This window comes from Phoenix dactylifera, chromosome 9, assembly GCF_051530095.1.
Source record: "Phoenix dactylifera cultivar Ajwa chromosome 9, Ajwa_hap1_PhDact_Kaust_v1.1, whole genome shotgun sequence".
Classification (NCBI taxonomy): Eukaryota; Viridiplantae; Streptophyta; class Magnoliopsida; order Arecales; family Arecaceae; genus Phoenix; species Phoenix dactylifera.
In genome coordinates this window covers 8712924-8785012 of record NC_143198.1, presented here as the reverse complement: position 1 = coordinate 8785012, position 72089 = coordinate 8712924, and the positions used below count along the sequence as shown (strand labels likewise).

Here is a 72089-nt window from a genome sequence, read left to right as displayed (position 1 = left end):
AGTCTAAACTTGCACCTCTTCAAAGTAGTGTGGCAGGGTGAAGTGTCCTGTAAAGAAAAGCAGGTTCGTCGTAGTATTGGATATCAACGAGGACTCAGAAGATGAGTCACTTAATGATCTACCAATACTGTAGACTTGCCACAAATCGTGCTTGCAGGAGACCATGTTCCTTCGACTAAGTTAACTAACCCTTCTCCATCTCCTTACCTTGATCATCCCCAAGAGCCTCCCTGTTGCCCAAGGTGACAAGCCAAGAGGGGGGGGGGGGGTGAATTGGTTTCTTCTAAATTTTGGTGCTTTAAACGTTTTCTTAATTAAGTGCGGTGGATGCTTCCTTAAACTATTTGAATGATTTAAACTAGTGCAAAGATAGAAGATGATGCAAGAATAAACGTAAGCACAAGCACAACACAAACACAACAATATATAGTGGTTCGGTGCTCTCCTTAGCACCTACGTCTACTCCCCAAGCGTCCCCTTGGAAATTCACTATAATCCCGCGGATTACAGTTGGATTGTTTTCCGGGCTCACAATCCAAAAACCTTTGTTGGTTTTACGGGCTCACCAACGAACCTTTACACTTTGGTTTTCCGGGTTCACCAAAAACCTTTGTTGGTTTTGCGGGCTCACCAACGAACCTATACACTTTGGTTTTCCGGGTTCACCAAAAACCTTTGTTGGTTTTGCGGGCTCACCAACGAACCTATACACTTTGGTTTTCCGGGTTCACCAAAAACCTATGTTGGTTTTACGGGCTCACCAACGAACCTATGTTGGTTTTACGGGTTCACCAACAACCTATTACAAGTAGTTTGATAAACAAGAAGAAAGATTCAAACTCCTAAATGAGCAAATGAAACAATATGAACTACAAAGAAGAGTTAGAAAATATTTATCGCTTTGAAGTAGCTTCTCTCTTCTTTGTCAAGGATGCTTCACTCTTCAAGGGAGGATGGAGCTCTTGATGCCTCTTTGAATCTGCTCAACCCCTTTCTTTGATTCTTGAATGAAGCCCTTGAATGAAGCTTGCCTTGCTAGGGTTCTCTCTTGAATGCACTTGATGTATTTTCCCAAAAGCTTGCTTTCTCTGATGAATACTCCCTCTTAAATACTTCTCCAACCTCCAAATAGTCCTTTCTGACCGTTGGATTGAAGAAACTAGCCGTTTATAGCCGTTGGGAGTCCAAAAAGCATTTCTGCACAACTAGCCGTTATGTTCAGCCCGTGTTTGGGTCGGCTCAACCTGTCCTTGGGTCGACCCAACCTTCACTTGGGTCGACTCAACCATTTCTTGGGTCGACCCTCTCAGAAAACACAGAAACTTGAAATTCAGCCTTCTGTTGCCTTGGGTCGACCCAACCTTTCTTTGGGTCGACCCAAGGTCAGCTTCAGAAAATTCAGAGCCTTGAATTTCAGCCTTTCTTCACTTGGGTCGACTCAACCTTTCCTTGGGTCGACTCAAGGTTTACTTGGGTCGACTCAACTTCTTCTTGGGTCGACCCTCTCAGTAATTCCAGAGAGCCATTTTCTGTCTGTCTTTCTGTCTTCCATTTGGGTCGACCCTTTCAGGGTTTGGGTCGACTCAAAGTTCACTTGGGTCGACTCAACTTCTTCTTGGGTCAACCCTCTCAGTAATTTCAGAGAACCATTTTCTGTCTGTCTTTCTGTCTTGTCTTTGGGTCGACCTTCTCAGGGTTTGGGTCGACTCAAGCGTGGGTCGACTCAACCACTGTGTGGGTCGACCCTCTCAGTAAATCCAGAGAGCATTTTTCCTTTGCATTTTGAGGTTCTTTGGAGGTTGGGTCGACTCTTGCTTACCTTGGGTCGACCCAACTCACTGTTCATTTGTGCTGTTTTTGCAGGAGTGTGCCAGATGATTCCTCGATGTGCCGGGGTCGACCCAATCAACCTATGGGTCGACTCAATCCACACTTTGCTGCATTCTCAAGGTTAGTTTCATCCAAATGAACAAGACCATATATATATTTTCAATTAAGCAAATGTACTGAGAGCAATGAACTTATAAATGAAGTATCAATTTTAACTTATAGCATACTCTAGAGAATTGCTTGTTAATCATCAAAATAACACTATCATCCTCAATCTCCCCCTTTTTGATGATTACAAAATAAAGAGTATAAGCCTATTGATACTTGTCTTTAAAATCAGTTTATAAAAGGGATTGAATTTCAGAATTTCAGTTTTTCATATATATAAGTGAAATCTCCCCCTATATCATTCAAAATTTGCCAATTTGATTTTTTGAATGGCTCCCCCTTTCATTTATAATTCATTAGCAATGAAACTTCAAAAATTTGAGATAAAATAAGAGTTTCAGCTTATGTATCGAGGTGAGAAAGGAGCGTGCCACATTCTGAAATTATGTGTGCCAAATTCTGAAATTTGATATAAATTTTTGAGTTGATCATTTTCATTGTTACAAATTGCTCCCCCTTAGATGTATAAGCTTTCTTATATGATTTTCAATTTGTTTGCCCATTTATTTCTCTTTTCTTTACATGCTCTAAACACTATCTTTACTTCTCAAATAAAATACTCTTTCTTTAAACACTATCTTTACTTCTCCCAAAATTAATACTCTTTCTTAACTTCTCAAATGAAATACTCTTTCTTTTCTTCTCCCCCTTTATATACTCTTTTCTTCTCTTCTCCTTTATATACTCTTTCCTTCTCTTCTCCCCCTTTTTGTTATCATCAAAAACATATATATGGGAAAAGATGCAATTAAGAACAAACTTCAAACTTTATTGATCACAATAGGAACATTTTCATACATTAATGCCCAAAATAAAGATAGGTAGAATGTTCCTCAATCAAGATTTAAAGATATAAGGAAAAAACAAGATACATATGAGAAAAAGCAAGATACATATCCTAGGCTCTAAACAAGATCGTGAGACTCTTCCGGATCGCTTGGCTACGGCTCTCTTGGGTCCTATTTCTCCAAGATTTTGAAGTAATCTACTGTTTGGAGATGATTGGAGAAGATTTGAGAGTGGGGAATAGGATTTTCAGAAGAGGACAAGGGCAAACAGTGCCCTAATAGAGCTCTCGGGTCCCCCTTTTAACAGTGGGGTCCCGACGTTGGGTCGACTCAAGAAATTTCTTGGGTCGACTCAACGTTGGGTCGACCCTGTTCTGGGTTGGGTCGGCCCAAGTGCAGAATTTTCCTTTTCTCTTCCTTTTTTTGCTTCTAAAAATTTTCCTTACTTCCAATCCTTATAAATTCTTTCTGGGACAATGATACATGAGTAAGAAATCTATAGATAACAAGTTTGACTCATGTTTCATGGATTTTTAGAAATTGGAGGAATGTATCATGAGGCTACTTGCTCCCTTTTATATTTCTTCAATAAAAAGGATCACATATGCCTAATTCCCTCCTTAGCATGCAGAATCTAACTTTACTCAAGGGTTTTGTAAATATGTCGGCTAATAGTTTTTTTTCAGTACATATATGCTCAATACATATGTTTCCATTTTGCACACGATCCCTAATAAAATGATATCTTATTTCTATGTGTTTGGCTTTAGGAATGAGATATTAAGGATGTAAGCCAGAAGTGATCTCTAAATGTAGATTCCAAAGATATTTTTCAAATCAAGTGTAGATGGAATCTTTTTCAAGTTATTTCAAGGAGTATCAAGAATAATATTCAAAGAAGGCACGAATGAAAACTCAACATCTTTATATATATATATATTAAGTATATAACAAGATGAGAGCAATCTAATTAATTTTCAGAGTATAGTATAAGAGCAGATAAAGATCAAAACTTATATACTCGAAAAGCATAAGATTATGTTGAATCTTTAATTCTTAATGACTTCAAAACTCTTTCATGATATAAAAGTATTGGGGCATATATACCAAAACATGAATTTATGCAGTGTAGGATATAAAATTCAAGGTTTTGAAAGTTCTTTTAGAGCTCTCTTAAAAACTTTCTTTTACTCCTTTAAAGATCATAGCATCAAAATCAATTAAAATGAATTGGCTCATGATTGAAACACTAAAGTGCAAGCCAATAAGAGCTCATTAGTAGATTCCAAAGTAAATTTCCAATACTAAGACAAATGGAATCCTTTTCACTTAGTTTTCAAAACAAGTGATTTACCAATTAAGTACAGATAAAAATCCAACTTTCAAAAGATATTCAACGAAGCACAAAGTTTAATACCACTTCACATTTAGTATTCTTTCTCTTATCTTTAGTTGAATTTCAGATTTTAATGATAAACGTGAATAAAACTGAACCTTTATGATATCAAGAGTGTAGAGTGATCTAGAAGCAATCACTCTTTTTAATCTTTTAAGAACAAGTTATGCTTCCTCTTAATCTTTGAGAAAATGTACTGAAATATTAATCAGAAAATGATTCATTTGAGGCTCAAATTCTTTCAGAAGCATTTACATTTTCTTTCTTTTAAGAATCATTTGAGTGAGCTGAAATATTTCTAGACTTGAGATCATTCACTCTTTTAATAATATATATACATATATATTTTGATGAAAGTCTTTAACAATGTAGGAGAGGAAAAAATATATAGATGATCATTGAAGTATATGTATTTATAGAACTCAATTTCTTAATCAAGGTTTTTCAGCAATGTATATATGAAGCACAATAAATCTTTTCAATATCAAAATAAAATCATATATTAAAAATATTTGTTTGCAATCAAGATCATCGAAAGACACATCATTCAGACCAATATTAGGATAAGAAATGATATGTTTCAGATGCGTATCGGGGCAAGCAATCAAGGCATCAGAATTATTCTATTTTTCTTAAGCTGTAGTTTTATCTAGAAATTCATATTGAGTTTAAGCTTTTATACAAAATCAGATTCTGAATTTCATAAAGATTCTCAAGGAGGCTTTCAAGGTTGTAATTTGAGATATGTATCTTCTCATTTGTTGCTCATCTTAAACTATTAAGATTGAAAACACATATTTCAAAAACATTAGAGCACATCCAGAATCTTTGTAATTCATTTTGAATTTTGGTACAAATTGGAGGACATTATGTACTAATGTTAGGCAAGTTGAAAGATAAATTATAATCAATTCATTCTGCCTAATTTGCAAATTCAGATTATCCTTTTTTTTTGAAAGATATTCATTAAAATAGAAGTATCCTTTTCTTCTTCTTTTTATAAATATATTCAACTTTCAGATTTCAAAGGTGATCATGAAACAAGAGAAATCCAACATATCATTGATGAGTATAGAATACAAGTAAAAACAATTTTCATTAGGCTTTGAGGCACAAGTTATTTCGAAGTCAAAGGTGAAGCGAAAACTTTTATACAAAGTTAAAGCCTATTCCAAATTATGAGTGTCATAAAAAAAATAAATTTGCTATTGGTAGAAACATGTTTCAATCAAATTATTCAAGCATGAAGCATTTCAAACTGAATATTGAAAACATATAATTCAAAGTATGCAAAACATAACAAGCATGTCATGGATCAAAATCAATTCTTTTCAAATAAAATTTTCTTTATTTAAATACAATTTAGCACTGATTTTATCCTTAAGGTGTGTTTTCAAGTGATTGAAACTTCATTTGATTTTTACAACCTTCTTATATATTTTCATTTATTTATCATTCATTCCCCAAATTTTTAATTTCTTTCTTTAACCATTCAATGAGCATTTTGATTATCTTCATTTATTTTTCGGTTTTACTTTTCTATGCTCTATATTCTATTTGCTCCCTATCCGGTGGAGTTGGAAGGGGCACGAGGTACTACCACTAGCCTCCCTCTTGTGCCGTCCCTAATATGCCCTACACCGAATAGTTGGGTCAAATAGTGCCGGGTACTACCACTAGCCTCCCCATTGACACCATCCCTATGATGAGCAATATAGAAGGGTTAAAATGTTCACTTCAAACTTTTCTTGTAATTAATTACGGATTTTATCTCTTCCAAAGGAATGTTCATATTAGTCTTACAAATGTGCCAAATATATTATGCTTGTTTTGCTTTTCCTAAAGATTGGAGCATTTGCCTTTACTTAGATTTTACTTTTCTTGAATAATTGTTCATTTTCTTTTCTTTATCTCTTCCTCTTTTTGTTATTCTCAAGTAATTTACATGAAAGAGCAGAATAAAGAATTAATCTAATATGCTGCATATAAATATATATCATGCAAACAGCATTTTCATTATGCCCAATGATTCATAGCTTATCACAAGTTATTTTGAATTAGAGATTTGAGGCATAAACTTGTGTATTTCATGGTTATGCATTATAAAGGAAAGAGTAAGCTTCAATTTAATCACACCATGAAACAATTATCACTAGCATGAGAATGAAGCATGATATCAAGATGATCAGCAATTAAAGGTTTAATCATGCTACCATATAATTTCAAACTATTGATTTTGCTCAACTAACTTACAAGAGAAGAGTTTAGATTACCAGTGCATTTAGCATTCTTCAAGCCAAATACCTTTTAGATTCTTTACACCCTTGGCTGAAGAAAATCTCTCTTTTTTTTGTTTGCAAGGGAATGTTTATTGTATCTTTCATCGAGGTGTCCTTCAAGTTGAAATTTCTTGCTCATAAATCCTGTATCATTAATAAAATCTTTTTCTTTCTTGAAGGAAAGTCATTAGTTTCTTCAAGATACAAAACATTCATACAATATATTTCTTAGCTAGATGACTCAACATAAGATATGACAATAATTGAATATTAAGTCACTTTACTCGAGAGATTGTCTAAATATATGCAAGCACAAGTCACTTGAACTAAAGAGATAACTTCATTAAGTAAAATGGTTCAAGGACAAGTATGTGAGGCAATAGAAGGATTCATCAAGGTCAAATCATTTTTTTTTTTTATTTTCAGAATTAATTTAGCTTAGATTCTATTTGCTTAAGATAATTATCAATGAGACATGCTAGCTGAGTTTTAATCAAATTATCTTAAACAATTGTTTCTATCAAAATTCAGATTGTTACATAGAATCAAAATGATAAACTATATTCTCAATAAAAGATCTAGTTTTAATAGGAATAATATAAATTGATATTTCTACAACTAGTATCTTGTCATTGAATATTCTATATGCATTGCTTAAAGAGTAATATCCAAAGAAACACTTGTTTTATCAGATTTGGCATATATTTCATTCTTGAGAACATAATATGTATAACTGAACAATATGAAGGTATGCAACATTTGATTTTCTTTTTTTTTTTTTTATGAGTTCACATGGGGTTTTCTTTAAAAATAGATTTAATAGAAACCTTATAATATGACAAGCTGTGATGATAGTATTAATCAACTGTTATCACAAAGCATTGTCCTTACACAACAAAGGTTCTATATATTTTTTTTTTATATTTTTATAACCCCTATATGCAATAGTGTTCTTGGTGCAAGCACAATTGTATTCAATACCATTTGATCAACAAATTGGTTTTCAAAGCTGTGCCATGAATTTTCACAGTTTGCAAACCTTTTTCATTTGAAACCTTTTGTAACTTTGTGCCAAAGCAAAAAAATATTTCAATTTAAGTGCCAAGAATAAAACTAACATTAGCTTTGAGAAATCATCCATAATTACGAAATTAGAGAGCTTATCTCCTAGGTTCACAAACCTAGAGATCCAAATAAGTTCTTATGGAGAATTTCCAACGGGTAAAAGGTGGAAACAATGTTTTCAAATTTAGAAATGATTCTAGTTTTTCTAGATGACATACATAGCAAACTTTGACCTTGCAAAAATTAATCTAAGTGAACCAATGACAAGGTCTTTTGAGATTAAGTCCATACTAGTATGAGTTGATTTTATATGCCAAAAGTGGTTTCTTTAATCTTGGTATTCATAGTGCATATATTTAAAAGCATACCAAGTATACATTCTCATGTCTATGATCAATAAGATAATACCATTGATAAAAACTCTCAATCAAGCATATAGAGAATTCATAGAGTTATTCTTAATAAATTGATTAATCATTTAGCAACTTATCCAGCAGTAAATAAGGCATACTATAAAATGAAGTGATTTGATTATATTTTTAAAAATATTACCTATATCACAAAATTGATTAATACCTGCAATTCATGTTTTAATTTGATACTAAGGCAAAGAGAATGATGAGATGCAAGGATTACTAATTTCATTATTCTTTTTATTTTAATTACTTTTCTCAAGTATATTTTAAGTTTCATTCTTTAATATATGTCTAGAGCACCCAATGTCTAAATTAACATCTTTCATTGGAATCTTGGGTAGCTAGACACATTTGCTAAAAATGATTATGTTTTCAACTTAGAAACCCAAGCTCTTTTGGGTCCTTGCAGGTTAGCTATAATTGTTCCTTTTGGAACCCATATTCTCTTAATTACCATTTTGTCTATTAGTTTGCAGGTTTTAGGATTGCAAGTAATATACTTCTGCATACTTTTGCTAAATTTAAACAACATAGATTTAGCAAAAACAGATAATGAATTTTCAGTTTTCTGTTTCTGTTTATTAGTTTCACCAGATAAATTAGAATCCGTTTTAGGATAGATAGTGGAGGATTTAACACATATATCATTAAGGAATTTTTGTGTGTACCAAGATTGATATCCTAATCCAGCCTTTTCAAATTCAGCTCTTTGATTATTTATCATTAAGTTCAGTTTTTCAGAGCTGATAGTAGATTTTTCAACTATAGACTTAAATTTGTTAACTTCTTTAGTTAGCCTTTCATTGTCTTCTGAAAGTAATTTATTATTTTTCTGAGTTATATCATAGCTTTCAGCAAGAAATAGATTTTTCTGATTTAGCTTTTTATTCTTTAACCTAAGCTTCTTATATTCAAAGTATAGATCATGAAAAGCATCATGAAGTTCATCAAATGTAAAATCAGATTGAGTTTCAGTATGTACTTGATTTTTGAATGAGAGATCACTTTGTATTCGAGTACACACCTCATCTCCATGTGCCACACAGCAAAGATCTTCATTTTCAGTTTGCTGCTCTTCTTCTTCTGAGATAGTTTCAATGTCACTAGAAACATTAGTGCATTCATATTTAGCTTCAAGTATACTCCATATTTCTTTAGCAGTCATGCAAAAAGATATGTCATCAAGTTCACTATCATCCAATGCACAATATAGAATATTCATGGCTTTTGCATTTTGCTGAGCCATTTTCTTATCATGATTATCATTTGTGTGTAGCCCATTGACTATGATACTCCATAGATCGCAGTCATGTGCTTGAATGAAAGTGCGCATGCGTGCTTTCCAATGTGTGTAGTTTATACCATCTAATAGTGGAGGTCTATCTGTGAATTGCCCCTCACTCATTGCACATCCCACTTGGGTTGTCATGATCTTTAACTCTTGATTGTTAGATCAATGAGCACTATTAGAGCACCTTGCTCTGATACCACTTGTTGCCCAAGGTGACAAGCCAAGAGGGGGGGGGGGTGAATTGGTTTCTTCTAAATTTTGGTGCTTTAAACGTTTTCTTAATTAAGTGCGGTGGATGCTTCCTTAAACTATTTGAATGATTTAAACTAGTGCAAAGATAGAAGATGATGCAAGAATAAACGTAAGCACAAGCACAACACAAACACAACAATATATAGTGGTTCGGTGCTCTCCTTAGCACCTACGTCCACTCCCCAAGCGTCCCCTTGGAAATTCACTATAATCCCGCGGATTACAGTTGGATTGTTTTCCGGGCTCACAATCCAAAAACCTTTGTTGGTTTTACGGGCTCACCAACGAACCTTTACACTTTGGTTTTCCGGGTTCACCAAAAACCTTTGTTGGTTTTGCGGGCTCACCAACGAACCTATACACTTTGGTTTTCCGGGTTCACCAAAAACCTTTGTTGGTTTTGCGGGCTCACCAACGAACCTATACACTTTGGTTTTCCGGGTTCACCAAAAACCTATGTTGGTTTTACGGGCTCACCAACGAACCTATGTTGGTTTTACGGGTTCACCAACAACCTATTACAAATAGTTTGATAAACAAGAAGAAAGATTCAAACTCCTAAATGAGCAAATGAAACAATATGAACTACAAAGAAGAGTTAGAAAATATTTATCGCTTTGAAGTAGCTTCTCTCTTCTTTGTCAAGGATGCTTCACTCTTCAAGGGAGGATGGAGCTCTTGATGCCTCTTTGAATCTGCTCAACCCCTTTCTTTGATTCTTGAATGAAGCCCTTGGATGAAGCTTGCCTTGCTAGGGTTCTCTCTTGAATGCACTTGATGTATTTTCCCAAAAGCTTGCTTCCTCTGATGAATACTCCCTCTTAAATACTTCTCCAACCTCCAAATAGTCCTTTCTGACCGTTGGATTGAAGAAACTAGCCGTTTATAGCCGTTGGGAGTCCAAAAAGCATTTCTGCACAACTAGCCGTTATGTTCAGCCCGTGTTTGGGTCGGCTCAACCTGTCCTTGGGTCGACCCAACCTTCACTTGGGTCGACTCAACCATTTCTTGGGTCGACCCTCTCAGAAAACACAGAAACTTGAAATTCAGCCTTCTGTTGCCTTGGGTCGACCCAACCTTTCTTTGGGTCGACCCAAGGTCAGCTTCAGAAAATTCAGAGCCTTGAATTTCAGCCTTTCTTCACTTGGGTCGACTCAACCTTTCCTTGGGTCGACTCAAGGTTTACTTGGGTCGACTCAACTTCTTCTTGGGTCGACCCTCTCAGTAATTCCAGAGAGCCATTTTCTGTCTGTCTTTCTGTCTTCCATTTGGGTCGACCCTCTCAGGGTTTGGGTCGACTCAAAGTTCACTTGGGTCGACTCAACTTCTTCTTGGGTCGACCCTCTCAGTAATTTCAGAGAACCATTTTCTGTCTGTCTTTCTGTCTTGTCTTTGGGTCGACCTTCTCAGGATTTGGGTCGACTCAAGCGTGGGTCGACTCAACCACTGTGTGGGTCGACCCTCTCAGTAAATCCAGAGAGCATTTTTCCTTTGCATTTTGAGGTTCTTTGGAGGTTGGGTCGACTCTTGCTTACCTTGGGTCGACCCAACTCACTGTTCATTTGTGCTGTTTTTGCAGGAGTGTGCCAGATGATTCCTCGATGTGCCGGGGTCGACCCAATCAACCTATGGGTCGACTCAATCCACACTTTGCTGCATTCTCAAGGTTAGTTTCATCCAAATGAACAAGACCATATATATATTTCCAATTAAGCAAATGTACTGAGAGCAATGAACTTATAAATGAAGTATCAATTTTAACTTATAGCATACTCTAGAGAATTGCTTGTTAATCATCAAAATAACACTATCATCCTCACTCCCGCATTGGGGCACACCTCTATCCCTTCTACTGAAACCATGACTAAGATTCCTCGAACTGAAGAGTCCAACCTTCTATTCACTCTAACTTTAATTGCATCCCCAAAAGCTCCAATCTCCAACTCCTCAACTATCGGCCATGTGGTATCATTTATATGCCTTTACTTTCATAGTTTTTTATTTACTAACCTGATCCCTTTTATAGGGTCTTGGTAGTTTTTTCATCTTCCAGTCTCTAAGCAATGTCATTGCTAGATTGCCAACCTGATTGGTTGACTCTCATATTGACCATTCATCTACTTTCAACACTAATGTAGAAGTAATGGTGATGAATAAAGCTTTATAACACATTCTTACAATCTTGATTGATAAGCTTATCACTCTAGAGAATATGGTCGAGTTCTCGAATGTAATCTTTACTCTATAATATTCAGCTTATCTTTCGATGAATTAGGCCATTGATCTCCATGATAAGCTAGCCAACATCTCTCACATCCATCATTTGTTCGCAAACCTATCAAAGAAAGTAGACACACTGTCATTCTGCATGGATGAATTGGAGATCAAAGTCGCTTTCTTGGAAAAAAGAGATCCAACCCGCCCCAAACACAGACACATCGATCCAAGACAAGCTTCGCATAGGAAAAGACCTGATTGCACCTCTTAAAGTGCAACTAACCAAGTCTCATTAGGAAGTACAACTTCTTGAGGATGAAAAGGCAGAGCTAAAGCATAGTAATAAGAAAAAATTCTAAGCCTTGGATATGACTTGGCACCAGTTAGAAGCATACAAAACATAACTTCCAGATTCCTAACTGAGATAAATACTTCCAAGCCGAAGTTTTAGACTCTTCAGGATTGGTGGAAGAGGGTGAAGATTATTGTAAGAGGTCTCTAGAGTGGAGTCGATATCTTTATAGCAAGGCATTTTATATATGCGGGTCTCTTGGTTGAATCCTAGTCATAGAATGTCTTCTTGTTGATCAATCTAGCATTATTCTCTATCTTATTCTCATTCTTCTTTTAGATTGAACTTAACACTTCCTCAATGCAGATCTTTATGTAGCCTTAGGAATCATATTATCCAAAGTTAGGCATGACATGTATTTTATATAATTTTTTCAAGAAAGTAGAAACTCAACCAAATATTAGTCACTCTGAAAAGTGTGTTTTCTATACCACTTTCTAATGGTCAACTAAACGAACAAAAACTATTTTCTCAGGTATTATATACCCAAGCAGCAGCTTCTTAGAAAAACATTTTAGATAGATAATATTTTTTCTGCAAACCAAATGAGTTTTTAGATTAGATAAAAAAATAAGTGAACCCCATATACGACGAATATTTTTTGTTGCTTTCAAATAGAGTCCAATTTCACAATCATGAATATTTATGTATTGTAGTATTGTTAGACGATACATGACCATAATATTACATTGGGTGCTATCTAATACGTTGCACGGACCCTTCTTCATTATATGTCACACGTCCGATCCAAGTTCACAAATCGGGGGTCATGTCAACCGCCCATCTCATAGAAAATTTTTTCCACAAGCATGCTAGGCATCTCAACATAATATCATAAATATACAGCGAAATAATTTAAATAATAATATGTAAACTTTATTTCACTAACCGGCTCAATATTTAAAGGTCTCATGATTCTGACAATATTCTAGGATAGAATATCAATTTAAATAAACTCTAATCTAAAATAATCTGCGCCAAAGTTCTGCTATTCGCTTTTCCATATTAAAAACCTTGATCGTGCTAATTCTTCGGATCTATAAAAATAGTAAGAAATCGTGTGATAAGCTAAACAACCCAATAAGTAATGATCGCTATAGCTAAACAAATCATACAATCAAATAGATAATATTTTGCAGAAAATGAGCATATATGCATGTACTAATATACTACGAAATATTTCTTAAAATAGTAAATTTATGCTCATTAATTCAAGTTCTTTCAAATATTCAATTTATTTTATCAATCATGAGCTATGACTACATCTTCCCTATGGCAAGGTCATAATATCAGTTAATTTTCTTGCGGTGAGCTGCATATCATCTTGTAGCAAAGTTCTTCAGGACTGCATATCTGTTTGTGGTATGTTGCTCATCATCTTGGATACAATCTTCAGAACAAATTATATGCCAATGTATTAGCCCCTATTGGCGGAGTCCCTAACATAGCTAGATTGAAATTAAAATAGTTCTAGATTTTCTATTTCAGTTTGAAAATCAAGCAGTGTCAAAATCAATCCATCATATCCATAATAAATTATCTATCATCATAATATTCCAAAATAACATATTCTGTAATGATATACTATCCACCAAATTTATGCATCATGAATAATACCACTCAAAAGTCATGAATATAATAATTTATTGATTATTGATAAATTTAGAAAAGTGAAATATTACTTACTTTACGAGCAATCCAAAGTATCAATCCAATCAATTTCAACAATCCTTCTAAGATCTTGATATTTTAACAAATAATATTTTTATCAGAATTTATCATTTTTATTTCAAAAGTAGAAACCCTACTTCCAACACCTTCTTAGGGCTAATCTAATGGAAGTGCTCGACACCCCGGTTGGTCTGATCAAAGTGAAGTTCATCCGATCATGCCCGAACTAGGATTCAGGAGTTTCGATATAGATCAAGGATGACCAATTCTAACAATGTCTAAAAAGGGCCAAAGTGGGGCTAGCATGTCAGCTGGCGAACATGGATCAAGGCCTATCACCAAGGTTGATCCAGAATCATGAAGAGAGATGCCATATTTAGATCCAACATCTCTAGAGAGAGAAAGTTCATTAGAGAGAGAAATAAGAGAGAGAAAGGATGGAAAAGAGAGAGAAGAGAGAGAAAGGATGGGAAAGAGAGAGAGAAGAGAGAGAAAGGAATCTTCTCTCTATCTAACCAAGGAAGAAGAAGGAAGAGGGTGACTCTAGGTAGTGCCTGGGGTTAGGGACCCATGGCAAGCCAACAAGCGACAGGCAACTGACGACACCAAAGACAATCAAAAATAAGGGTTCCGACTCCTCAAGTTATGAAACAAGGCAAACCCGGTGGCCGGATAGCCGACCATGATAGTCTATTGTGGGGGATCAGGAGGAAACTCCTACGCTGAGCGCCAGCGACGGAACCCGCCAGTGACGAGGAAAAATAAAGGTTGACCGGTCAAAATAGGAAGAAACAGGGGCTTTGCCCCTTCTTAGCCAAAATCTGACGATCATTGGCTGAAATCAAGGTTTCAAAAGCATCCGAAAGGAAGAGAGAGGGTGGCTCAAGGGGGCCCGGATTTTTACTTGGCTTCCGACGGCATTTGAATGTGGTGGCGGCTCAATGGCGACCGAGCTTCGGAGAGAAAACTGAAGAGATCTCCGGCGAAGAGCTTCGATTGGGGCCGGTTCTTTGGTGAGGTGGAAGAAAGGATAGTGAGGAGCTCTAAATAGAGCTCGGCTGCGACCGGAATTTCACTCGGAGTCAGATTTTGTCCGACCATCTTGGGGAGGAAGAGGACTCTCTAGGCATGTGCGCGACGCATGCCGAATTTGTTTTCCTCTTTTTTTTATTGGGCCAAACTGATTGGGCTGTCAAGTAGATTGGGCCAGTTTCATGGGTTTTATATTACATGACATTACAAGATGCACAAATAGTCATGATTAAGGAATTGGACCCCATTCCCTTCCTAAAATACAGAGGATTGGAACCCTAAATAGAGGGTTTATTATATTCAGACATGAAGAGGTAGGTAGGTCATGACTCACCACGACAGTGACATAAATACACATGGTGTTAGTATCTTAAACGAGTTATTAAACATTCTCGTTACGGGACTTATTAAACCAGGAAGCCTACATTTTGTTTACCTAGTCTCCATACAAATATAGTTCCGAAAGAACACTCTTCTGGGTCACATCTTCTAAAGATTGGCACCATTCCACAGAAGGCCGAAGAGGACCATGATAATATAAAAAGCTATAAGCCAACACGGTCCTATCTAACTTACAACAAACTACTCCAAATGGCAGTTAGCTCCTAGGTAGAATCAAATATATTTATTCACAAACGCACTCATCCATTATTTTAAAACAAATAGTGGATCCAAGGATGGCAAAAATGCAAACAGGACCATGTCAGAGTGTCCATGTTAAGGCTAATATTCTTTCTTTTTTCCTAACCACCTTGGAACACACATCTGACCTCATTTACCGGAAGCAACGAGGAAACATAATGTCCTGTTACAGGACACAATTATAACCTTCCCATTGACTCGTCCTATGTATATTAAGACATAAAGTTCGAACTTCATGATATGTTTACCGGTTAGTATTAATTATCCCATGGGATCCCTACAAACTTGAGGAGAAGGTCATGGCATTGCATGATAGCCTACTCATCTCTCCCCCACTGTCCACTCCACCCCTACCGCAGACTCTTGCGTGCTTTGACGTCGAAGACGAGTCCCGTTGGCCTTCTTATATTCTTCTCTTTCTCTAATTCGGATCCCATGATGGAAAACCGGTACTTCCCGTCATTACCCAAGACACCGGTCCGTGCCGGTGAGAAAAGCGATCCAGCGACGGTCGAGACTCGAGTCCTCGGATCGGGCCGCCCCCTTCCACCAAGCAAGGGGAACCCCTGTGTCTCTCTCTCTCTCTCACTATCTCTCCTCTCTTTGAGATTTTCTCCCGTTTATTCCTCGGCGGAAAGACAGAAATTGAGAGAGAAAGCTGAGGCCATAAATAGCAAGAAAAATAGAAAGAAAAAAATAAAATAATCAAAAATAAACAAGGGAGACGAGCAAGGCATTAGTTTATCTGTGTCTCTATTCTCCATCTCTATTTTTCTCTCTCCTCCGTTTCTTCTCTCTTTCTTCCCTTTCCTAATTTAATTTCTCCTCCTCGGATTTTATTTCCATTTCCATTTCTATCTCTATTCCTCTCTCCTCCTCCGCTCGCGCGAGCGACGTGGGATTTGTTCACGGAGGTCGGAAGAGGGAAATAAAAGAAAAATAAAGGGGATCTCTCTCTTTCTCTCTCTCATAATTCGTTCCTTTTTCCATTCCGACACGGCGACGATACGGCCGAGAGATTCGATCAATTCGGTCCCCCGCCGCGGCGGCTGAGATGAATTCCGGCCGATTTTATCTATAAATCGGGCGGTAGGGCTCCTCGATGTGGAATGCTCGGCCCGCATCGCCCCGGTAGGCCGCCGCGGAACCCCCACTCCGATCTACCCGACTGCGACCATGGAAGTGGACGCTTCCATGTCGACGGAATCCGACCACGATACGTCCGCGGAAAACCACCATGACGGCCCCTCAGAGTCCGCCGCCTCCTCGCCGGCGCCGGTTCCTCCGCAGGGGCCGCCGTCGCAGCAGCAGCAGCCCGCTGCCGCCGCCGCCGCCGCCGGGCCCCGTCCCGCGCCGACCTACTCGGTGGTGAACGCGATCATCGAGAAGAAGGAGGACGGGCCGGGGTGCCGGTGCGGGCACACGCTCACCGCCGTGGCTGCTGTTGGGGAGGAGGGCACGCCCGGGTACATCGGGCCGAGGCTTATTCTCTTCGGCGGCGCTACCGCCCTCGAGGGCAATTCCGCCGCCCCGCCGTCCTCCGCCGGGAGCGCTGGCATCCGTATGTGCTCTCTCTCTCTAACCCTCCAGTTGTCCTCCTTTTATGAAACCCTAATTATATTCGTCTATTAGAAAGATTCAAAGAAGATATTTTGCTTTTCTTGCCTTGATATGTTGCTGTGAAGATTAAATTCTGAGGACCCTCTGCTCAGTATTCATCAAAAAATTAGGGAATGGTGAGATAGGAGAACATAGAGCTGTGCGATTGGACTAAAAATTCGATCTTTGGCGTTTACAAGTGCTCTGCCGTGCTAATTGGTTTGAGAGTTTCTACTCATGTGCTGTTTTGTCGTCCAACTGTTGTATTTTCTGTGCTTCAGGTCTCGCAGGTGCAACTGCTGACGTCCATTGTTACGATGTGTTGTCAAATAAATGGACAAGGTAACCTCATAAAAGCTGATTACTTGTTGATATATAGAGCACCATGAAGCATCAGCTTATACTTGATGCTAGTTCACGTAGATAAATGACAGATGATATAAGACTCGTATGGCAGGATGTGACTTTATTTTCATATATAGTGTGTTTTACATCATGTTTTTGAGTTTTGTTTGGCTGGAAGCAACTTCTGTTAGCAGAACAAAACTATAAGGATCTAACTAACATCTTCCAAACTCCTTTAATGAACTATATGGTTAAACATTTGACATCCACTTCTGCAATGAGATGATAGTGCTATCATATGTTTTCAGGCTGACACCACTGGGGGAACCACCGTCCCCAAGGGCTGCACATGCTGCAACTGCTGTGGGCACGATGGTGGTAATTCAGGTATTTGCATAGCTAATAACCTTGGAAAGATTTGTTTGTTATGTTAAGTTTGGACACAATTTTTTTTTTTGGATCTCTTTGCGATACAATCAGGGTGGAATTGGCCCTGCTGGTTTGTCTGCGGAGGATCTTCATGTTCTGGATTTAACACAACAGCGACCACGGTGGCATAGGTTATGATCATATCTAAGCAACCTGATTGCTTATTACTATGTTATCACTATATTAATCAATGTTCCGGTACTTTATGCATAAATGCAGGGTTGTTGTCCAAGGACCTGGCCCTGGACCACGTTACGGACATGTGATGGCTTTGGTGGGGCAAAGATTTCTATTAGCTATTGGTGGAAATGATGGTAAGCTATTTCCTTTTTCTACTTCTTTGTTCATATATATATGAGCATGTCATTGTTGCCAACAAAATTTAGATGTTTTTCAGCATTTCCTGCTAATGTAAATGAGTTTATAAGGTTTAAACTATATCTTCAGGGAAGCGGCCTTTAGCTGATGTTTGGGCCCTAGACACTGCTGCCAAGCCTTACGAATGGAGGAAGTTGGAACCAGAAGGTGAAGGCCCACCTCCGTGCATGTGAGTATTCTTAATAACAGTTTCTCTCCAATAAGATAAATGTCTTTTCATATTATTTAGTTCCATGATCATGCAGTTCATTAAGAAGGTACTGTGGCATTTTAGTCTATGTGCATGGCCTCTTGTTGATAATTCTGTACTGCCAGCATAATGACACAAACAAACTTTCATTCCTTTCTGCTATCTCTAGCAATGTCAGCTCATGATGGCCAAACATGGCAGTATTGCTTATTTAAGGTCTTTCTTTATTATTTAAAGAATGCATGCCTCTTTAAAAGTTTATTTCTAATTTATCTGTTGTTCAATTAATATTGACAGTTGTGTTAGGATTCCTAAAGCTATGTGATGGATATATTTATCAGCTTATCATGCAAATTATGTATGTTGGTCCAGCTATGTCCTGTTATGATCAATATTGTTAAGATGGGGATTGGATCATAGATTATAGAGGGGGTCAAATTGGATCGTGGATCGAATCCCGATTATGAGATTTTTTTTTTGATTTCCTTTCAAAATTTTAAAATATAAAAGAAATGTAAAAATTAAGCTTAATTAAGAATAAAAAGCCATTCATGTAGTAAGTCTATTTCCACCATAATAAATCCATATTTAACATGCCTAATGAACTAATAAAACAAACATCATTTCCAGTTATTCAAGATGCTTGTAGGCCATCATTCCAAATATATTAATTCAATTATCTTTTTGGGTAGAATAGTTTAGAAAAATAAATTAAATTCTAATTGATGGATAAAAATTACAGATATTTTCTTCTTACTTTTAACTCCACAGAGTCCAAAATCCCTTTTCTCCCCCTACATTTTAGCTGCTAAAAACCTGCTTGGTTTGCTAATTTTGTGCACTTTAGGGTTATTAGTGATAAGTAATTCTAAGGTATTTTATGTGATTTAATATGTATATTACATGATCAAGTTGGATTTTATGACCCATTATGTGGATCTAGATCTTATGATTCTGAAAGATCCTGTTTCCAGGATGTGAACTTGACTATATAAAGCTATTTCTGTCCTGATCATAAGATCTGGATCATGGATTACAATTAGTAACAACAGTTTTGATGCCTTTTGTTATATTTTCTTGTTTAGGATTTTTCATTTCTGAAATTTAATTTATATAGTCTTGAAAGGTGATTGTAGCATTATGGTTCTCACACTGTTTGTTAATTCATGGCATGTAGCTTGTCTCTATGTTCTTTTCAGTTTTTTTCAGTTCTATATCTAGAGGTAGCTTTTCTCATGAATTGGAGAAACTACTCTCACCATGCTCAGAAATAGAACATCTTTTCTTATGTGATTCCTGGTAGTTCAACTTGCCATTCTTGGTTTACGCTATCATTATTGATCATTGACATTCATGATTTCATGGACTAGGGCTGTCATTTGACTTATGTATATAACTAAAATATTGTCTACAATGTCAATCAATGTGTAATTTCCCTTTCTAGTTTTTTACCAGTACCACCATTCTTGTAAAGCATTTTAAACTATTGATGTACCTTTTGTCGATTTCTTTTTTACTAGCAATGGCTTTTTGAAAGTTTGGATGTTTTAATTGTTATGCATAGATATACTATAGGAAAATATTTTGTACTATTTTTTAGGGATCGGGGCTAATGTTTTAAGAATGCTTCATCTCTTCATCTCTTGGGAAGAGGGGCACCAAGTTTATTCATTAGTGTTAACCCTTTTGAGTCTGACTTTGGCACCATGTAGTCAAAACTCTCTTCTTGCCCAAACAAGTAGGGTTTTGCTGTCCTTGAACAATTGATACTAGGTACTAAAAGAGGTCTAAGAAAAATATACTCCTAAAGTTCCACTTCCATCTTTGTTTGTGATGTCTTGCATATCTAACTTTGTTCGGTCATAGTAGAGAATGAGAGTAGTAACATTTCCACATTTTCTAGTTCCTTATGAAGCATAAAACTAGGATGCCCAGTTCCATTTGGACAGCTCAAAGCCTCAAACATATTATTTTTCCCTGTCTACTGATTGTTTTGTATATTGTTTAATACCAAATTTAGGTTGCAAACCATACCTACTTGTTTTAGTTGTTCCCCTTAATGAATCCAAAAGATGAATGCACTTGTCACTTTTGCTTTATTTTTTAATGTGGTCTTTGTTTTATTGAGCTCTCTCACTTCTCTCTATGCCTGGTGACTGGTAAACCTCTTTGAGCTTGTGGAGCCCTTCATTTATTTAGGTAAACTCGTTATTTTTTAACCTCAGAGTGTTTTGTCGGCACATGTTACTTCTATCCACATTTCATGGGCTCTAATTCAACAATACTGTGGTCAGATTTTAAGGGTGTGTTTGGTGTTGCTTGTACTTTTTAGAAGATTATTTTCAAGAAGCATTTTCATATAAAGTGCTTAAACAAGCTTTACTTTTTTGGATATTTACCTTTTGGCGATCGCATTATTGTAGAATTACATTTTGTGGGTGTGCTTATCATATTTGAAAATCAAGGAACAAACTCATGAGAGGAGATGCCAGAACCTACTTTTCTTAGCTTCTCCTAAAAGTCACCTTTTGACTTATTCTTCTTATAGAAATGCTTCTCAAAGGATGTTATCAAATACTAAGGTTTCTCAAAAAGCACTTTTCTTATTCTCAAAAAGCACTTTTTTTATTATAGAACTCTGAAAAGGACTTATGCAACACAAAGTGCAACCTTGGAAGCATAATACAATATTTAATTGAAGTCACTCTCCTTACTGTCGGCGGTTGCCATCTAACTCATGATAGTGCCTGTGGCTGAGCTCTGAGCTACTTAAGAAGGTCTCATCTTTATTATTCATGAACTCAGGGCCTTGCATGTCTGGATGGAAGGTGATTGGCAAGTGATTGTTCTTGGATCTCCATGCATCCATCTGCCTCCTTAACATTGGACATCCTTCAGCTAAGCACTCAGCATGATCATTTTAAGCCTAGCCATATTTACCATGAAGGCAATAACCTAACTGATTGGATGGCCAACTATGTCATCGATCAGTTTGGTCAGCATTGCTTGACTTCCCCCTTCTTCTCCTCCATTTCTTAAGGAACTTCTTACTTTCGATTTTAGAGGATGTCTCTGTACATATATTATTTGAGATTTCGGGTTTACCCAAAAAAGACATTACAAATGAGTATAGTGCTACAGCTTGGATCTATATGGAAACATTCAAATTAAAATTGAACTCCAAACTAGATTGAAATAAAAAATAGGAAAAATTATATATACACCCCCTCAACTTAACATGACTTTTGCTTAACCCCCTTCTCAAAGTATGCTGAACTGGCACGTACCAGCCGGTTCAGCACGTACCGAACCAGTACGGGTGTCGACCAGTCTGGTTCGGCTATACAAAATGGTTCCAGCCCTATGGGGCCAAAACTACAGTGTTACCGGGCCGAAACCGGCCAGTTCGGCTAGGAATCGGTGCGAACCCAGTTCATTTTTTTTCCCACAGCGTGGAAGCTTGATTTGACCACAATGCGGATGTGTTGTGGCACACTATGGCCACGACGAACCAAGGTACCGGTTTGGTACTAGTTCAATTTGGTTCGAACCGATCCGGTAGCCGACCGGTACGTCGACCGGTACCGGTTTGGCATACCTTGCCCCCTCTTGTTTAAAAATTTTCAATTAGATCTCTTAAAGTTTGTTAACTGACGCAATGCCGTCTCTCTATCCATCTTCGTTTACCTGAGTTCGGGATCACATCATATGATGGTCACTTGATATATTTAGGGCTAAAATGCCTTTGATAACTTCAGAACTAAAATTACCTAATCACAGTTAGCTTCCTTTGATCTTGTCACCACTATCGACATGGTCCTTGGATCTAGGGACATTAACTCGGTAGCCTTTAGGATCGCTTGGTTTGCCATGAGGTGGGCAAACTTCGAGGTGGGGCATGCATTGTTGAGGGCTTTGTAGCAGAGGAGGAAGTCCTCTGGTGAGAAATTGTAGAAGGTGGTGGATGGCGGCGATGAGGAGGGATCCTTTTGATGAGGACCTTCGGTAGTGACGAAGAGGTGGTTATATAGGGTCTCCACAAAGTAGAAGGCGACCCCACTCCATTGGTTCGCCGAGGTTGAACTTGGACTCTAGGATCTTGACCAAAGACTTGACAACCAGGTTATCAACTAGCATAGACCGCTCCACTTCTTGGCGGTCTGTCAGATTGCTTCTGCTCGATGCCGTGTTCTCTTTCAATTCTCGAATCTCTTGTATCTGGTTGTATAACCTTGTCTTTTGAAACACATCTCACCAACCCTATTCACACTCGATGTCTACACTAGAGCAGTGCCTCAATGAAGAGCTGGACCTTTCCTAATGCCTAGCGCCCCCCTTGTCCAACCTCATTGTGGTTCTCTCCTTGTTGATCATCACCACCTATTTCATTGCCCTTGATTCGAGACCTCCACCCGGCTCTTGAACTTCACCTTTTGTCGCACCATGGTGGTGATGTTCCCCTTCAATGAGCTCACCCACCTAGAGAACTAGATCAACTCCTCAATGTCCACCTTCGACCACTCGTCCTAGTTTAGCCTCTTGGCATGCTGGTAAATTTTGAGCTATGGTGCCGAGCAGTCCACCAGCCCAACTTCCATTATGTGGGACCATGCATCCGCCCATAAATGGAGGTTTCTACTCAGTAGCTAGTAAGGTTGGTTGTCCTTCACCACAAGCCCGATTTCATGTGGCTGCCTATCCAGTAATAGCCCCAAGAATGGTGCTATATCAAGGTCATAATACAAGATGGTGAGTGCATCGATGGTAGTCATCAAGGACCATAATTAGAGGTTGTTCAAGCTAGGTAGATTACGACGAACAGAATGTATTCGTTGATGAACTTTAGATCTATGGTTGCGTATAACTAGCAGAAACCGCCACTTTGAATGAGGAAAGAAGTGGGTTTGTATACTAGAACTCAACGTCAGCATGGTACGAGCTGAAGATCTCGATCATGACATGGTAGGTGTTTCTTTTCTTGGAATGGCGATGGATGCTGTTGGCACATGGGAGTTGTTGTTGACCTGGAACCAGTAGCCACTGCCCTCAGCTCTATGTCGGCTCAGATTGATTTGCCCGATTTGAAGTCTAGGTTGCCATGGATGGACCTCTCATTGTTGCAGCCAGCACCCCCTTCTTTGTTGCATGGAATCTCGCTAGAAATAGAGCACTTCCTCTGGAACTTCATCGAGGATCTCTCCTCTCTCGCTCTTATGGCCTCAGCCCTGACCTCTACCTCCTCTGCGTCCCCCTCCACTACTCTTTTCTATCACCATCATGGAGACAGAGAAGCCCTTGCTCTTGCTGCAAATCTTGGAGTTCTCCTTCGATGTCTCTATAGCTGTTGATTAAGACCTGGAGATGCCCCCTACCTCCTTCTCTATCCTTTCCTCCCTTAACCTCGCCCACAGCTTCAGCATCTCCAAGAGTGCCTCCTTCATCACTTCTCCCAAGGCTGATCCTTTTGCTGTCTCCTCCTGAGATAGGTGGGGCTCTACTTGAGTCCCAAACCAAACCATAGGCATCAGAGAGTGTAGGTCAAGGATAATTTTGTCATTCTAGACACCATCTTAACAGTGTTGGGTGTTTGGCGGGGCCCAAGACCACATTGCATCACTTAATGGCCTAACGGATCTAATTGAAAATTTTTAAACAAGAGGTAAGGGTTTAAGTGAAACTGGCTTTAAATTGAGGGATGTTTGGTAATTTTCTCTTAAAAATAACTAATTGAATGCATAGAAGGGAGCATTGTTTTTAGATCAAGTTATGAGATTGAATTTGCATTTTGAAGGGAAATAACAAGTCTAAAAGTAAAAGAAGAGAGAAGAAAAGAGGACTTTGATGGTTTAGATCAAGTATGGAAAAAAATCATGCAATCAAGACTGAAATTGAAATATGGAGAGAAATAATGAGTATGGAAGTAAAAGAAGGAAAAGAGGTTGATGATGTTCGGGGCCAGATCTAAAAATCAAGGCCAAAACTAAAAATTTGGGTCACATTTGTGGAGATAGTAGCCTGGCTGGAAGCATGAGCAGGTAAATTGCACACATGGCATATATGATGTGTGTTTATATACAGTACATAAAATCTTTAATAACAAATCCTGGCCATCCATTCATTTAAAATGGATGGCCATGATTAAAACCCTGTTTTATTGCTTAAAACCCATTACATATCTAATTGCTATGCTTCTGTTATCTCTTTCCCTTCCCTGCCATCGTCCTCATTTTTCTTCCTCTCACGTCCCTTTCCCGCATCTTATCTCCTTCCCTTCTCTCTGCCTCCTTTCATCTTCCTGCGCTCCCCTCTCCACATCTCCTTTCCTCTCTTCTCCCTCTCCTTCCTCTTGTCTCCCTCTTTCTAGTGGCAGGAGACCTCAGTCTTTGAAGTACTAAAACATCTGATGGATGTCATGGACTGGACCCCATAATCCTTACAGCTTGTGTCCCTCTCTAGCTCAGCATCTTCGATGCCTCATGCATCTCCATGACCCCTGTTCCCATAGTGACCCTGGAAACTGCGGCAACCCTGATAGCCTGGGCGAATGCGCCCACCTTCCTCTCTCTTTCTTTGTTATTTGACCCATAACTTGTTTACATGCTCAAAAAATGATTAGATTTATATATGTATCCAATTTGTTTACTGGCCAACAGATTAAAATCTTCTACTAGTTTGTCAGAAAAAAAGAAATTCAAAATTTCAGTGGACCGCAGCTTTACAATCATTTATCAAATATTCCACCTGCTTGAATCAATCATGCAAAACATGTGATAACATCACAAATTTACAATCATTAATTTCTCTTGTACCCAAATATTTCTTTGACTCATTGGTTTATACCTATCCATTATGTAGTCCCTTGAATTCCCACACGTGCTAAGTGCTAGTTGATGGTCCAATAGATAATCATGGGATTTGAGCTGGACCTTTGATATGGTTTTTTCCTTTTTATGTTCTACGAAAGAAGCTTCCAAATAAGGTGTTAAATGTTGCCTCTATCTATCTCATGCTGTCTTGCTTGCTGCATCTGAAACAACAGAAAATGAAAAAGGATAAAACAATAATCTAATAGTCATGTTGACCTCCATCTGCGATAATTATTACCATGCCTAATAGGATGACATTGACACTGAAGAAGAGGCATGGCAGAAAGTGGGGAAAATCAACTGCCTGCCTAGCAGGACAAGGAAGTGCAACCAAACTAATATAAGTGAAAAGAGATATTCTTCTTCGCTTCTACAATAGCTATAGATCATTGGAATCTGTTTATATTGTTTTCTATGATGGCATGATGCAACTGCTTGGGAATATTAATTTGATCATGACACAAATATTACTTTTGAAATTGAACAACACGTCATCAACACTGGTTTTGAAGGTGCAAATTGAGCTGATAAATGATATTAATGCTTCTATGAAATGAACATGATTCTAGTGTGTAATGCTTAAATAGAATGCCTTCTAACTATATCAGGTATTTTGTTGTGAAATGAACATGATTCCATGCCACACTTGACTACAGCAGATAGTTTGTTACTTGTAATAACCTTTTTTAACAAGTTTTGTATTATCTTTAGATTGTTAATGTTTTAATTTATGGTTACTGAACTTCTCTAATGTGCTTAGTTGTCCTCCTGATTAAACTCATTACTTGCTGTTTGTTTTCAGGTATGCAACTGCAAGTGCGCGCTCTGACGGTCTTCTTCTGCTATGTGGAGGGAGGGATGCAAATAGTGTGGTAAGTCAAAAATTGCTTTAGAGAATGATAACTGTATCAAAAGGTGTTCTTTATCAATAGTGTAAAGCAACAAAATGACATTGATAATCATTAATGTTAATAACATGCTGTGGTATACGAGACTTATTCCAATATTAATCTGCATATTTGACTGTTTAGGAGTTTGCATTTTATCAGTATTGCACCGCTTTTCAGGATAGTGTAACAAGTCCCTTAGAATATTGGGCCTTGATTTGATTTTTACCATTTCTTTAACATTTTACATGCAAGCTATAACTTTAACTAATAGCCTAACTTATTGCTCTGTAAGTTCAGTATGCTGTTCTTCTATGAAAGGACTAGATTTCCCTTGTGTATGTGGGGAAAGTATGGTGGTTTATTGTTGTACTTTTAAAGATAACTTGATACACATCTATTGTTGCAGTTGTAGATATGGAATTAAGTTTCATGTTGTTAGGACCTGTTGACCTTCTTCCATTGAGACCTGAGGGTGTGAGAGGGTCTTAAAGGGGCAATTTGGATTCCAGCTTTTCCGCTTTATCTAAACTGCTGGGAAATGAAGGTTATTAATCATATGAAAGTTGTAGCATAGCAAGGATTATTTTCCCATTGATGCTAGTTGATAGTCGTACACTGATGGAGGATGAAGTGGGTTAACAACGATGGATATGGGGCATCTGAGTCCGGCTTTTCCTTGCAGTGCACAAGGTATCTTCCTTTTGCTTTGTGGAGGACCTTTGTGTTTGTGATGTATGGACTATATTGCTTGGGCATAGGCATGGGCGTCTATGTTGGGCATTGGAATAGGGTGTTGTTTCTCCAGAATCCCTTGAAAAAGGAATCAATCACATAACACTTGGATATGATAAGTTTGTGTTCGTATGTGTATATTTGACACATCTATAATCACTTGTCAGAGTTAAGCATTTGTATAGTGCCTAGAAAATAATAATAATTAAGGGGCAAATCCTATATTATTCTTCTCGACATTTTTTTTAGTTGATAATTGAATTAATGAAAGCCCATCATTAATTATGCCAAAATATGGCAACCAAAATAAAAAAGAAGTATGTTTTCTAGCTAAATTAAGCCATCAAATTAGAGAGCATGTTCCTCAGTCACAGTTCCGCATTTGATTTCCATGTTCCCTATGTCTCTTTTTTCTTGTTCATTTTATAGTTCCTATACATATCTCAGCAGTTTAGGGTGCTAGAGGTGGTCAACAACAATGTTGTTGCAAAATAAAGAAATGCAGTTTTAAACTCATGCCCTTGTCTGTGAGCTATCAAGATATTATTCTTATTTTAATCAGGTGAATGTGTAAAGGTGCTAGTAGGCTGAGTGAGAGGTAAATCTTCCAGTTGGCATGGCTTCATGTTGCAAAATGTGAAGGCAAAATAATTCCCTATCTGAGTAATGAGTTAAAAGCCTTAAAGTTTTTTGAACTGATGCATTTGTAGAAGATCTCATTGGATGCTATCATTTGAAGAAACATCATAAGCAACAAAAAGCAATCTTGCGGTGTTTATTTGTTGGCCACACACCTCCATCATGACAATGAACTACCTATACTATATATAAATAAGCCTTGCTGCTTGTTTGCAAAAGACCTGTATCCATTATTATCCATTGTGGTATATTTAATGTATATATTGATATTTCTGAATGACTATGTTGACTAAATATTATCTTTCTCGAGTCCCTCTTTAAAAAATTATGGTTACTGATTCACATGATTATCCTTTTTTAACTTGCTTATGTAGCCTCTGTCAAGTGCGTATGGTCTTGCCAAACATAGGGATGGACGTTGGGAGTGGGCTATTGCTCCTGGTGTCTCTCCATCCCCTAGATACCAACATGCAGCTGTACGGCTCATATCCCACATTACATTTCTATCAATAAATTGTCATATTCGTTTAATTATTGTTAACATCATATTGTTGTAGGTTTTTGTCAATGCACGGCTTCATGTATCTGGAGGGGCTCTTGGTGGTGGGCGCATGGTAGAAGACTCTTCAAGCATTGCAGGTAGTTTTTTATGTCTAAGGTTGTGTTGAAGATGGATAGTTAGATTGGCCAACCCCACCCAAGTATTTGGTTTTGGTTCTTTGGTGGTGCCTTGCCAAAAAATGTGGGCCTAGCTAATTATAGTATGGGTGGTTCTACATCTCTCTCTCAAAAATGATAGACCAACCCAAGAATTGGATTTTTATGTTAACTTGATGTAGGTACTATGTTGTCATTCATTGGTGAGAACTCTGAGATATTCTAATGGTTGCCTTGTGGTTTGGGCAGTATTATTTTTGTTCTTAGTGTTAAGGTAGTACGTTCATTGGTTCTTATTAGATGAACAAGAAGAGGTACTTATCTGATCTATGTACTAGTTCAACATGTAGATCTTGGCATTGAGTGTTGAAGTACAACCCTCAATTAATTCCAATATTGAACTTTGTACCATTTTTCATCGAAATGGTATGATACCAGTACTGATGGTACTTACCAATACCAAGGTTCGTAGTTTTGGTATCGGATCCTGTATTGGTACCATACTGGTACAGTGTTGATATGCCCTATATGGGGTCAATTCGGTGTATCGAGCTCAGTGCGGTACCAGTATTGTACGGTACCTCCGGTACGGGGTCGGTTTGATGTCCCGAGACTATCGCCGATATACCCCCATATCATGTCTCAGTTCAGTACTGGTACTACGCAGTATGCCTAGTATGGGATGACATGCATTAGTATGGCGAGCCTTGACCAAAATTGATAGCTTCAAAAAATAAAAAAATTGTCATATTCGGTACGGTTGGTATGGTACCATTGGTACACATTTGTATGCACAGATATGGCATCTGTACATACCGAGATGCACCAGTACAGTCGGTACATTTCAATACACAATTTCGTTGTCCCAACACCTATACTAGTGCTGGTTTCATGTCTAAACAGTTTGATCCATCCTATCTTGGCGGTTTTTGAATCCATGGCTTTTATAAATGAAAGTTCTATGCAATTTTATTGGTGTGAGGCATGTCTAAGGTGGGGATTCTCATGCTAATGTTATGCCTTTATTCTAAATCTACTAAAATGGAGATGAAGGTGGTTAAAGGAACCAAGGTCCGTCGAACCGTGCCGAATCATCTGGTTCGGCCCGTACCAAGTCTACTCGGTGGGGTCTAGGTCGGTTCACCTATTTTTTTGAAACTGGCTCTTAGGTTCGGCCCGTACCAAGCCGACCCGGTGGGGGTCTGAGTCGGTTCACCTGCTTTTTTCGCAACCAGCTCTGGACCAGCTGGAATCGGTCCGGAATCGATAGGAACCGGTCAAAACTGATCAGAATTGGCTGGATCGGTTGCGAATCGTTTGGACTCGGTCGGTTCCGTGCGGAACTGTTGTGAATTGTCTGATTCATACCGAGTCGGGCCGGTTCCGAACCGACTCTCCCTCCCCTCTCCTTTTGTTTTAAAGACTGGTTGGAAAAGCCCGAGAAATTTCTCAAGCCTTCTCAACCTATCTGAATACTCTCTTTTTTTTTATGATGAGAAATACGTTGATTTAGCACGATTAAAGGAGGATTCAACTCTAAATAGGTATGCTTCCTCTCTCCTATCTTGATTGGACGCCAAAAAATATCTTAAAATTTGCAAAATAAAGAGAAATCATGCCAAAACTTTTAATTTTGGCTTGATTTTATGATATGTTTTATATCTATAGATGATCCACACGATGACATAAAATTTTTTAATTTTCAGATTATATATAATTTTTTAAAATTAAAAATATACTTTTGGATTAAAAAATAAAATAATAAAACAAAATTTTTAAAAAATATAAAATTAGAAGCGTATTTTGGGGCATGCAAGCTAGTCTCCAGCTCAATTTGGTGTCTATTTATTCAAGTTTTGATGCGATTATGCACATAGTAGCCTAGGTCTAAATTTGAATTTTTTTTTGAGAAATAAGTAGCTTTTGATGTATGCCCAGGAGCTTACAAAAATATATGTAGCATCCATTGTAGGGTTCTACATAGATCTGAGCTCAAATTAAATTTTTGACATATTTATATTTAAAAAATATTTTTTAATTTAAAAAATAATAAAAATATATAATTAATACCAAAAATTATAAAAAATTAGTAGTATGTGATACATATTTTTTAGAAGTATTTTCTAAAGTAAAAAATATATTTTTTGAATTTATGGTTTTTAAATATAATTTTTAATTTAAAGGATAGTTCTAGTGGTCATGAATTTGCTGGTCACGGAGGGAGTGGTGGACATGAGACCACCGTTTATGAGACAACTGCATTCACAAAATGGTCTTCGATTCACCAGTCAGTTTCAGTTTACACATGCTATACAGGATAGGAACCACGGTGCACGATCTGGTAGAGCCCGCGAGGATATGATTGCATATAGAGGACGAACTCTTTGAGGTCATTTAGAAGGACACGATGCAGATGTAGATGATCTCGCATATAGAGTAGAATCCATAGACGTATCAAATTTTGAGTTGTATACTGAATGGCTGACTCATATGGATACAGATATATATATATATATATATGGTGTGTCCAAGGCATCGTCTTCTGGTGGCTATTATCCTACACAATCCGAAGCATTATACAATTCGAATTTTGCTACTGGCATATTCGGATGGGCCTCTCCATAGCCGTATTATTAGCTAGAGGACACCTCTCAGAGCTAGAGCTTCAGCAAGAGATTCGTAAGTGCTTATAATCCAAAGCGTGTTTCTTATGGGATGAATATACAAAATTGTAACGTTGCTTAGTTAGAGGAATGTGCTGATGTGCCTCCTGACTATATTAAGATCCGGATATCTATGAGAGACATCGTCACTCGACGAGATTTTAGATATCGATTTATATTTTGTATTTTAAATATATGTAATTGATTGTATTATTTTATATTTTTTATCTCACTAGTTGAATTTAGGATATTTCATATTGCTTCTTGTAGCATACAACATTTTACTAATCATTTTATATTTTGTATCACTTTAAAACAGAAGGATGCATAATAGAAATTATAGAAACATTAAAACATTAAAAAACATCAAATTATACTCAAAACCATTGATTTTTTTTTTTAAATTGATTACCAATTAATCAAACTTGAAAAACTTCAAAAAAAAAAAATTGGGCATGCTGGTTCGCCTAAGCTTACCATGTGTTGGTACGGTACTAAACCGGCATGCTCAAGCATACCGTATATCGGTATGATATCAGTTCGATATTGTATCAACCTGTTCGCTGACCGGTACAGGTCATGGTATCGGTTTGGCAGACCTTGGAGGGAACTCTCTAAAGATGGATTTCCCCCCTTCATTTTCAGATTTATTTTTGATAGTTGATTATCGTTTATACCATAGCCTTAGTAAATCACTTTGAATTGCATGTTTCTTGTATGTGCTAAAGTAGTCAGCTGGCCTCCTACATTGTAAGGGGGCGAGGTAAGTCGATATTATTCCAGAGCTTTATTGGTTATTTTGATTTCCCCAAATAATATTATAGTTTTCTTTGTTCCATGGTAATTCTTTGGTTCGTGTTAAATGAACTTGCAATCTACCTAATATCTGCATACAGATGTGAGTGAGTTGGGAATAAGACAATATATGGTTGCTGAATCTTCGAGACTCCGAACATTCTTAAATTCATTGTCAAAAGCATGAGGAGGATTTGTTCTTCTATTGGTTTTCTATCTTTTTGAGGAGTAAGTCTATTTACTTGGTTAGGAATCAACATTTGATTGGGAGGTTCTTAGTAAATTTTCTTCATTCTGATCTCTATACCTTTAGTGTGATGGCCATTCAATGTAGAGACAGCCCAAACTCTTGTAGAATCCCTTAGTAGAGCTTAGACTTCGTCCATTGGAGCCTTTTTTGTTGCAACAGGATTTAACATCTCGTAGGCTAATGATGGATGTCATCCATGAGAACTATATTATTTGATGCAGCATGGTACAATATCAAGGGCGTCTCTCTTACTTTTTACCGAGGTTTACCGTCTTGGTATCGGACCCTATCATTCTATTACATTGTCGGTATGCAATACATTACAAAACAACGAGGCATACCGAGTGTCAGTATGGTATGACACTGTATTCTAGTTCAGTATTGGTACGGTATAGTACACCGGTAAGATACGGTACTGTACTGACTGGTATTGGCAAACCTTGCTTTTACCTTTCTATGAAAGCAAATAAGTTCAAATATTTTCTGGCTTATGGATGCAAACTTCTTTGGGAGGCAGGGCTGTTATCCTCATAGTGTAGGTGTATCACTTGTTGCTGATAAAAGTTACCTACATTTCCTTAATTAAAGAAAAGGAAAAACTATGGTTTTAATCATCTTAAAAAATCTTTGCTTTTGCTTTATCGAAAATCTCAGGCCTGATTTCACTGAATGTCTAATATCTTGCCCTCTGTGCAATTAAAATTAAAGAAAACTAAATCTAGTCATAATCTAAATGCTGTGTTAAATGCTAACTAATGAAGTTATTTTATCATGTTGTTCTGACAATGAGTGAGCCATGATCATGGATGATTTAAATCAATGTTTAAAGTTTCAGTGCCTTCACCGGTATCTTACAGGTATAGTATGGTACTGTACCGACAGGCAGTATGCATGTTATGCTGCAAGGCAAAGTGAGATGGGGTACCTCGTATCAGCATGGTACAATTCTGAGGGTGTACTAGTACTGGTACCTTAGCTGTAGGGTATAATACAGCTGACATGAGAGCATCACAGTGCATTAATTTATTGGTTAAAATTAATATCAGAAATCCTTAAGTTAGTAAGCTGTTTTCTTGTTTGTGAAATACTTCCATGGTGGTTGACTACCAGTAGTTGAATTGTTTATCAGTGTGCAGTCAAAGAGATCTGTTTGTTGCTACAGTATTTTACAATGTCATGATTGAGGTACACCATAGAAACTGATTCATTCAAACTTGTGCCTGTTGAGTATTTCTTGCGTTGGCTGTGCTTATACATTGATTTCAAATGCTGCCAATCTTTTAATTAGGCATGGTAAGTGAATCAGCCACGTATCCGCATGGTTGTTTACAATAAGTGAAGTTGGCAATCTGTTTCTTTATTACATTGATTAATATGTTACAGTTAATAGTGATTCTTGTGGGTGCATGACTAGCATATTTACATAAATCTTTCTCTAGCACGCTCACAAGGCTTCCTTTTAGATCTTTCTCTAGCACACTCACAAGGCTTCCTTATTTTATTTTGCTTTTTGCATGATGAATTTCTTTACAGATATCTCACAGGTGCTTTGTATTCTTGTTCTGTTTAGTATTGGATACTGCTGCTGGGGTCTGGTGTGATACAAAATCTGTAGTCACGAGTCCCAGGACAGGGAGATACAGTGCAGATGCTGCTGGTGGAGATGCTTCTGTTGAGCTAACACGTCGTTGTCGGCATGCGGCTGCTGCAGTTGGTGATTTGATTTTTATTTATGGAGGGTTACGCGGTGGTAAGAATTAAGACTCATTTATTTGTAACAAAACTTGTTTTATCAATATCTAAGACATTGGAGCTGATGTGTACCCTGGCTTTTGTCGTACACATTTTGAGTGTCTATCTCACATGGGCTGGTTGCTAATTATGTTCAAGAAAATGTCTATCAATTTTCAAATTTTTGCAAAACATATGATGCGTACAATGATATATCACTTTATTGTGAATTAATTCTATGCTCATGATCCTATTCATGGTGACTGCCGTCATGGTATCATACACCAGAAATTGCTTTTTAAAGTGATAGCAGATCGCCTTCTGTTATTTTTAAATATGATGTTACTAGTCATATTCATCTCTTATATCATCACCAATTACCTCCACTACTAATAGGACTTCGTTGGAACATGAAAGATAAAAAATATTTCTGTAAAGTAACATTTTAAACATACCTCACATCATTCTTTTTTGTTTCCTTTAACTCCTATCTTGAACAACAATAAACATTGCAAGATTGGCCATAGTATTTGAGTTTGTCTTCTGTCAAATTCACACAAGATTAATATTATAGTGTGCACCAATTAGTACTAATTATGGATTGTGGTAGCCCATATATGTATTTGTGCTTGTCAAGGGTGGAGAGATTAGTTGATAGGACCAGTTAGGCTTTTACCTAGTTTGATTGTTGAGGAGTGGGAAAGAGAAAAAGCTGAGGTAGAGGGAATTGGAGATTGAGAGAGATTGAGAGGCATGATTTTATTAGATATGGCTGGATTTGTTAATTTGAGAGAGATTGAGAGGCATGATTTTATTAGATATGGCTGGATTTGTTAATTAAGAAGGGGTATGGAGAAGAACAGTTGCAAGAATGGTTTGTGTTTAGGTTAGGTTATGTAGTTAAATATATGTACTTGACTGATACCAACCTGATCTATTAGTGGGCCTTTGTTGCTTGGACAACAGATTGAGCTTTTGACAGCTCCGCACCTGCCTAATCCACCTACCAACTTTTGTAGCCTTTAACTCTACTCGACCTCTCTAACCAGCTACATCTGATTTAAATGGTCTTCATCAAATGTTAACATAATCTCAATGGCCAGAATTTTGAAGTGTGATACCTTCTTCAGAATCTCTCCATCTCCAGATCCTGCTTCTGTGTTTGTTTTCTAAAATATCAAAATTTTTTAATGATCTTCTTAACTTCTTCTCTTAAGTTTGTGCCCACGCCTGTTCGTACTAAGGGTAAATAAATACATGATAAAGGAAACTTACTAATAATAATGTATGAGCAATAATAATGTATGAGCCTAGTAAGATGGCATTTTGAGAATTTCAAACCAGTTCTGCTTTAGTTTTGTGTTATGAACATGTAGAAGTATGTCTAATTCTCTTCTTGCATTAAAATTCCATAATTATCCCTCCATTGTTAGGTGCTACGTGCACCCTGCTCTTTCTGTTGGTAAGTTTGCCGTGCCTAACCCCTACTAAAGCTGCAATTTCAACTTGACCTGCACCTTAATGGTTTTGTTCATTTAAAAATTTGCCATATGTAGTGGGAAGAGATTGAGATATTCATTGGTGGGGTTCAGTTAGGCATGGCCGCATCAAATTCTTTAGGAAGTAGGAGGGAGAAGAGCAGCTGAGGAAGGAAGGGATAAAATGATCTTTTAAGATCAAGATAAGGGAATAGAAGTCACCTCCTGCATAATTGACTTGTGCTTTTCTCTGTTTTTTTTTAAAAATATTTGTGTAAGGTTGTTATTGTATTATTGTTCTTAAGATGAAGTTTATACATTAGGAACTACCGTCAGTGGAGCAAGTGGATAATGACATTATATTTTTGATATTCTAAAAACTCACGCTTCTGTTATTCTGGAAATTTATCCATCTTCTCTGATGCTAGATGTTTGAGATAAGTTAATGTTGACCATCATAAGTTGATTGCTTTGGTTGTTAAATGGATAGTGATTTCTGATGCAGGTGTGCTTCTTGATGACCTACTTGTTGCTGAAGATCTGGCTGCTGCTGAAACAACAAGTGCAGCTTCCCATGCTGCAGCAGCTGCAGCAGCTGCCAATGTACAAGCAGGAAGATCACCTGGAACACCTGGAAGATTCACATATGCTGATGAAAGATCAAAACAAACTATTCCAGAAGCCGTTCCTGATGGTGCAGTTGTGCTTGGTACTCCTGTTGCCCCTCCTGTTAATGGGGATATGTACACCGACATAAGCACTGAAAATGCCATGCTGCAGGGACCAAGGTAGTCTATCAGTGAGGATATGAATGTCTTATGACTGCTCTGGTTTTGTTTTAGCTTATTGTGGCAGGATTTTTTTGGGTCTTGAATGAAAATTAGCCAATTCCTTCAATTATTTTTAAAAAATCTAGTGGAATTTACTAGAATTGATTGGGATATGTCACTTAGGATTGATTTTGGTGCAGGAGACTGAGCAAAGGTGTGGAATATTTGGTTGAAGCCTCGGCAGCAGAGGCTGAGGCAATTAGTGCTACTCTGGCTGCTGCTAAAGCCCGGCAAATTAATGGTGAAGCTGAGCAATTGCCTGACATGGGTGGTTCAGAGGCTACTCCAAGTGGAAAACAAATCTCAAGCTTGATAAAAGTTCCTGATACTTCTCTCCCAAACAATTCTACACCAGCTGGGGTTCGGCTACATCACAGGGCGGTCAGTATGAAAGTGTCAACATGTTTCCAGCTTTGTTTGTATTTTATTTCATATCACATGATTGATTTACAAGTTACCAAGTTTCATCCCATGTCTAGTTTAAAGCATTTTTGATAACTTAATGTTGTGGTAAATCCAGCTTTACAATCTGAAAACTAATCAGTGCTTCTGCTTTTTGGGACCTTGAAATTTAAATTTTGTCATGCAGGTGGTTGTAGCTGCAGAGCCAGGGGGTGCTTTGGGTGGTATGGTTAGGCAGCTTTCCATTGATCAGTTTGAAAATGAAGGCAGGAGAGTCAGCTATGGTACCCCTGAGAGTGCAAATGCAGCTAGGAAATTACTAGATCGGCAGATGTCTATCAATAGTGTGCCTAAAAAGGTGAACTTTATTGTTGTAGTCGAGCCCGCAGATTGAGTGCATGCAGGAACTTCATTGCAGTTAAATTTTTGCATTTTGGTTTAGTAAAAGAAATTTTTTAGTTGATTCTGTATTTTTAGTCAATATTGGCAGGCAAATATGATATGAAATGAAGCAAAAGGAAAATGATATAATATAAAATATTCCGTCCCTTTTCTTCTTCCTGAAACACTAAGATGAAGGAAACTAAATTGTTGTGTTTGGTAAAAAGAGTTAAGAGTATTGTGAATAAGTGAATTAAACATGAAACCCTTAATTCTAAGTGTTTATTTGACTGTCTTTCAGTATTTTGTAGAGTATTCTTTAGTATCTAGGTTTTCCAACTAGATTTTTCATCTCATTGTTCTGATATGCCTTTTTACTAATCCAGGTTATCGTGCATCTTTTAAAACCCCGTGGTTGGAAGCCTCCTGTACGCAGGCAGTTCTTTTTGGATTGCAATGAAATTGCAGATCTCTGTGACAGTGCTGAAAGAATATTTTCAAGCGAGCCAAGTGTTTTGAACATTAAAGCTCCTGTTAAGATCTTTGGCGACTTACATGGTCAGTTTGGGGACCTTATGCGCTTGTTTGATGAGTATGGTGCTCCTTCAACAGCAGGGGACATAGCGTATGTCTTCATAGCATAATTAATAGTTCTGTGCTTCTTTTAATGTTGCCATATTCCAATGCCATAATGTTGCTCTGCCTTATATTTTGGATGGTTCCTTGGGGATTCTAAGCACTTGCTCGATTTATATCATAGGTTGATTTTCTAGAATAATCTGCTATCATTTATTATATAATTTTATTACTTGATATGAAATGTGAGGATGCTTTCGTCTTTCGTGTGTAACATGCCTGCATGTCTTAAAGTATCTCAGATTCTCTGCTTAGCCAATAATTTTATATATTTATACTCAAGATGGCATATTGCAATACAAATAGCTGCATACTTTCAGCTGGGAGTATCTGTTAACTTGTTTTAGCTGATTTGTTATGCTTGTTTTGCTTATTGGTGCCTGTCATTTTCAGCTATATTGATTATCTCTTCTTGGGAGACTATGTTGATCGTGGCCAGCATAGTTTGGAAACTATTACTCTTCTTCTAGCATTAAAGGTATTGCTTTGGCATGCATGCATATTTTAGCTGCATTTTTTTTAGATTAGCAGATGAGGTATCTTGGAAAAAAATAATTCATCTCATAAACCATAGCTAAACCGTTAGCTTGATAATTTGCAGGTTGAGTATCCTCATAATGTACATTTAATTCGTGGGAACCATGAGGCAGCAGATATCAATGCTCTATTTGGCTTCCGGATTGAGTGCATCGAGCGAATGGTAATATATATATATATATATGTCTCTCTCTCTCTCTCTATATATATATATATATACACATATATACACACACACATATATATATATATATGTATATATGTATATATATTTCTTTTCTTGCCCTCTTAATTGTATTCTCGAGCCAATTTGTTGCAAATCATCAATTTACTTCATCTGGAACTAGGGAGAGCGAGATGGAATCTGGGCTTGGCACCGCATAAATCGACTATTTAATTGGCTCCCTTTGGCTGCACTAATTGAGAAGAAGATTATCTGCATGCATGGTGGCATTGGTAGGTCCATAAATCATGTGGAGCAGATTGAGAACCTTCAACGACCAATTACGATGGAGGCAGGATCGATTGTTCTTATGGATCTGCTTTGGTCAGTATTCAACTACCTATAATGCCTTGACATCATTTCAGCCTTTTGTCTGATATAAAAATGACATTATAGCAGCATCATACTTTTGCCATTTTTGTTTACATATAGGTCTGATCCAACAGAGAATGATAGTGTTGAAGGATTAAGACCAAATGCTAGGGGCCCAGGCCTAGTTACTTTTGGGGTTAGTTTTTTACTTTTTAATTTGGTTAGTTTGCTTCTGCTGTAATATTGATAGGGACTGTGTTTCTGATGCTATTTACTTGTTACTGCAGCCTGACCGTGTAATGGAGTTCTGCAACAACAATGACTTGCAGTTGATAGTACGAGCACATGAGTGTGTGATGGATGGTTTTGAACGTTTTGCTCAGGGACATTTGATTACTCTTTTCTCTGCTACTAATTATTGTGGTAGGGGATTCCTCACTTGCGAAGCAGCTGATATTCTTGTTATTTTCCTCTGCTAATCTTTTCTATGGTGGGTGTATAGGCACTGCAAATAATGCAGGTGCAATTCTAGTTCTGGGAAGAGACCTTGTGGTTGTTCCGAAACTTATTCATCCGTTACCCCCTGCCATTAGTTCACCCGAAGCATCACCAGACCATCATATCGAGGATACATGGATGCAGGTGTTGCTCTGCTCTTTGCATAAACCTTCCTGTTCTGGCGATTTGATGCTTTCACTGTTCTGTAATCATGAGTATTTTTGAGCTGATTTTTTCATTCTTGTGATATCAGGAACTTAATGCTAACAGACCACCAACGCCAACGAGGGGCCGCTCGCAAGCAGCAAATGATCGAAGTTCTCTTGCCTGGATATAGCATTTTGTCACATGTTGATATAGTCATCCCTCTTCTATGGTCAGAGGCTCCTTTCTGGTGGGGATCTGGCTGTTTCTCATTTAGACACAAGGGATCACCTTGTGAGATTTAGGAGCCAACATGATGGTATGCAAGGGGATCAACACAAGGAGCCACCTTTGAAATTACAGCGCAGCAGCTTACCAATGGTGAAATGTGTGATCGGCATGTAAATCCATAATGCCCTGAAGGTGGTTGACTCTCTAAGCCAGAACTAGTTTGATCCAATGTTGCCTGGGTTCCTGCAAAACTTCACCTGTGTATATTCAACATTGCTGGCAGATAGGTAGAGTGTATGTGGTCTCCTGTGTCGCCCATGGGAATGATGAATAGGCTTACTTTATTAGGTATTCTTTCTTATGCTTAGATTCTTCTCTTGAGAAGACATCATAGTGTTGGTGAAAGCAATGATGAGTTTCATAAACTATACTGGCAGGCATGTATGATAGATATTTTCAACATCACGTCTTCACTGTAATTTCCTGGTGCTGGGATGTACAACAATGTAAGTTTTGATGGATAGCATATATTTGAGGTTTGCTGAAGAAATTATTTTTCTGATGGCTGGGGAAGAGCCTGTAATTTTCACTGTAATTTCCCTGCTGCACTAAGTACCGAACATTATCAATTGGCGTGGTTGGTGCTGTTTCTGTGTGGAAAAAGAAAGATCATGTGTTTTTTTTTGGGTGAGGTGGTGAAATTGGCGGCTGTGAACATGGAGAGGAAGTGTTGTCGTAACTCGGGAGTGACAAATATTCTTACAACAATCGATCAGAAGCATTCCTACCGGCCGAATTAATCGTTTGACATCCAAGAGAGATTTCCTTCCGGGAAAAAAGAGCAGTTACTCTTCCACCAAGAGGTTGTTAAGAATGCGAGAGTAATCTGATGGATCAAAAATCAGCACTACAACGGAGTTCACCATCTTGTAACTTAAAAAAAAGAAAAAAAAATTGTATGCACCAAGAGACACCCTCTGTATGCTTTTTTTTTCTCTCGTCAAAGTCTCTCAATTTGTCTTTTTTCCTTATTAAGCTGTCTATCCAGTCTACAAGATTTTCCTTCTCCTCTTGATTTTTTTTTTCCTCCTCTAAATTTTTAACTTTTTTAGAATCTTTACACCTAAGAGTTCATGAAATTTAGGGAATGGTTTGAATATTTTTTTTTTAATGTTAGATAAAGTTAGAAAATTATGTATCCGTATTGATGAATACCATATTCTGAAAACTATATATCAATTTATCTAGAAGTGCGTATTGATATGTTAAATGACTAATTTGCTTGGTGTGCATCATTTGACCATGTAGTATGTATTGGTAAAAAGTATATTCTGAAAACTGGACATGATTTATTTGAAGGTGTGTATTGAAACACTATTGGGTGTTTATCAAATAAGCTTGCAAGAAGATATTAGAAGTCGACAAGTATATATCATTAGCCATGTACTGTGTACTGATGAATATGATGTAATAATTGTGTATCAATTTGTTTGGAGGTATGTGTTAGATTGCTAGATGATTAATTTGTTAAGTGTCTATCATTTGTCTTTGTACTGTGTACTAGTAAATACTATATTCTAAAAACTGTGTGTTGGCTTTATAAATGACTAATTTGCTTGGTATGTATTATTTGGCATGTAATAGATACCGATAAAAATTATAATTTGGAAACGAGGAAGAAAGAGAATGCTACATGCAGCTTTCTTTTTTTTTAGTTTTTTAATTACGAGACTGAAAACTCTGATAGTAGGAGTCTATAACTCTTATGATTTTTTTTTTTTTAAGATGGGCACTAGATGAAAAATTGCAAAATAGAAAGCCTGCTTAGTTTTTTTTTTTTTCTCCGATGCCTACCCCATATGATTTTTGTTTCTCTTTTTTGGTCTTTTTTGGTGTTGTGTCCTTGGCCAAAAGTAGTTATACTAGTTGCATGCTTTTGGAAGGGAGTTGTAATGCCCAAAGCAGGCCCGGCTGGGAAATTATCTGGGACATGGTGGACTTGGAACCTTTTGAGCTAATATTGGCCTCTCTGATGGCTCATATTCAATTTCTATCACACAAATCTCCAACGGATTTTGCAATTCTCTAAATTTTTTGATGCATATCAAATCCAATGAATGCAAAAGTATTAGAACGATTATATAAATCAATTATATGTTAATTAATACATCATTATCTTTATTTTCATTTTTATTAGTTTGAGTATTATTCTTCATCCGATCTTTTATTTCATGTAGAAGAAAGTGGCTATAACCCCATAAACTCAACCTAATGAGCAGGCAGGATTTGAACCTTGGTCACTAGCACTTTTTTTTTTTTTTTTGATGGAATGGTCACAAGCACAATTACTGGGATATTCTATTCACAAGCTAATCTGGCACCTTTCATTTCAGTTAGTGATTAGCATACTCATCTAAATCATTATCTATATGCCTTTTATCAAAAGAAAAAGATTTGAGATCCAATCTAAACAAGCTTATAACTATTTGTCTAATGCCCTTCCATACCCATGCTTACAGTGTTTTGTAAACTTCAAACAGATCATTCATGTTAATCATGCAATTAAGTCGATATCATCCTTCACATGGTACCAATTTATGCATCATAGGAGAAGCACTCAGGCCATGTGCATCACATCACAATCATCAACAAATATAGATAAACCCTGCAAATAAACATAAAGAAATAAAATTTGAAACATTATCTCAAAAAGATTCAACACCTAGAACTTGCGGCAAACCTAGACTCTCTCTCTCTCTCTCTCTCTCTCTCTCTCTGAGCAAACCAATATCGATTTTCATCTTGGTATCTTGCATACTCTGCCGGTAAAATGTTGATTTTATTTCACAGCTTTCTTGTCCATCAATTGCCAGCCTCTCTTGGATTGGAGAATAACCAAACCACCTAACTCTCTCTTCCATCTCTCTTTTCTCATAAATCCTACGCTGCCAAAAAAATAAAAATAAAAATCATCCTCTTTAATCATATAATACAAAGATAAATATATGTCCAGTGTACCTAGAATTTACAAGCTCTAGAGAGTTGCTCACTCCACTCTAGGAAAAATGTTCTCTCTCCTCCCTAAACCACCATACTTGTTTGGTTTGAGCTGTATGATTACTTAGCCAAGAGTGCGGAGGTGGAGCCCCCATGGCTGGACTAATCTGATTGTTATAAGACACCAATTCGAGTCCAAATCAACTTACTCTATTATATATATCTCTTGTAACCCTAAAAGAAGAGAGCAATTGAGAGTTCTAAAGATCGGGTATATTGGGACTAGAGTTTGAGAAGAAATTTTGTCCTCTGCAATCTCCAGCTTTCTATGGTGAAATTTTTGCATTGTCTCTGCTCGTGGAATATTATGTATTTTTGTTATTCTCTCTTTTTTTCTTCTTATTTCATTATTCTTCCTACTTATTGCAACAATATAAAATAATAAAAAATAATCATTATCTGCAATAAAATCATCTCCACAAACAACAAAAGCTTCTAAGTGAATAGAGAAAGTGGAGCGATTAACTGTTGACATCTTCTGAGTGATCTTTTGAGAAAAGTACAATCAACAATATTTGCAAGACATTATTGGATTTCAGTTTAAGGGCTTTCACTAATATTCGAATTAAGAGGTGCTTGAGAAGGTGGTGGGTGCTGTACAAAGCTAACTAGTTTTGATTGCTAGACTAGAGATTGCTCCACGGAATTCGAAGCTAGAGTTCTTATGGATCGAGATTTGGCTTGTTTTTCTAGTAGCCTCTCCACACAGTCTTCATAGTGGAAGTGCTGGCTCCTTTATTGGCACCGATTAGAGGTCTTATTTTCTGCCAACTCTTGTCTCTAGATTGGGATATGACTATAGGTTAGAAGCCATGGCTTGATCCCTTCTCAACTATTGCTCTAGGTGAGGATCCTAGTATTATTTTGATGCTTACAAAGCCATTGAGACTATATGGAAGTGCTAATGCCATTAACTAAATTAATCAACTATATAAACACCCAAGGAAGAAAGAAACGATGCATACTCAATACATATTTGATATACTCTTCTTGTGCATTTAAAACAACTCGCAAGAATTCATCTAAGGATAAATTTATTAGAAGAACTTGAGGAAAAACCTGAATCTCAATTTGACAAAGTTAAGAGTGAAGTTTCATTGTTAAGGGGCAATTCTGTCTTTTCACTAGTCAAAGAGATGAAATTTTTTATGTGCCAAGCATTCAAAATCAATTGCAATAATTTTATTGGTCTCATATGCTAAACTAACCTTAAGATGCAGAAAATCAGAGTTAGAGTCGACTCCAGAAGAATTGGAGTCGACCCTGGCACAATTTGATACATTTGGCACACTTTGGCATGCTTGGCATAGAGCTCGGGTCGACCCCAGAAAAACAAGCAGAGTACTCGGCCGACCCCAAGAAACTGAGAGCCGACCTCAGCTTCAGCCATCTGAAATATACAGCTTTCTGGAATTTACTGAGAGGGCCGACCCTAAGATTCTTTGAGCCAACCCCAGGAAGCCTTGAGCTGACCCCAGGTTGAGAACTCAAAAAGCATCTCTTTGGAATTCCTGAGAGGGCCGACCCCACTGTAGCTTGGGTCGACCCCACTATAGCATGGGTAGACCCCAAGAAAGCATGAGTCGACCCCAGTCTGAAAAGTCAGAAAAACAAGCTCTAGATTTCTTGAGAGGGCTGACCCCACTGTAGCAGGGGCCTACCCTAGAAAAGCTCGAGCCGACCCTAGATTAATGAACAGTGACTTAAGACGACCCCAGAAAAGCTTGGGTCAACCCCAGCACGGGTGACAGCCCAACGGCTAGTTCTGCAGAATTATTTTCAAGTCTCCAACGGCTATAAATGGTTAGTTTCTCCATTCTAACGGCTAGGAAGTCATCTTTGGAGGTTGGAAAAATATTTAAGAGCCACTATTCATCAAAGGAAGGCATCTTGGTGAGGATCTAAGTATGCATTCAAGAGAAAAGGAAAATCCAAGAAAGTTCAATTTATTGCTTCAAGTTCAAACCCAAAAGAAGTGTGTTGAGCAGAATTTAAGTACCTTCAAGAGCTCAACCAATCCATTGAAGAGTGAAGCAATCTCAGCGAAGAAAAGAAAAGCGTCTTCAAAGAGATAACATTTTTCTTTTCTTCTCCTTAGTACATATTTGTTTTATTTGCTCATTAAGGAGCTTTATACTTTGATTCACTTATTCTTATTGTAAGGTTTCTTGGTGAGCCCGTAAAACCAACTATATAGGTTTGTTGGTGAGCCCGTAAAACCAACTATATAGGTTACTATATAGGTTTGTTGGTGAGCCCGTAAAACCAACTATATAGGTTACTATATAGGTTTGTTGGTGAGCCCGTAAAACCAACAGCGTAGATTTGTTGGTGAGCCCGTAAAACCAACAGTTAGGTTAATTGGTGATCCCGTAAAATCAATTGTAAAGGTTTTTGGATTTTGAGCCCGGAAAACAATCCAACTGTAATCCGAGGGATTATAGTGAATTTCCAAGGGAACGCTTGGGGAGTGGACGTAGGTGCTTTGGGATGCACCGAACCACTATACATGATTGTGTTTGCATTGTGTGCTTCTTGGTTTATTTTTTTTACTTAAGCAATTGCTCTAGCTTAAATTCTAAAAGTGACTTAATCACAATTGTTTAAAGCTTTACTACTATTGCTTCCACTGCACCTATATTATCACATAGGTCAAACCACATTTACTTAAAAATTAATTTGAGGCCTTAAAATTTAGAAAACCTAATTTACCCCCCCTCTTAGGTTGTCACCTTGGGCAACAAGTGGTATCAGAGGAGGTGTTCTCTTGTCATTTATAGTCTTAACCGACTAGAGCCAAAGACTATGGCAACCCTGCATAATATGTTACTTACTGAGGGACTTTCCACAAACAGACCTCCACTGTTTGATGAAAATAACTATATTCAATGGAAAGTTAGAATGAAAATCTTTGTTCAAACACAAAACTATGAGTTATGAAATATCATAACAAATGGCCCTCACACACACTCTCACACTGTTAATGAAAAAGACTTAACACAATTGAATGCTAATGCTATGAGCATACTATATTGTGCTATCCATAAAACTAAATTTAATGAAATCTTTGCATGCTTATCTGCTAAGGAGATCTGGAATACTTTAGAAAATATTTATGACAAATTCTAGATTTGCTCACATGTGCTTCAATTACATACTAACAGTGCGCCTGCATAAAAAGATTTTGAATCTTCCAATCAGGAAAAAAGAACAACAAATAAAGAATTCAGTGATGAAAACAAGGATCCATCCTTGAACACCGAAAAATTCAAAAGCTTCCTGAAGATAAAGAAGAAGAGGAAGCAAGAAGAAAGCCTTGACCAAGAGATCAAAAGCAAGAAAGCCTTGACCAAGAGTGAGTCAAGCAAGAAAATAAAAGCTAGGAGCAACAATGATGACATCAGCTCCAAAGAACTACAAGAGGTAACTAACTTGTGCTTTATGGCATAAGAAGATAAGGTAAAATCTAAATCTGATTTTACATCAAATGAATTTCAAGAAAAATTCTCTGATGATGAACTATGAAATGCTTTTCATGATTTGTATGATGAATGTAGAAAATTAACTATGAAAAACAAAAATCTTAAAAAGCTAAATCTGAAAGTGTCAAAAAAGAAATTATACCGCTGAAATGAAATACAAATTAAATTCTGAGAATGAACTTTTAAGATTAAATTCAGAAGAATTGATTCAGAAAAATCAAAACTTAATTAAAGAAAACCAAAACTTAAGTGAAGAAGTTAACCAACTAAAATCTCTTATTAACAAATTCACTATAAGTTCAGAAAGATTAAAAATGATGTTTGAAAGCCAGCATGCTATTTTTGATAAATTAAAACTTGGCTTAACTCCCTCGTTTAACAATGAACTCCTAAAAAAAAGGTTACAAATTCGTCAAGTAAACCATCAAAAAGGATAACTTATCTCAAATATGAAAAGAATGGGCATAAAAACTTTACCTATAGTTCTAATACAAACAAATCAAATGGTAAAGTTATTACAATTAAACAGATTTGGGTTCCAAAAGGAACCATATGCACTAACCCTCTAGAACCCAAGCAAGTTTAGGTACCTAAAATGAAAATATGAGGGTATAGATGTAGGTGTTGGGAACCCGCCCATGCCGCTGATATTTCAAAAATTAAATCAGATGGCAGCGGAATCGGCATGTACGGGTTCGACGTTCATCGCATGAACGCTTGTTTCGAGACCTTTCGTAATTAGGTAAGAATTAAAACTTTTAAAACTAATAGGAAGATCAAATCTTCACCTTGCGCGGGTAGATGATCACCGCAAATCTGAATTCGTGGTTTTGGAAGAGGGTTCGCTTGAAGCCGTTCAAACGTCCGGCCTCTACGGATATCCACACGAAGCAGGATCCGATCCAAGCTCTCTATCTCACCGGGGTGCTAGCTCCCTTGCAAAGATAGCTTTGATGGCTGATCTCCTCTCTTTCAATCAACCCTCGATTGCACTTGAGAGGAGGAAGAAGAAGGATGAAGAAGAGGAAGAAGATCACAGCCCTTCGCAGCCTTCTTCTTTTCTTACGCGTTGAAGCCAAGAGGAAGGAGAAGGGTTGCCGCCAAGCTTCAACTTGCTTGCACCTTGCTTGCGGCCTAACCAAGGGAGGAGAGGGGAGGGTGGCGGCAGCAAGAGGAGGATTCTTCAATGCCCTAGGGCGCCGGCCCCTAGTCCTCCTTTTATAAGGATTGGAGCTCCTAACAATTAGGAGTTCCATGATAACTTACCAAAGGAAGGGGGCGCCGGCCCTAGCTCTTCATGTCGCCCTAGCCAAGTGAAGAGGGGCTGATGTCCTTCTTACTTGGTTAACCTAATCCTCTTCCAAAGAGGATTAGGTGCCTCTCTCATGGTTTCACCCAATCCAATTAGGATTAGCCAAATTGGGTTCAATCTATGCTAGTCCTAATCCAATTAGGACTTGAATGAACCATGACTCATTTGAACTCTTCAATCCTAATCCAATTAGGAGTCATGTTGATTCATTAGATTAATAATTAATTAGGACTTAAGGAATCCTAATCCAATTAGGATTTGTTTAATTCTAGTCCTAATCCAATTAGGACTCTAATTTGAATCCAAAGTCCTAATCCGATTAGGACTCTAGGAATCCTACTCCAAGTAGGAATCCAATTTTGATTCAAAACTCCTAATCTCATTAGGATTGAGGAATCCTATTCCAAGTAGGAATCCCAGTCCTACTCCAACTAGGATTCCCAGTCTTAATTCAATTAGAACTTTAGGTATCCTACCCGAAGTAGGATTTCTTGTTTCAAGTCCAATTAATTAATTCCCTTTCCTTCTTCAACTTCTTATCAATCAAATTGATTTCTTGTGATTCCTAATCACGATTTCAACCATCGGATCGGTCAATACTTCTAGTGTGTGTGACCCCATAGGTTCTATTCTGACTGGTAGTGAGATATATTGTGATCTCTATCTCAATATCATTGAAAACTCCTTTCAATGGGTTGGAACGATTCCAACTCAACTCATTAGGGTTTATCGATCATCGAGATAATCCCTGTGAGTCCCACCATCCACCAGTGACACCTAGCAGCATGTAGTGGCTACCCAGCAGAATGGAATGATGAACCTCTAGGTGCAGTTAACATGTGATACAGTCCTACTATCGTGGATCCCTACAGGACGGAGGTCATGGACAACTCGTCAAACCCCATCGTCTGTCATATGTCAAGATTTATTCGACTTGAGTTCGATAGTGAAAAACTCTTTCTCCACTGTGCATACTGCCCCGGCCGAGGTCTTACGAACTCAGTCTTATAAATCACATAGGATCTCTCCTTATCTATCAAGGTCGATAGATTCCATATAGGTGCATACCCTACTCCTACAGTGAACTTACTGCAGCCAATCTACACTGCATGGACCCATATGGCTAGAGACCATGTATGTGTGCAGTCAAACTACAATAACCTCACTGTGAGTAGCCGAAGCGCCGCAGGTCAAAGGACCAGTCACACTACTGCAACATCAAGCAAGTCACTGACGAGTGGATAGACATCCAAGTGACTTCTTGTCTTGGTCACGCTCAGTACCCTTGTTCTCTAACAAGCACCTGCACTATCACTTCAGTGTCCCTACACTGTGGACTCAAGTCTCGTCCATCCAGAAGGAAAGTGATCTGTGCACTGATCGGATTGATCACCGTCCTCGTGATGATCCATTGATCAGGAGCATTTAGAAATTAATCACCAATGATACATGGCTCAAATTCTCAACTCTTGAGAATATGTATCATCATCTTATTAATTTCTTGGACGATTCATAGACACATAAACAATATGAATGAAAAAGATGCCTTTTATTTATTCAATAATAAATAGTCAAGTACAAAATTATGTCCCTAGAATCAACAATGTGTCAGCCAAATTGGCTTCTAGGGCATACATCTAACAATCTCCCACTTGCACTAAAGCCAATTGGTCATATATCTTAGGCCCATCTTCTCAAGGTGGGCTTCAGTCTTTTGCTGACTCAGCTGCTTAGTGAACGGGTCTGCCACGTTATCCGTGGAGTCTACTCTCTGCATTTCTTCTCAACATAGTCGCGTATGAGATGGAAGCGCCGTTCTATGTGCTTGGACTTCTGATGAGACCATGGCTCCATAGCTAGTACTATGGTGCCAATGTTATCGCAGTAAAGTGTTATGGCATCTAATGACATTACACCTAATTCTGCAATTAACTTTTAATCAGAAGGTTTCCACTGCACCCTTAGATACGGCTTAACATTCAGCTTTTAAGGTAGAATCTATAATGATCGGTTGTTTGGAACTCTTCCAATTTACTGAACCACAATTGCACATATTCTGATGTAGACTTTCTATCATCAATATGTGTGCATCTTTCTACCTTCAACTCTGATCTTCTCCCAAAGACCAAGAACATGTCCTTAGTTCTTCTCAAGTACTTAAGACTGTTCTTTCACAGCTATCCAGTGCTTCTTGCCTGGATCTGACTGATATCTGCTTGTGACACTCACAGCAAGAGCTATATCAGGTTATGTACACAGCATGGCATACATGAGGCTTCCCATTGCCGATGCATAGGGAATCTTGCTCATGTGTTGAATCTCTTCAGCACCTCCTCTATGTACATCTTCTGTGAAAGGCCAAGCATTCTTTTAGATCTATCTCTATAGACCTTTATTTCCAAAATATAGGATGCTTCCCCAAGGTCTTTCATGGAGAATTCTTTTGACAACCAGACCTTGACCGAGGTTAGCATGGGAATATCATTCCCAATCAGGAGAATGTCATCTACGTACAGTACGAGAAAAACGACAGCACTCCCACTAACCTTTTTGTAAACACATGGTTCCTCCTCGTTTTTGATGAAATCAAACGTTTTGATTGCATCATCGAAACGAGTGTTCCAACTCCGAGAGGCTTGCTTTAGTCCATAGATGGATCTTTGCAGCTTGCAGACCTTGTGATCTCCATCACTGGAAGTGAAACCCAAAGGCTGTTCCATATAGATATCTTCATCAAGATATCCATTCAGGAAAGCAGTTTTCACATCCATCTGCCAGATTTCATAGTCATGAAATGCTGCAATGGCAAGCAATGTCCGGATGGATTTTAGCATGGCTACAGGTGAAAAGGTCTCCTGATAGTCAATACCTTCGCGCTGACTATACCCTTTCGCCACAAGCCTTGCCTTATAGGTCTCTACCTCTCCATCCGAACCTATCTTCCTTTTGTAGATCCATTTGCATCCAATAGGTACAATACCTTCTGGTGGATCTACTAAGGTCCAGACTTGGTTGGAATGCATGGAGTCTATCTCTGACTTCATAGCTTTCAGCCATTTCTCGGAATCGATATCAGATATCGCCTCGTTGTAGGTTTTGGGATCCTGTATGTGATCCCTATCTCCCACTAGGAACATTTCCTCGGTATCCTCTTCTAGTATACCTAAGTATCTATCGGGAGGATGGGAGACCCTACTAGATCTACGAGGTGGTTGAGGGACATCGTGTACTGGCTCCTTATGAATAGGTTCTATAGGATCCATGACTCGTTGCTTTTCAGAGACTTTCTCTTCAAGCTCAATTTTCCTCCCACTGCCTCTATCAAGGATAAACTGATTTTCCAAGAAGATGGCATGACGGCTCACAAACACATTGTGATCCTCTGAGACGTAAAAATTGTATCCTAATGACTCTTTAGGATATCCTATAAAACGAGCACTTATGGTCCTAGCCTCTAACTTGTCCGCCTGTAGTCTCTTGACATGGGCCGGACATCCCCAAATCTTGAGATGACCCAGACTTGGTTTCTTACCATGCCATATCTCATACGGTGTGGTAGGAACGGATTTAGAGGGAACTCTATTCAATAAATAAATCGCTGTGAGTAAGGCATCTCCCCAAAGGAACATAGGTAAATCAGTGAAGCTCATCATGGACCTGACCATATCCAATAGGGTCCGATTTCTCCTCTCTGACACCCCGTTGAGTTGAGGTGTACCCGGAGGTGTCCATTGTGAGACTATGCCGTTTTCTTTGAGATAGTCCTGGAATTCCCCACTAAGGTATTCTCCTCCTCGATCTGATCGAAGAGCCTTAAGAGGTTTTCCAGTTTGTTTTTCTACTTCATTCTTGAACTCTTTGAACTTTTCAAAGGATTCAGACTTGTGTCTCATAAGATACACATACCCATACCGTGAATAATCATCGGTAAAGGTAATGAAGTAAGAATAACGTCCCCTGGCTAGCACATCGAATGGGCCACATACATCTGTATGTACTAGGGTAAGTATTTCAGTGGTCCTCTCCCCATGTCCTACAAAGGGTAGTCTGGTCATCTTTCCTTAAAGACAGGACTCGCAAACTGGATATGACTCGGAAGTCAATGAGCCTAAGAGCCCATCTTTATCCATTTTGTTCATTCTATCTTCTCCAATATGGCCAAGTCTGAGGTGCCACAAATATCTTTGGTTTATCTCATCTCTGGATCTTTTGGATCCTTTGGCACTCACATCTTGCTCGGTAACATTCACAGATACATCCATATGTAAATGGTAGAGACTGTCAATCATAAAACCACGTGCGAGTATTTTATTTCTCAAATAAATAGAACAGCAGTCTTTGTCAAATGTAAAAACATGACCTTCCTGTGCTAGACATGAAACAGAAATCAAATTTCTGCTAGCAACAGGTACATAATAGCAGTCTCTAAGTATTAAACTAAATCCAGACGGTAGTCGCAGATGGTAGGTGCCCACAGCCACAGCAGCAACTTTTGCCCCGTTGCCAACCCGAAGGGTTACCGCACCTTCCGCCAGCCTTCTACTTTCCTTTAGACCCTGCATGGTAGTGCACAAATGAGCACTAGAACCAGAATCTATAACCCAACTAGAAGTAGAAGAAACCGTTAGATTAGTTTCAATAATGAGCAAGTCTATACCTTCTGAAGGTGTGTCACCTTTCTTGTTCTTCAGGCTCTCGAGGTATGAAGGACAGTTTCTCTTCCAGTGGCCTTCGACATTGCAGTGGAAACATTTTCTTTTGTCGTTAGCCTTTTTCTTTTGAACTTCCTTCTTTGGCTTCTTGTCTTTCTTCTGCTTCTTTGTAGGCTTCCTTTTCTTCCAAGTAGACTTTCTCTTGGAACCAGAAGTCAACTCAGCAGCGAGGACATTGCCCCTTGAACCTTTCAAGGCTCCCTCAGCAGTTACCAACATGTTGATTAGTTCAGTCTTAGTGCATTCAATCTTATTCATGTGGTAGTTTACTATAAACTGACCAAATGAATCACGAAGTGACTGTAGGATCAAATCCACTTGCAATTCCTTGTGCATGTCCATACCGAGCTTCTCAAGCTCCTCTAGGTCCTTGATCATGGTCAGACCGTGATCATGGACAGACTGCCCTTCGCGCATCTTCGCTTTGAAAAGCCTCTTGGACACTTCAAAACGAGCTGTGCGACTCTGCTCACCATACAACTCTTGTAGGTGTGCCAGTATGTCCCTAGCAGTCTTTATATTTTCATGCTGGCATTGGAGTTCATTAGACATAGATGCCATCATATAGCATTTTACTCTAATGTCATCGTCCAACCACTTTTTATGCATCTCACGCTGAACATCAGTGGGACGTGCTGGTAATGTGGGGATATCTGAATCGAGTATATAACCTATCTTCTCACAGTCCAAAACTATTTTGAGATTTCTAAGCCAGTCCTTGTAATTGGTTCCGGTCAGTCGGTTGGTCTCAAGAATACGGGTCAAAGGGTTTGAAGCCGACATTGTATCTGCAGAGAGTAAAGATTCTAGTTAGACTTTTGTACTTGATCCTAATCTGTCCTAAGGTCTTTTAGAACAAATGTGACTCCCACTATTTTCTCGAATTCCTCACACTCCCCTGGTAGGAAAACGGAAATCCCACACGACTAGAGTTTCTAGTGGGTACTGCGGTCCCACCAATTTACATGCCACCTCACCTAACAGTTATTGGTGACACATAGATGGATGAGTGTACAACTTTTGTACAATGCTTCTCAAGCATGTTGCAGTGCAACTTGGTCTCTAAGCCATGAAGACCTCACCTAACAGTTATTGGTCCCATTTCTTAGTTAAGTCAGACCCACTGTATAACCGTAGGAATAAAGTCGTCATTGGGTCCTCACCTAACAGTTATTGGTGCCCAACCCCACCTTTACCCTACAACATCTCATGTCTATAGAGAGGTCCAGCCCCCCAATGCAACTTGACCACTGTATCCAGCCGAGACAAGTCAACATCAGAAAGGCCTTAGCAGCTCTACTACAGTGGAAGACCTATTGACTTAATATTGGTTAATCAGGTCTTAGTGTTTGCAACTTGAGCCTTTCATAAGAGGTAATCGAACAATTGGCCAGGTAAGCAGGTGGGAGGCTCCCCTTACTCAGAGAGTAAGGTCCTAATTAAGTAACCACCTTTCATGCTTTCCTAGACACCAATTAGATCAATTAATCTAATATGACTTGCTCATGTCGGTTCACTCTCGACTTGATTGAGGAGGTTTTGATTTAGGTCTCAATTGGGTTTGCTACATCACATGTAGACCTATCTACCCGACTCTCATTCACATCACATGCAAACGGCGCATTGCAGGCAGTTATAATCGCGGCAATAATTAAAGCTAAACTTTAACTAGGTGATGATCATGGATTCTAATTAGGTCGTATTACAAGCACATGCACATCAATCGATCAAGTGGTCTTCAACTCTTGAATTGGATCCAAGCTTCCTTGATTCGATCCTTGATCAACTCTTGATCCCATCGCCATCAACCGCTTAGATCACCGTCATCTCATGCCTTTGCTTCAACTTGATCGTTGATGTACATCACATCACAGAAATACAACCAGATGTAAAATAAAAATAAAAATAATTTACATCTCCTTTTAGGAGGCACGCAGGCCTCTCAAAACATCAAATAAGATGCATGCAAGCATCTGAAAAATTACATGACATCGCAGATCACATCGCAGGTCATTACATTTGATACCAAAAGGGTTTGAATCCTATGATCATCACCGTATGCAACAATTATAATTTTCAGATCTGAAACTTAACTGATTATATCATGACATAGGTCGCTGATCATGCTAATCATGATTCTAAACTTTGTAATCCCATTAACAATGCATTTAGAATCATCTTTTTATCACATAAAAATCAGCATGCAAAAAATCAGCACCCCTGAAAAATCTGCATGCAGAATTTTTCAGCATGCATGATCATTCAATTTTCAGATCTATTATGCCTTTAGATATTTAATTCTTACCTTAATCTACGAAGCCTAGGCTCTGATACCACTGTTGGGAACCCGCCCATGCCGCTGATATTTCAAAAATTAAATCAGATGGCAGCGGAATCGGCATGTACGGGTTCGACGTTCATCGCATGAACGCTTGTTTCGAGACCTTTCGTAATTAGGTAAGAATTAAAACTTTTAAAACTAATAGGAAGATCAAATCTTCACCTTGCGCGGGTAGATGATCACCGCAAATCTGAATTCGTGGTTTTGGAAGAGGGTTCGCTTGAAGCCGTTCAAACGTCCGGCCTCTACGGGTATCCACACGAAGCAGGATCCGATCCAAGCTCTCTATCTCACCGGGGTGCTAGCTCCCTTGCAAAGATAGCTTTGATGGCTGATCTCCTCTCTTTCAATCAACCCTTGATTGCACTTGAGAGGAGGAAGAAGAAGGATGAAGAAGAGGAAGAAGATCACAGCCCTTCGCAGCCTTCTTCTTTTCTTACGCGTTGAAGCCAAGAGGAAGGAGAAGGGTTGCCGCCAAGCTTCAACTTGCTTGCACCTTGCTTGCGGCCTAACCAAGGGAGGAGAGGGGAGGGTGGCGGCAGCAAGAGGAGGATTCTTCAATGCCCTAGGGCGCCGGCCCCTAGTCCTCCTTTTATAAGGATTGGAGCTCCTAACAATTAGGAGTTCCATGATAACTTACCAAAGGAAGGGGGCGCCGGCCCTAGCTCTTCATGTCGCCCTAGCCAAGTGAAGAGGGGCTGATGTCCTTCTTACTTGGTTAACCTAATCCTCTTCCAAAGAGGATTAGGTGCCTCTCTCATGGTTTCACCCAATCCAATTAGGATTAGCCAAATTGGGTTCAATCTATGCTAGTCCTAATCCAATTAGGACTTGAATGAACCATGACTCATTTGAACTCTTCAATCCTAATCCAATTAGGAGTCATGTTGATTCATTAGATTAATAATTAATTAGGACTTAAGGAATCCTAATCCAATTAGGATTTGTTTAATTCTAGTCCTAATCCAATTAGGACTCTAATTTGAATCCAAAGTCCTAATCCGATTAGGACTCTAGGAATCCTACTCCAAGTAGGAATCCAATTTTGATTCAAAACTCCTAATCTCATTAGGATTGAGGAATCCTATTCCAAGTAGGAATCCCAGTCCTACTCCAACTAGGATTCCCAGTCTTAATTCAATTAGAACTTTAGGTATCCTACCCGAAGTAGGATTTCTTGTTTCAAGTCCAATTAATTAATTCCCTTTCCTTCTTCAACTTCTTATCAATCAAATTGATTTCTTGTGATTCCTAATCACGATTTCAACCATCGGATCGGTCAATACTTCTAGTGTGTGTGACCCCATAGGTTCTATTCTGACTGGTAGTGAGATATATTGTGATCTCTATCTCAATATCATTGAAAACTCCTTTCAATGGGTTGGAACGATTCCAACTCAACTCATTAGGGTTTATCGATCATCGAGATAATCCCTGTGAGTCCCACCATCCACCAGTGACACCTAGCAGCATGTAGTGGCTACCCAGCAGAATGGAATGATGAACCTCTAGGTGCAGTTAACATGTGATACAGTCCTACTATCGTGGATCCCTACAGGACGGAGGTCATGGACAACTCGTCAAACCCCATCGTCTGTCATATGTCAAGATTTATTCGACTTGAGTTCGATAGTGAAAAACTCTTTCTCCACTGTGCATACTGCCCCGGCCGAGGTCTTACGAACTCAGTCTTATAAATCACATAGGATCTCTCCTTATCTATCAAGGTCGATAGATTCCATATAGGTGCATACCCTACTCCTACAGTGAACTTACTGCAGCCAATCTACACTGCATGGACCCATATGGCTAGAGACCATGTATGTGTGCAGTCAAACTACAATAACCTCACTGTGAGTAGCCGAAGCGCCGCAGGTCAAAGGACCAGTCACACTACTGCAACATCAAGCAAGTCACTGACGAGTGGATAGACATCCAAGTGACTTCTTGTCTTGGTCACGCTCAGTACCCTTGTTCTCTAACAAGCACCTGCACTATCACTTCAGTGTCCCTACACTGTGGACTCAAGTCTCGTCCATCCAGAAGGAAAGTGATCTGTGCACTGATCGGATTGATCACCGTCCTCGTGATGATCCATTGATCAGGAGCATTTAGAAATTAATCACCAATGATACATGGCTCAAATTCTCAACTCTTGAGAATATGTATCATCATCTTATTAATTTCTTGGACGATTCATAGACACATAAACAATATGAATGAAAAAGATGCCTTTTATTTATTCAATAATAAATAGTCAAGTACAAAATTATGTCCCTAGAATCAACAATGTGTCAGCCAAATTGGCTTCTAGGGCATACATCTAACAATCTCCCACTTGCACTAAAGCCAATTGGTCATATATCTTAGGCCCATCTTCTCAAGGTGGGCTTCAGTCTTTTGCTGACTCAGCTGCTTAGTGAACGGGTCTGCCACGTTATCCGTGGAGTCTACTCTCTGCATTTCTTCTCAACATAGTCGCGTATGAGATGGAAGCGCCGTTGTATGTGCTTGGACTTCTGATGAGACCATGGCTCCATAGCTAGTACTATGGTGCCAATGTTATCGCAGTAAAGTGTTATGGCATCTAATGACATTACACCTAATTCTGCAATTAACTTTTAATCAGAAGGTTTCCACTGTACCCTTAGATACGGCTTAACATTCAGCTTTTAAGGTAGAATCTATAATGATCGGTTGTTTGGAACTCTTCCAATTTACTGAACCACAATTGCACATATTCTGATGTAGACTTTCTATCATCAATATGTGTGCATCTTTCTACCTTCAACTCTGATCTTCTCCCAAAGACCAAGAACATGTCCTTAGTTCTTCTCAAGTACTTAAAACTGTTCTTTCACAGCTATCCAGTGCTTCTTGCCTGGATCTGACTGATATCTGCTTGTGACACTCACAGCAAGAGCTATATCAGGTTATGTACACAGCATGGCATACATGAGGCTTCCCATTGCCGATGCATAGGGAATCTTGCTCATGTGTTGAATCTCTTCAGCACCTCCTCTATGTACATCTTCTGTGAAAGGCCAAGCATTCTTTTAGATCTATCTCTATAGACCTTTATTTCCAAAATATAGGATGCTTCCCCAAGGTCTTTCATGGAGAATTCTTTTGACAACCAGACCTTGACCGAGGTTAGCATGGGAATATCATTCCCAATTAGGAGAATGTCATCTACGTACAGTACGAGAAAAACGACAGCACTCCCACTAACCTTTTTGTAAACACATGGTTCCTCCTCGTTTTTGATGAAATCAAACGTTTTGATTGCATCATCGAAACGAGTGTTCCAACTCCGAGAGGCTTGCTTTAGTCCATAGATGGATCTTTGCAGCTTGCAGACCTTGTGATCTCCATCACTGGAAGTGAAACCCAAAGGCTGTTCCATATAGATATCTTCATCAAGATATCCATTCAGGAAAGCAGTTTTCACATCCATCTGCCAGATTTCATAGTCATGAAATGCTGCAATGGCAAGCAATGTCCGGATGGATTTTAGCATGGCTACAGGTGAAAAGGTCTCCTGATAGTCAATACCTTCGCGCTGACTATACCCTTTCGCCACAAGCCTTGCCTTATAGGTCTCTACCTCTCCATCCGAACCTATCTTCCTTTTGTAGATCCATTTGCATCCAATAGGTACAATACCTTCTGGTGGATCTACTAAGGTCCAGACTTGGTTGGAATGCATGGAGTCTATCTCTAACTTCATAGCTTTCAGCCATTTCTCGGAATCGATATCAGATATCGCCTCGTTGTAGGTTTTGGGATCCTGTATGTGATCCCTATCTCCCACTAGGAACATTTCCTCGGTATCCTCTTCTAGTATACCTAAGTATCTATCGGGAGGATGGGAGACCCTACTAGATCTACGAGGTGGTTGAGGGACATCGTGTACTGGCTCCTTATGAATAGGTTCTATAGGATCCATGACTCGTTGCTTTTCAAAGACTTTCTCTTCAAGCTCAATTTTCCTCCCACTGCCTCTATCAAGGATAAACTGATTTTCCAAGAAGATGGCATGACGGCTCACAAACACATTGTGATCCTCTGAGACGTAAAAATTGTATCCTAATGACTCTTTAGGATATCCTATAAAACGAGCACTTATGGTCCTAGCCTCTAACTTGTCCGCCTGTAGTCTCTTGACATGGGCCGGACATCCCCAAATCTTGAGATGACCCAGACTTGGTTTCTTACCATGCCATATCTCATACGGTGTGGTAGGAACGGATTTAGAGGGAACTCTATTCAATAAATAAATCGCTGTGAGTAAGGCATCTCCCCAAAGGAACATAGGTAAATCAGTGAAGCTCATCATGGACCTGACTATATCCAATAGGGTCCGATTTCTCCTCTCTGACACCCCGTTGAGTTGAGGTGTACCCGGAGGTGTCCATTGTGAGACTATACCGTTTTCTTTGAGATAGTCCTGGAATTCCCCACTAAGGTATTCTCCTCCTCGATCTGATCGAAGAGCCTTAAGAGGTTTTCCAGTTTGTTTTTCTACTTCATTCTTGAACTCTTTGAACTTTTCAAAGGATTCAGACTTGTGTCTCATAAGATACACATACCCATACCGTGAATAATCATCGGTAAAGGTAATGAAGTAAGAATAACGTCCCCTGGCTAGCACATCGAATGGGCCACATACATCTGTATGTACTAGGGTAAGTATTTCAGTGGTCCTCTCCCCATGTCCTACAAAGGGTAGTCTGGTCATCTTTCCTTAAAGACAGGACTCGCAAACTGGATATGACTCGGAAGTCAATGAGCCTAAGAGCCCATCTTTATCCATTTTGTTCATTCTATCTTCTCCAATATGGCCAAGTCTGAGGTGCCACAAATATCTTTGGTTTATCTCATCTCTGGATCTTTTGGATCCTTTGGCACTCACATCTTGCTCGGTAACATTCACAGATACATCCATATGTAAATGGTAGAGACTGTCAATCATAAAACCACGTGCGAGTATTTTATTTTTCAAATAAATAGAACAGCAGTCTTTGTCAAATGTAAAAACATGACCTTCCTGTGCTAGACATGAAACAGAAATCAAATTTCTGCTAGCAACAGGTACATAAAAAGAATGAATTAAGCAGAATGAATTAATTCAGATTTATCTTTCATCTTGCCTAACATTGGTACATAATGTCCTGATATATGTTAAATTCCTTCAATTTGTACCAAAATTCAATATGAATTACAAAAACTCTGGATGTGCTCTAATTCTTTTGAAATATTTGTTTTTAATCTTCATAATTTAAGATGAGCTACAATGTAGAAGATACATATTTCAAATTATAATCTTGAAAGCTTCCTTGAAAATTTTTATGAAATTCAGAATCTGATTTTGTATAAAAGCTTAAACTTCATTTAAAAATGATTCTATCATTGCATTTTTGTAACTTTCATTATATGCTTCAATGATTGCATCATTCTGGAGAATAATTCAATATGACTCTAGATGAAAACTACAATTTAAGAAAAGTAGAACTAATTTGGTGCCTTGGTTATTTGCTTCGATACGTATATGAAACATATCATTTCTTATCTTAAAAGTGTACTAAAATTGGTCTGGATAATGTATTTTTCAGTAATCTTAATTACGAACAAATGTCTTTAAATATATGATTTTATTTTGATATTTAAAAAAAATTATTGTGTTTCTTGCATACATTGATGTGAAACTATGACTAAGAAATTGAATTTTATAAATATACACTTGAATTATCTCCTACATAATTAAGTGTTTTTATCATTAAGAAAGAAAAAAAGCTATTTTTAGAGAAGAGTGAATGATCCTAAGGCTAGAAATATTTCAACTCACTCAAATAATTCATAAAGAAAAGAAAATGTAACTGCTTTTGAAAAAAATTTGAGCTTCAAAAGAATTATTTATTTTCTGATTAATATTTTAGTGCATATTCTCAAAAGTTAAGAAAAAGCATAACTTGTTCTTGAAAGATTAAAAAGAGTGATTGCTATAAATTTTGAAAAAAAAACTCTAGATCACTCTATATCATAAAATTTCAGTTTATTCATGCTTATCATTAAAATCTGAAATTCAATAAAAAAAAGAATATTTAAAGAAGAATGCATCTTCTGAGGGAGTGCCTTAAATATTCAATCTTCTTGCATTCTGCATCTTTTTCAAAAGTCACTTACATTTGATGTATACCTTGAATGTTTTATGTTTGATTCATGATCATTCTTGTCAATTTCTAAATTTAACTGTTTTACTTACAAAGTATGAATTGATATCAAGAGCCTTACATAAATGAAAGAAAAATGAATTTTCTTAAAGCTAAATCACTAAAGATTACTCCCGTTTTAGCATTTTTTTGGGGGAGTAGGGTAGCTCCTGTTCCAATGGAGGGACGTGTCTGGTCAACCGTTCGTTGAAATGCTCTGCGCCGCGGCGAGTTTAGTTTGATAAAAACCTTTCCGTTGAAGACTCTCTATTGTCAGGATTCGATGATGAAGAGCCAACCACTATGTAAATTTGGCAAAGAACTTTTAGTATGCTTTTAATGTCTAATTGATTTAAAACTAATATCAATTTAAGCATATTTTGGTATCAGACATTGTGCTTCATTGAATATCTTTTGAAAGTTGGATTTTCATCTGTACTTAATCGATAAATTATTTATTTTAAAAACTAATTGAAAAGGATTCCATTTGTCTTAGTATCGAAAATTTACTTTGGAATCTACTAATGAATTCTTATTGGCTTGCACTTTAGTGTTTCAATCTTGAGTCAATTTATTGCTATGATTTTGATGCTATGATCTTTAAAGGAGTAAAAGAAAGTTTTTAAAAGAGCTCTAAAAGAACTTTTAAAGTCTTAAATTTTATGTATCATACATTACATGAATTCATGTTTTGGTATCTGTGCGCCAATGCTTTATATCATGAAAGAACCTTGAAGTCATTAACAATTAATGATTCAACATAACTGTTGCCCAGATAGACAACCCAAGAGGCGGGGGGGGGGGGGGGGGGTGAATTGGGTTTTAAAAATAATTTTGCAATTGAAACGTTTGTGAATGACTAATTAATACTTTTGCAAGATGAATAATTAGTTGCTTTGTGCTGTGAGTGAAATGAGAGTGAGAGAAAGAGACACAAGCAATCACAAACACAATGTTTATAGTGGTTCGGAGCTTACCCTAGCTCCTACGTCCACTCCCCAAGTCTCACTTGGGAATTCACTATAACCCCTCGGATTACAGCCGGTTATTTTACAAGCTCACAACCCAACTTGTTGTTTTACGAGCTCACAACCCAACTTGTTGTTTTACGAGCTCACAACGAACTCGGTCGGTTTTCCCTGGCTCACCGACTAGAACCACCCCGATTGTTTTTCCGGGATCACAATCGAACCCTTACACGTTGGTTTTACCCTCGGCTCACCAACCAACCTCTACACACTCTTGATTCAATCCCCTGATTGAATCAAACAAAGATAAGATGGAAAGAACAGAGACAAACCGAAAAACAGAGCTTCTAAAAAGCAGATATACAGCGATATAAACTAGAGAAAAGTTAAGAGCCCTCAAACACGTTTGAGTTGGAGTAGAGTAGGGCTTCTTGAACTGTGAGTCTCCTCTTGAATGTCTGATCGACTTGAAGGCAGGAGGAGACTTCTTTAAATGCTGGGAAGAGGTAGCTGGATGGAGTTAATGGCGCTCTTCCTTCTTTTCTGTTGAAAACCAGTTGGCAGAGATAGGATGCTTGATTTCTTTGAGTGGAATAGTGCTTCTCTACCTTACTACAGTCCTCTGTGGCTATTTAAGCCATCCCCCACGGAGACTAGCTGTTAGACACCTTTTTCTGCCCGTTCTGCACACTCTGCACATACTGACAATATGTCCGTTGGGGTCGGAGTCGACTCGCGCGATCTGGAGTCGACTCGGCTGTAGAGGGAGTCGACTCATGCTTTTCTGGAGTCGGCTCGGCAACTGTTCCGGATTTGAATTAAAGTGACCTCCGCGACTGGGAGTCGACTCGACTTAACCCGGAGTCGACTCGCCAACTTCTGGAGCTGACTTGCCATTTTCGGAGTCGGCTCATCCCATGAAGTCCATGGAGCTAATTTTTCAACTTGGCCCACTCGAGTCGACTCGACAATCCTGGGAGTCGACTCGGCGCTCAGAGCCCGAACTCCCGATCTTCTGTCTTTTGGCTCGTCCAGTCTTGGAGTCGACTCGGACTGTTCCAGAGTCGACTCGGCTCTCAGTTTCCGAAATACAGCCTTCTGCCTTTTTGATGTAGCGCTGCCTTGGAGTCGACTCGAGCTGTCTGGGAGTCGACTCGGCTCTCAGAGACAATAATTCGGTCTTCTGTCTTTTTGGGGCCGCGTTGTCTCGGAGTCGACTCGCGCATTGTGGGAGTCGACTCGGATCTCAGAGTCCGAAAACTGCTCTCTGACTTTTGCCTTGTGTACCACTGAGAGTCGACTCTCGCTTTCTTTGGAGTCGACCTGCCAACCATCGGAGTCGACTCGCGTTCTACAGGAGTCGACTCGAATCTCAGGGTCGAAAATCGCTCTCTGACTTTTCTGTCTGTAACTCCTTGTAGTCGACTCATACTACTCCAGAGTCGACTCTGTAAGCATCGGAGTCGACTCGCACACTTCAGGAGTCGACTCGCTGACAGGTTTTGAGTTGAGTCTTTCTGTTCGTCTGTCTGTTCTCAGTCGGAGTCGACTCGTAATGATCCGGAGTCGACTCGTGCCCGTGCCAGGGATTCTGATACGCTTGGTGTCGACTCGTACTATTCTGGAGTCGACTCGAGTGTCAGACTTTGGCTCAAACTGACTTCTTAACTTATCAAAATATCTTGAACCAAATCTAGAAACACTTAGACAAGATTTTCACTGAAACACTCAATTGAATTCATTAGTTAACAAAAGATATACTCAAATGCTTTGAGCTCATCAAAATCAAATAGGGTTTTAATCAATCACTCCACAATCTCCCCCTTTTTGATGATGACAAAATATTGAGTATATGTAAAGTGAATTGCTCAATAAACAAGGAAATAAGATCTATAAATGAATTTAAGTGTCTGATTATTTAATTTATCCAAGCTTGAAAGGTGTGAAACAATAAATTTTGGAGTTAAAGCTCCCCCTTTCATTTGGAATTATATAAGCCTTTATATCATGCAATCAATTGTTTGGCTTATATATATTTAATGATTTAGCTTTAAAAATTCGGATTCTCCCCCTCAATATATGCATTCTACTTTGTTTTGATTCTTTGAATTTCCTTTTAATGCATTGAAGTTTTTGAACTTAAGTATTTGGTTTTTAGAGGAAAAATCTGTCAATTTGTTCTTGAGTAGGATTCAACTAATCTCTGAATATTCCTTGAATAGATTCTGGAGATTACTCCATTAGGAGCCCCAACAGAGAGATAATGAGCCTCGAGGTATCAAATCCACTAAGAACAAATTATTGTGTATTTTAAAATTTTTTTTTATTGATTTTCATTTATTCCTTTTACATATCTATTACATATTTCTCCCCCTTTTTGTCATCGTATCAAAAAGGAAGTGAATAGAACACACAAGCAAGCAGAGATCAATTGGCACAGTATTGAAATGAATATGTCTACTCATTGTATTGATGTATATATAAATACATTTGTGAATACAATAAGTAAAGCAAAAGATACATGTCAAAATAAAACAAAAGCAGCTAGGGTCTCCTCGAGGATGTGGCTCCTCCTCTCGAGGATGTGGCTCCTCCTCTCAATCTGTTTTGTTCCATGAGGAGAGTGACCCCGTCTGTGACATTCCCAAGCTGGGAGATAATGGCCGAAGTGGCCCTGCTGTGTGTGGTGGAGAGCTCGGTCAGGGTCTCCTGCAGTGTGTCCAACTTGGCGATCAGTACATTTGCCAAGCGCTCTGCCCCTGGGTAGTGGTGCCCATATCCTGTCGGACGTTATCGCGCATCTTCCGAGTAGTGCTCGTGACTTCGCTCATGCTGTGGAACTGGGCTTGGATCAGGAACCTTACATTGTCGATCTCTTCCCGCACATGGGCCGTCATCTCAGCCACGGCGGATAGGGAAGGGACCAACGCTGAAGAAGGTGCAGGAGAAGGAGCAGGCACTGAACCCCGGAGCTCCCTAAGTAGGTCGTCCCGGAGATCTCTAACTATCTCCTGCCGCAACTCCCGGAGCTGCTCAGGAGCGATCCGGACCTCCATGGGCTGAGTAGGTGGAGCTGAGGAGGAGGGTCCGGCTGAGGTGGTGGGAGCAGAAGTAGAGGGAAAGGTAGGATAGTCTGAGTCTGGGTCAGGACTGGGGAAATGTCTGGTGGTATGTGTGGAGGTGGATGATTTCCTAACCCAGGTTCCCTCGACCTTCCGAAACCCCATCCTGTGTAGGGTTCCCGGATGCATGCGATCTGTCCATCGCAATGCGCGAGAGGGTTCCCCCTCAGGAATGGGAATCTCGGCCTCCCTAAACAGAAGAGTGAACATCATGCCATAGGGGAGGGTGAGCCTAGGTCTATCTAGTGGCTCACATAGATATCTATACATCATCTTGGGAAAGTTGATTGGGGTGTCCTGGAGGATGTAGAACATAAGAGCTAGGTCTCTCTCAGATACAAAATCGAAGCGGCCAGTCTTCGGGAAGAGGGACCTAGAGATGATACTCAAGAGGAGCCGCATCTCAACTGAAAGTGAGCTAGCGGACACCTCATCTAAGGGGGACTGAGGTGGATGTCCTAGAATGGCCGCAAGGGCCTCAGTCCTATCCTCGGGGTGTGTGGAAGCCACCCCTACTTATGGAAGATGGAGGACCTGAGCAATGATATCCTCCGAAATGAACAATGGGACACCGGCTACCATGCCCTCGATACCCCCATCGCCCCTATGTACAGTACCGTAGAACTCCCTAACTAGGCCAGGATATGTGGGGAGATCTAGGGAACAAAAATTCTCTAAGCCCTGGGCCCGCAGTCTCTCTCCTATAGTAAAGCCCTCCCGGGAGAGATAGTCGAAATCGACGTATCTCTCGGTGGAGACCGCCTTCCCGGCGCACGGCCTCGAGGGAACCTCCCTCGGCGGGGAACGAGCCGGAGGTTGTGGCCTCGCGGGATCGTTCCGAGCCTTGGAACGCCGCTCGGCACCGGTCGCGGGTTGGGGTCTCTTCCGGACAACGGCTTTACGAGGCATTTTGACCTAGGGAAGAGGAAGGAACCTAAAGAAGCGAGGAAGATGGACGGGAAAAACCTTAAGGTCGGCCGGAGACGCTCTAGGAGTCGGCTCTAGGGCTTGTGAACAGTGGCGGCGGTGAATAGAAGTGTTGAGTAAACGATGAAGTTAGGGTTAAAAAATCGGATCCCGACTGCGAGTCGACTCGACCTCGAGTCGACTCCAAAATATGCGCGAGTCGACTCTCCTTATGCGCCTATTGACCTCGAGTCGACTTCCGACTGTATGCGAGTCGACTCCCCCTCTGCTGCCATCGATCTCGAGTCGACTCCCGTAAATGTGCGAGTCGACTCCCCCTTACGAGCCGACTCTGAAACTTACTTGAGTCGTCTCGAACTCTGGCACGCACCTAAAATCATGCTATGTTCGTGCCGAATGAGGGAAAATCACTAAGTTATGATCTGATTTGATGATTATTGAAAAGAAGCTCTATATTAACCACAATCTTATCATCAAAATCAATGAACTAGTGGAAAATACCACTAGGATGGGTCAATCACTCCTAATCCCCTCCTAAGCACACTAAATCTCTCTTCACTTAGGGATTTTATAAAAATATCAGCTAATTGATCATCAGTGCAAACAAATTGAAGTGTCACATCACCATTCAGTACATGATCTCTTATGAAGTGATGTCTTATCTCAATATGTTTAGTTCTTGAATGCTGAATTGGATTTTTAGTTAGATTAATGGCACTTGTATTATCACAATTAATGGGAATTTTATCTTGTTTAATGCCATAATCTTCCAATTGTTGTTTGATCCATATGATTTGAGCACAACAACTCCCGGCTGCAACATATTCAGCTTCAGCAGTAGATAATGCAACCGAGTTTTGTTTCTTGCTAAACCATGAAATTAAGTTTTCTCCTAGGAATTGACATGACCCGCTGGTGCTTTTTCTATCAAGTTTACATCCAGCAAAGTCTGAATCTGTGTATCCTATTAAGTTCAGGCTAGATTCTTTAGAATACCATAACCCTATATTCTTTGTTCCTATTAGGTATTTAAAGATTCTCTTGACTGCAATTAGATGAGATTCCTTAGGATTAGACTGATATCTAGCACACATGCAAACACTAAACATGATATCAGGTCTACTTGCAGTAAGATACAATAAAGATCCTATCATACCTCTATATAGTTTCTGATTTACAGATTTACCTGATTCATCTTGGTCTAGTTTGCATGATGAGCTCATGGGGGTGCTGATTGACTTGTTCCCCTCCATATCAAACTTCTTAAGCATTTCCTTGATGTATTTAGCTTGATTGATGAAGATGCCTTCTTCAGATTGTTTGATTTGAAGCCCGAGGAAATAGTTCAGCTCTCCCATCATGCTCATTTCAAACTCACTCTGCATCAAGTCAGCAAATTTTTCGCAGAGACGATTGTTAGTAGCACCGAAAATAATATCATCAACGTAAATCTGTACTAATAACATATCTTTGTTTTTCTTTTTCAAAAATAGTGTTGTATCTACATTTTCCCTAGAGAATTCATGATCTAGTAGAAATTTGCTAAGTCTTTCATACCATGCTCTAGGTGCTTGTTTCAAACCATAAAGTGCTTTGCTCAATTTATATACATGATTAGGGTTTTGATGATTTTCAAAACCAGGAGGTTGTTCTACATATACCTCCTCATTAATATACCCATTTAAAAATGCACTTTTTACATCCATTTGAAATAATTTGAAGTCCTTAGAGCATGCAAATGCTAGTAAAAGTCTAATTGCTTCAAGTCTAGCTACAGGAGCAAAGGTTTCATCAAAATCTACACCTTCTTCTTGATTATAACCCTTTGCTACTAGTCTAGCCTTATTCCTTATTACAATTTCATTTTCATCAAGTTTATTTTTATAAATCCATTTGGTACCGATAATTGAATTTTCAGAAGGTCTTTCAACTAGATTCCATACCTTGTTTCTAGTAAATTGGTTTAATTCTTCTTGCATTGCATTTATCTAATTTACATCTTTTTCGGCTTCTTCTGTGTGTTTGGGCTCAAAATGTGAGACAAAGGCTAGATGATTATTTAAGTTCCTAAGGGATGCTCTAGTCCTAACTGGTTGAGATGGATCATCTAGAATTAATTCTTTAGGATGCCCGTGAGCAAACCTCCAAGCCTTAGTCAGCCCATGATCCATAATAGCCTCTTGACTTGATGATGCATTTCCAATTAATTTTTGATTATCATCTTGTAATGTCATCTCATCTATCTTTTCTTCAAGAATTTCAGCATCATCATCAAAATTAACTCTCTTGCTAGAAGAGATATCACTAGAATCATCAAAAACAACATGTATGGATTCTTCTATAACTAGGGTTCTTTTATTAAAGATTTTATAGGCTTTACTAGTTTTGGAGTACCCCAAGAATATACCCTCATCAGATTTAGAGTCAAATTTTTCTAGATTATCTTTCCCATTATTATGAACAAAACACCTACATCCAAAGACATGAAAATAATTTACCTTTGGTTTTCTGTTTTTCCAAAGTTCATAAGGTGTTTTCTTTATAATAGGTCTCAATAAAACTCTATTTAATATATGACAAGAAGTATTGACGGCTTCTCCCCAAAAGTACTTAGGGAGGTTACTTTCACACAACATAGTTCTAGCCATTTCCTCTAGAGTTCTATTTTTCCTCTCCACAACTCCATTTTGTTGTGGTGTCCTAGGTGCAGAAAAATTGTGTGTTATCCCCTTTTTACTACAAAACTCATCAAATAAATAATTTTCAAATTCGGTACTGTTGCTGGTGGTCCAAACCGAGAACGATTGACACGACGGTGTGAACGGGGTTCCGCCTGAGTTGTCTTGGTTGGTGCTGGTTGCGCTCCACCTTCCGCCAAGGAACCTGCAAACAAGCCTTGCACCACCACCAGGGTGGTGATGGCCCTCCGACGGTCAAGTCAGAGGAGATTGGAGGAGGAGAGATGATAATCACAAGTGGGAGAGAGTGCTCTGGGAGGTATTGCTTACCTCCCCCCCTTCTCCCCCCAGCCGCGTATATACCTGGCTGGGAGGTCCCTCAGGGGGGTTTGTCGTCGTGGGGCACGATAGAATGGCCACTGACATGGCCGTTACGGGGCGTCGTGGAGCAGCGCTGGGTACGGCCATGACAGGGCGTAGTGGAGCTCCGCTTTGTACGGTTGATACAGGAGATCGTGGGCAGCATCGGGTACAGCCGTTGCAGGGAGTAGTGGAGCAGGAGGCCGCGGCGTGCCTCTGGAGAATAGCCTGTCGTTATCAAAAGATCTCCGACTCGGGGTCGGAGTGCTGGATCATAGGGCAGCCGACCCGGGATCGGGCTGCGAAGCCGAGGAGGTCCGACTCGGGGTCGGAGTGCTGGATCATAGGGCAGCCGACCCGGGATCGGGCTGCGAAGCCGAGGAGGTCCGACTCGGGGTCGGAGTGCTGGATCATAGGGCAGCCGACCCGGGGTCGGGCTGCGGAGCCGAGGAGGTCCGACTCGGGGTCGGAGTGCTGGATCATAGGGCAGCCGACCCGGGGTCGGGCTGCGAAGCCGAGGAGGTCCGACTCGGGGTCGGAGTGCTGGGTCAAAGGGTAACTGTAGCTTTCCTGGATACGCGTGCCGATCACGTGGGGCATGGCGGCTTAATTCCCCCATAACAGTAGCCCCCCACTTCCGAGCCTGGAACCAGAAGGGGAACAGGTGAAGGGAGTGATGTTTCGAGATTGCCGCCATCCTTCGGAGAGGCGCGCGCGCTTCAAGCTTCCCGCCTTCTTTATGGCGTATGGCGGTTGCTGCTGACCTGGCAACCTGAGGATTTCGGCGGACATCCTTCCTTAATGGTGTCGATTCGCCTTTGGGGTGCGAGCGACCCTTCGGCGGCCAGGCGTCTTCTGGCGTCATCGAGGCGTCACTTGCCCTTTCGCCTATTTAATCGGGGGCCCTCCCCCGTCCGTCTTCTTCTTTACGGACATTTTCGAGTTTCTCCTTTGCGCTGCCATTGTTGCCGCCGAAACGTTCGCTTGCTTTTCCTTTGACGCTCTCGGAGCCGTTCTTCCTCCTCTTCAAGTGAGTTTCCCACTCTTCTACTTTGAGCTCTTCATACTTTTTCTTTTTGTACTAGTGCACCCCAGTCGTTCCGGCCTTTCCCTCCTTCTTGACCCCGTCCTGACCGTAGATTTATTGGCCATTAGGGATGGGCGAAGTGGGAGCAGATAGCATCAAGTCAAAACTGGTCGCCGAGGACTTAGACGGATTTGTGGCTCGGTACCACCTTCCCGAGGCCTGCAATGTCACGCTCCCAGGGCCTGAGGAGAGGATGTCTCATCCTCCTCGAGGGAAGATCGCCATCAATGAGGGCATCCTCCAGGCCGGGTTCCGCTTTCCCCCTTCAGACCTAGTCTTACAGGTGCTCCGGGGTTTAGGAATGGCACCGACGCAACTGGTGCCGAACTCGTGGCGTGCTCTGACGGTCTTCCAGGTTCTCTGTCGCTTGCATGCGATTCCCGCTACCTTGAACGTTTTCTGGGAGCTCTACGGCCTGAGTGGCCACCCCCAGGACAAAGGGTGGTGGTGCTTCGCAGCGCGGCGAGGGTGCGGCCTTGTCAAGGAGGGTCCTACCTCCATTCACCACTGGAAGGAGCGCTTCTTTTTCGTTGATGCAGACCCCTCCTGGGAAATCAGGGCAATCTGGGGGACGCCGGTGAAGTCCCCAATTGGCCTGTCGAAGTTGTCGAGGGAGGAATCCGAGGGCATCGCCGCCTTGAAGGGGTTGGTCGCCGAGGGCCAGCTTCCCCCGGTGGGCCGCCTTATTTCTGAGGATACCTTGGTGAACGTCGGTTTGAGCTCGGTCCCCACCGACCGTGAGTCCGCCATCGTTTCTTTAGCTCTTTTCTTCTCTTTCGTTCCTTCTTCCTTTCGGTTTCTCAGTCCCTGACTATCCCGTCCTTCTTGCAGAGGTCGACGACGTCATGCGGTCGGTGAAGTCGAAGGCTGTTGGTAGGGCGTCCCTGCTGGAAGCAGTCCGGAGGAGGAAACGAGCTCTTCCGAGCGGGGCCCCACCGGCGAAGAAGTCCCGTAAGGAGATACCTCCGATGCCGACCGACGAGTCCGGGCCCACCGGTCAGGGAGATGTTGTGGGCACCGACCGGCAGCTGACGCTGTATCAGCCCTCCGGTGGTAAGGTTGCCGCTACTCCGGAGGTGCCACCTGAGCCTGCTCAAGACGGACGGGTCGGACGTGATCGGTCCCCGACCCGGCCTTCGACTCGGTCGGCTCCTGATGACTCGAGGAGGGACGCGCCGAGGCCCCGGCCGAGCGGGACCCTATCAATTCCTGGGGCGACCCCCGCCCCGAGCGCGATCAGCCGGACTCTTCTCCAGGCGATGGATAAGGGTAAGGCTGCAGAACCACCATCCGGCTCCGGGGAGAAATCGGGGTCTGCCTTCACTACCGATGGCGCCCGAAATCTCATCGAAACAGTGTTGCTGGAGAAGGACCGTCGGCGGGTCCGGGAGTTGGATGTCTCTGACGTTGGGGCCGCCAGCTGCGTCTGTCTCATGTCGGTGAGTGTTCTTCTGGCCGTCTTTCACCATTTATTGGCTCTGTTGTTCTCCGCCTGACTCCCTTATTTTTCCTATTTCTTAGCTCGCCCAGTACATGATCCGTCTGGAGGAGTGCTACAAGGAACAGGCGGGGCTTTTGGCGAAGGCCGAGGACCGGCTGAAAGCAATGGAAGAGGGAGGCCGGGCTGCGGCAGGCAGGACGACCGGGGACCTCGAGGCGAGGCTCCGGGAGGCCGAAGAGCGGGCACTCGGCTTCGCCGCCCTGGAGGAGCAACTGTCAGAGGCTCGGGAGCAACTCAAAGCCGCCTCGGGCCTCGAAAGCAGGGTCAAGAAGGCGGAGGAACGGGCTGAAAAGCAGTCCCGGAAGATCGCGGACTATCGAGAGCGGTGGGAGAAGGCCCAGCGGTCTGCCGACAACGCCTGCGACCGAATCCGCTCTTTTGAAGCCAAACTAGGCGAACTGGAGTCGGCCCTGGAGAAGTCATGCACGGACGTCCAAGAGCTCCGTTCGCGCCTGAAGGAAGCCGAGGCCGCTCGGGTTGCTACCGAGGCGAAGCATAAAGAGGCTCAGGCTGATCTGCTGAGGGTCTCCTCTGAGGCCGAAGGCCGGATTGTGGCGAAGGTCTTGGAGGCCAAGGCTCAGATTATGGAGCGAGCTGAGGCGGAGCTGGCCGAGAAGAGGGCGGAAATCGGGCGTCAGGCGGTAGAGGCTTATCGCCAGTCCGCCGAGTTCGCCCATGATATGTCGGAGGCAGTGCGGACCTATCGCCAGTCTGACGAGTTTGTCCATGACGCGTCGGACGCGGGGGCCGAAGCCTTCACCTTGGGCTTCGAGGAGGGCCTGGCAAGGGTGTCGGCTAAGTATCCCGAAGTTGACCTGAGCGAGATCTCCCTCCTGGACTCCTCTCCGGCGCCATCGCCTGCTGGTTCTCCTGCTGCTTCCCTACCTCCCGCGGACGAGCCCGGCGTTCCCGACCCGGAAGTTCCTCCAAGCTGACCTCTTGTACCTTTCATTATCTTTTTTATTTTTGTATGTCGGCGTTTTGCCCAATTGTATGGGCCTCGGCCCTGAAAATTAATGCACGTTGAATATTTCTTCATCTCGCCTTCGTCCTCTTTTTTTTTTTTTTTTTTTTTTTTTTTTTTTTTTTTAGCTC

At 39.8% G+C, this 72089-nt stretch overlaps 1 protein-coding gene across 2 annotated transcripts; it reads left to right on the top strand.

Annotated features, from left to right (window-relative positions):
- Positions 1-16439: 16439 nt before the first annotated feature.
- On the top strand, positions 16440-39785 carry LOC103722488 (serine/threonine-protein phosphatase BSL2 homolog). Of its 2 annotated transcripts, none has more exons than XM_008813064.6 (21): positions 16440-16960; positions 17280-17340; positions 17652-17730; positions 17824-17903; positions 17992-18086; positions 18220-18319; positions 26009-26078; positions 27842-27943; positions 28025-28106; positions 33403-33582; positions 35547-35829; positions 36015-36252; positions 36461-36631; positions 37041-37279; positions 37684-37768; positions 37892-37990; positions 38175-38374; positions 38483-38558; positions 38650-38785; positions 38865-39004; positions 39114-39785. In XM_008813064.6, exons 1-21 carry the CDS (start codon positions 16576-16578, stop codon positions 39195-39197), a joined length of 2985 nt encoding a protein of 994 aa, XP_008811286.4. In that variant the 5' UTR covers positions 16440-16575; the 3' UTR covers positions 39198-39785. The 2 variants fall into 2 exon arrangements, with proteins under 2 accessions (XP_008811286.4, XP_008811284.4); XM_008813062.6 differs by having other exon boundaries at positions 36012-36252.
- Positions 39786-72089: the final 32304 nt, after the last annotated feature.

Excerpts from the sequence above, each read along its gene's own strand:
- LOC103722488 (XM_008813062.6), top strand. The coding sequence starts at position 16,576 with ATGGAAGTGGACGCTTCCATGTCGACGGAATCCGACCACGATACGTCC. Across the intron at positions 36,253-36,460 it reads TTCGGCTACATCACAGGGCG|GTGGTTGTAGCTGCAGAGCC; the intron begins GTCAGTATGAAA and ends TTTGTCATGCAG. Across the intron at positions 38,786-38,864 it reads CTCTGCTACTAATTATTGTG|GCACTGCAAATAATGCAGGT; the intron begins GTAGGGGATTCC and ends GTGGGTGTATAG.